We start from the raw sequence: 72,089 nt of genomic DNA on the forward strand, positions 1-72,089 counted from the left end.
CACAAACATAAACAACCTCTTCCTGTGGCAAAATATTACCCGAATTTCAAAAGGGTGCTTGAGATGACCTTCTGGTGTGGAGATTTACAAAACAGATAAGTTCCAGTAAGATCAATTTTGAGAGCAGTGTTCTGCTTCCAGGCCCTCCCCAGACCAACTGTGGGATGACTGCAAGATGGCACATCGATTACAGGATTGAGAGCTGTAATCCAGTTGGCGGCAATGCTGCTATGAGACTTGGAAATCTCCTCTAACCTCTAACCACAGTTTAGTGTGCAAACTATTGTGCTTGCTCTTGGGAAGCTTCACTCTTGCCAATGAGAGCCAGTATTTATACTATTTGGCATATTTATTATTCAATTAACCCATTCCTTATAAGTAAATCCTTTTTTAGCATTTAAAATCCTTCCAAGAACAATGGATGATGGACAGAAATAAGTAGACATGAGGGGGAAAACAAAAGAAAACAAAACTTTAAATCACTCTTCTCCCATAACTATTATAATTTATTCTATTGTCCTTTGTTTCACAGGGTTGTTTGTCATGACGAAGGGAAGCAACAATCAGTCAGTGTCCTAGAAATCTGGTTGTGTTTAAACATTTGTGAAATTCAGGGAAATGAATTGTGCAATCTGACATCCAATAAAGATCAGGTGACCAATAGGCTTCAGTTTCCTTGTGAATGAAGGTGAAAGGGCTCTGCAGCCAACACTTTTTTTACTGGGATGCTCAGTAGAACGTGTAAACAGGGGTTTTTATACCTTTGGTTCCCATGGACAGGGCAACATATGCAGATTAGTTCTATTAAGAATCAAAACATATTTTATAGTTCACAGGAGACTATTCTATCTCTTATTCTGAGAATTTTTGCTGCAATTGTGATGGCTGAAAGCTCTGAAGAGAAAATGGATTTACCTTACTTTCTAAGAGATAACCACTTGCTGACAGCTAGATAGGTGTGTGTATAATACCATGCCTGTGAATTCTGATTCCTGGGTTAAAGATAAGAATCTGATAAGAATCTGATAAGAATCATTATCTGATAAAAATCATTAATGGTGAAGTTTCTCAGGTAATAATATTATCTATCAATAGGGATATCAAAATCTGGGTGCTCCATTGCTTCATGTATGTACTCTATCACACCATGGAATGAAAACAGATTCTCTGTTTTCCCATTAATGAAAAAGCAAGAACCATACTACAGAGTGAACTGATTGTATCAAAACAGACATGTGCACAAACTTTCTAGTGTTGTTTGTGAAAAAGTTTATTCTCAAGGAGGCAACATTATTTCAGCCTGAGCATGCATTTCTCTAGGACTGTCTATATAGTACACCACTCCAGCTGAACATATTTTCTACTTAAAAACAGTCTTATTTTGTGAGGAACTTCTTCAACATCTTAAATTCATTTTTTAAACTGAGAATTCATTTAAATGGTCTAGGCTTCTGCCTAAGAGGAGAAAACTTTTTGGCTCCCATCATACACAGTAATATCCATGAAACTTTGACACTTGACTAAACTCATAATAAGTAAAACATAGACAATTTAAAGTGAAACCAGAAATATCATGGGGAAACAGGTGAGAAAACCCTATATTTCTGAAATATAAATTAGCCAGTAGAAAGAAAACTAATATAAAAATCTTGGTATAGTTGTCGGAAAACTGACACAGGCATAAATTAACTTTTATTAAAAAAACCCTTTGTATTATTATCTGCAATTTTCCAGGAGTCAGATTTCTATGTATTTTCATATTTCTATGTTAATTTTCAATTTTTGATGCCATTTTCAGAATTTGCAATTTTTTAAATTCATGTTTTTATACATGCTCTTTTCCTTACTTATCTATGAAGGTATCTCTGTTCTGGGAATTAGATGTGCTTCCAAGTCTTCCTTCAACTGGCTTATGAATGTGACCTTTATCTTAAAACCTGTTTATTCTATGTATTCCATAGCTTTTGTGACTATTTACAATATGCATTGCACATTAGTAACTTGATCCAACATATTGTGAAATTACAGAAAAGACTTCCTTCCCATTGACCTTGAAAATTGTTGGATTAAGTCTTATGCTCCAAGTAAAAGTAGTTGTAATGAATGACACAAAAATGTAATAAAGAACTCATTTATTGGCTTATTAAGCTTATTAAAATAACCTAGTGTAGATTATCAAGTTTTCATTTACAAATTCAGATTCAAACATATATACCTGAAGCTCCAGAATACTGATTGCTGTTATATTTAAATACATTTTGGTAGAAACTTGTTACTTCTACATGCCCATTCAGGTGTTCATGAGCTGCTGAATATTTTCCATAATCTCCTGAGGACTCACTTGTTCAGTGTCAAGTTGTTCATTAGTGAAGTGTTGCATTTCTTTCCAGTTCTTGGAGCCTTTCTAAATACCTTGCTGAATCAGTATGTGTGTCATTTCCACTTTATTCCTGAGTGCCTGTCTGCTTTTTTGGGGCATTTGGTAAATGGATTGCCTGTCACATGGGCACCTGTATTCTAAGCTCTCCTTGATGAACAGCTACATATGGCTTTATGCTCTCAGCTGTTATTTGTTCAAGCCAGTGAAGAAGCTCTGAGAGGTATTGCAGGAAAGCAGAGTAATTTTCTATAGTTAGATCAATTAACCTTTTGGCTTCACTGATTAGCTTTTCCTGGGACTGACTAAGCTGCCCATAGATCTCCCGGAGTTTTTCTTTGAGTTGCTTGTTATGTTCATCGATTTTCCTCTTAGCAGCTGCAGACCAATATCGGACTTTTTCCTGAGCAGCAGATGAGAGTTCCATGATTTTCTGTTTTCCTTTTCCTTCAATATCAGTTATAAGGTCATAATATTCCTGACTGTAGATTTCCACCAATTCTCTTACTTGGTCTGTCAGGCGTGTAGCAATGCCAGCAAGATCTCCAACACACTGGTTGTGCCAATCTATGAGAAGATCTATGATATTCTTCACCCATCCCAGTACTTTGTCTTCCACCTCATAGTATTTCACTGACAATCCAAGTGTAGTTGGATCAAAATATTCCTCCCGCAATGACTTTACGTAGAGGAGCAGCTGGTGCAGCTTTTTTGAAAGGTCCTGGAATGTCTTTTGGCTAAAGTCTTTGAACTGAGAAATGTATTTTTTAACAACTTTTGTCAAGGATCTCAGCTTCTGGGCAAAGTCTGAAGCCATTGCATCTCTGTACAGCTGCTGTGTTTCGACTTTGATGTCTTCAAAAGTCTTGGATTGCAAGCTTCTAACCATTTCTTCCACCTTCTGAAAAACTTGTTGCACTGCTTGTTTCAGTTGCTTCAGCCTTCCTGCAAAGTCAGCTTTCTGAAGAGTAGCAAATGTCTGCCTGATTTTGTTCTGCAAATCTTTCAGCATTTCTTTAATTTGATCAAGTACATTACGGCCTCTAAGAATTGTTTCAGAAGCAGGAAGTCTGACTTCCAGCTCATTGATAGCTGCAATCAAGGCATCAAAGTACTCCTGAAGTTTTGAAAGGCATACATCAGCAGCTTTTGCTACCTTCTCTGTAGTCAAGAGGTATATTTCTGTACCACTGTACTTTTCAGACAACCCAGGGACCTGAAATTTTGTGGTTTTCAGGAATTCAGTGGCTGAGTCAATTACGTGTTTTATTTTCTGGTGGTACACTTCTATTATGTCAATTAAAACATTCAAAAGTTCGGCTTTTATTCTTTGATAGTCAAACTGTTCAGCCTGATCTGCTGCTCTTCGATAAAGCCGTTTAGCTTTGAACTTCAGCTCCTGATACTTGTCAGAGGCCTCATTGGCCGCTGTGCGAAGCTGAGCATCTATTTCATCTATTTGATTTGTAGCAAAAGTGTATGCTTTTTCAGCATTATTCTGCATTATATTCTTCATCTTTAAGGTGGCAGCACTAATTTCCAGTCCCATATGCTCCTTATGGTACCGATTAACATACCTATAGACTGCATTTGTCATTTTAGGCACTCTTTCTTTCAGACTCAACAACAAGTCTTTGGCAGCATCCCCATTCCAGTTGAATTTCATTAGAATCTGGTCAGGTTCTTTGAGGGATATCTCACCTTTTAGTATGTCAATGTCATTCTGGGGAGCAGACTGAAAATACAAAACAGGGTAAGAAAATTCCAATATTATTTATGAGCATATTTTAACATTCTCATTATTGCATCTTTAATGTTATCATTTATTAAGACAAGCACTCTCCATTTTTTTTTGTCCACTGTCTATTTGCTGTCTGTTTGCTCTCATCTTGAAAGTTATTTTGGAAGAAATTATCTTGTACCAAGCTACTTCAAGCTTCTTCAAAGTGCAAGACTAGAACATTACTTAGTTTGGTCTTTAATATCTGACTGCAAATAAGATTTTTCCTTTCTTTGTATTAAATGCCTATCATATCTCATAAGGCAGGTGAATTACTTAGAAAAATGAGCCTTCTACTCACTCCTGAAATCAATTAAAGTGAATTCAAAAAGCATCTTTTTCATATGAAAATATTAGAGGATTTAATTTTGTAATCATTTAAATAAATGAGGTAATTTAGACAGTTACTCAGAGTACATAATAAATCCTCAAATGAGAATATATTTACATGTATAGTTTTTCCTTTTTTATAATATATAGTCAATTATGATTTGCTTCTGATCCCTAAATTAGTACATAATTTTGGAAGGTAAGATTTTAATTCAGAAATTATTGTAGTATGCCAATAATAAGAGCATGTATTGTAACATATGAATGGATTAAAAAAGACACTTCACAGATGGTCTGAACTCTTCTAGTCGCCTTATTCTTATAATGGTCACTTATGTAGTAATTCTAAGTAGCCTGACAGCTATCTAGTAAACCTGATGGGTAGCTTATCTAAAACTGACTTTGTACATTCTTCCCTTTCAGTGGGTGTGCCTTCTTGACCATAGGAGATGGAAAAAAATAACTGTGTGAAGGAGTTGAAAGTACCTCTTTACACAGATATTATTTTTAGTACTGGAAAGGCAAGTGTAGGAAATAAAACCTTTAATTACTGATAATATAGTTTTTATTTGGTCGTTAATTTATAGCTCAACATAAAAACACACACAAAATTTAAAAGGGAACTTTTCCTCTGACCACATCAAACGTTTTTGCTTTTTACTGCTCATATCAAGCTTACCTGAGTTTGGTAGTAAACTCTGGCAAGGAAAGTTTCATCGTCCCCTTCCATGACATAAGCAAGGGTCCCAGCTGAGGGTGAAGATATTGAGCCGGATGATTTCCTTTCATTCTCTTGGTAACGCACATGAACATCTGTGAAAGTTGGGCTGATGATGTCTAGTGATAAAGTGTCCTCCAGGGCTCTGCAACCACAGTAAATACACAGCTATGAAGTAATGCAGAAAGCACAAGCCCAATGCTGTATGTCTGAACATAGTACCACCTATAATTTCATATATATACATATATATATATAAGTAAACAATGCCTTTATGATGAAAAGAAAATGTCAGGTTTATTATCTACATTTCTTAGAATTTAGCCTGACACATTCAAAACTTCATGTCACTCCAATTTTCCTGTTTTAGATAAAACTATATTGAGCTCTGACATGAATTTTCATTAAATTAGGGCAGGTAAACAAAACCTGTAGCTGTACCATGGTCAGCTTTTTACAGATTTCTACAAACTGACTGTAATTTTTCCACCAACACAAGTATAGGCTATACTGTTTATCTGCATTTATATTTGCCTTCACTGATTCTGTCCCTTGGATATATCAACACAACACTTGTAGATCGAAACAGGCAGTAAGAGAGCCAAGTCTAATCCCTGGTGTGAGCACTTGTGAATAAAAATTACTCTGTACTGGCTTGTGGTGACAGAGGGATCCACTGGGAAGAAACCCAACTATGTTGATGGTTAGATCTAGAACTGCTTTGATTATAAAATACTGTGTTTCTGTCTCAGTGGTTTTCTGACTTGGGGCTGGTGAGAAAAGGTTTTCTAGAAACCCTGAGGGAACAGCTTTCAAGTTACCTTGAGGGGGAAAAGGACACAGCCAATAATGGCAAGGTAGATATACATACAGGTTCTTACTAATTACTGCAAAGCACCCTGGGACATCAGACATCAAAGCAACAACACATCATTTGCAATTATGTATATTATAAATTATATTATTAGAGCAAATCTTTACCGAAATCCTGAAATAGTTAGATTCTCCTGATAGTTTGCACTCATGTCACGATGTGAAAAGCTGCCAGTTGTCTTCACAACAAACACGTCTTCTTTATATTCGTAGTTTGAAACAACTGTGAAAAAAATTTCAAATGTGTGTATTACCAACAAAAAATACAAACTACATATCCAGTTGTATGTTAGATGGCCACTTGTGGAGTATTTCACTAATATGTGAAATTATGCTTCAAGAAACTGAATGCCCATAATGTCCCAAATAAAAAGACATGAAAACATTTGTTTGACTGGAGAATTTTAAAATTCACCTTATATCTCAACATGGATATAACACACATATATATATATACTCATTAGCATTCAGGGTGACTGACTGGGACTCTGATAGTAATTTGTGAAAAAATGCCACTGCTGATAAAAGAAGTGTCATCTTACATCAATGCTAAATAGACAGAAACACCTTCATATGCAAAACCCTGGTGAAAAAAAATCTGGAAAAGCCTAGTCTACAATAATTTTTTCCCTCAAAATCATGGCATATAGAATTTTAATGTCTTACCATTCAGGTCATATTCCAGGAATTGCAATGTTGAGCTGCAGGTAGAGTCAATGGAATGTTCAAAAGAGTCCTTCTTATTTGTCAAGTCTGTTCTCCAGGTGACATTGTACAAAGGGGAAACAACTTTGAAAGATCCAGTCAAGGCACCAAATGATGGGATGTAAATTCCAGCAGGCAAGGATATTTTCAGAGGGGGGATCTCAACTTTCTGTTCAGGAATGGTAATTGTAGGCATTTCAAAATCTGCAATTTTATTAGCTACTTCATCTAGATCTACAGAGAAACTGCCAAATGAAACACTCTTTGGTAAAGTGAATTGAGACATAGTTATTTGGTATTCAGGTATTGTCACCTCAAAAAATGGCATTTTATATTCTTCTAGTGTAATATAATTTGCTCCTACATCCACTTTGGGGAATCTTAGTTTTGGCAGTGTGGGTAAATGGACATCAAATGGCATTGTGCTTAGTGTCTGAGGAATTTTCATGTTGCGCAAGTCAACGGTGTATGCTGGGACTTGGAGAGTGGTGAAAGGAAGGCTGAACTCTGGAGTACTGAGGACAGGGCTTGGAGCCTTTAGGTGTAACCCAGGAAGAGTGACAGTGAAGCCATCAGTCAGCTTATTCACAGGTATGGGGAAAAAGTAACCATCCTCACTCTTGGTGTACACAAGGGATGCCGAGCCATTCATGTACTGTTTCCTGTCAGCACTGGTAGTGACGTCCATCTTCAAAATATCCCATAAGCTCTTCTCAGAAATGGGACACTTGATGACTTTGAGGAAGTCCATGTATCCTTCCAAAGATGCAGAAATAACAAATTTTGCCTCAGAGTTTTCATTTGATAACTGCATATCATGACTGAGAGATAGTGAGTGAATTTGGCCTTCACCCTTCCAGCCAGCTTTCTGGTTTGCAGGACTGATTTTCACTACAACAGCCTCATTAACTGACGCCATGCCCAGGTAGGGATTTGGCTGAATGGCTTGAATCTGAAGCTCTGCTGATATATCCCAAGGAGCCATCTCTAAGGTTGCTTTGCATCTCTGAGTCCCTGTTGTTGTGAAACGAGATGTATATCGTGCATAATTCTTCCCATTGTGCTCCCAGACTGCATAAATACGACGGGCAGATGCTTCAACTGCAAGTAATTCTTTGATTTCAATGATCCAGAGTCCATCTGCTTTAGAGTGGGCCTCGAATCTGAGGGATGATCGAGCTCCATTAGCATTTAAATAGGCATTTGCCTCATGGTCTAAACTCCCAGAAAATGCATTTCCAGTGTAAAATACTCCATCAATATCCCCAGTTGTAGAAGATTCTACTGATATGTAATATGTAAGGGTCTCTAAAGCAAATTTGTGAGCAATTTCTCCCTTAGCACTGGTACCATATTTGGGAGTATTAAAATCATACATTAATTTTATCCCTGAGGAAAGAGTGGGTTTAGATTTTGTATTTCCAGAAAGTTCTTGGCTGAAATTCATTTTTAGAACTGGTATGTCGACTTCTATATTTGTTGCCACGGAAGCTTCCATGATCCTCTTTAAGAGAGTGATAGTGCTATCATGGTTTCCACCTAGATATTTGTTATTACTCAGTGACAATGCTGTGGCCAGCTTCAACCCCCTTTTTCTTGTCAAACTTGTTGAACCATCCAGCTTAAATTGCAGAGCCTCAATGACAGAAGAGGATGAGACACTGAGATGTCCAACAATATCTGATTGATTGAACAGCCCAGCATTTGCAGTTAAAGTGATTACACTGGATTTGAATGAGAAGTCATAAGTAATGTTGCCCATGGCAGGAACTAAGATGTTGTTTGCTGAGCTGTTGATTCTGAATCTAGGAAGCTTTAGAGTGCGTAGATCCTGGGGGATATGAAGGACTGGAAGCTCAAAAGAAGGTACGACTAGTGTGTAAGATGGAACTGAAAAGCCAATTATTGGGACTGTGAATCCTCTTGTGCTTATTTCTTTTGGAAGCGTGAAACCAAAGGCTGGCATCTCAGCAGTGAAAGGAGAAACTTCAATATTCACAACTGGAATGGTGTATCCTGGAATTGTGAGGGTCCGTGGTATTTTGTTCAGTGATGTTTGTATTTTGTATTTGTCCAGTTTTGTTTTGGCTTCATTATATGACTTTGTAAGAAAATCTAAAGCTGCATTTCTCCCTTTCTCAAAATGTTTGTTGAATAAAAGGATGTTCTTATTAAGTACTTCATGCACTTTTGCTAAAGGTAGTGGGATTGCATGCATGTCTTTGTTTTTCTCATACTGAGCATTAAAATTTAAATCAAAGGATTGTCTTGTTGTCTTCAATAATTCCTTCAGGCCTACTTGTTCCCACAGAGAATAATCCTTCAGCTGAGGAGTTCTGATTCCAGTGTAGGGAATCTGAATCTGAGGAATGCTTAGAGGAATGTTTAGGAAGTCCAGGTTGGCGTCTCCATTCATTTCGATATGAGCTTCAATTCTGTCATCATTGCTGCCAGCAGACATATTATGGGAATATCTGTACTGATTGAATCTGCCAGTAGCTTGCCAGTTGACCTGCTGTACAGAAGAACTGACAGCAAACCCATAGTTATTCAGGAAGTCAATTTTGCCAGTTAGTTTCATTGGGAAGCTGATTTTCACATTTCCATCATTGTTTGTTGCAAGACGAATTTCAGAAGGGTTTGCAAAGAAGGAAAGCTCATTATTTACAGTTCCAGTAATCCGTCCATGGAGCCGAGCATTGTGAGAGCCTGTTAATTCTACTTTCATTCCTAGAAGCTCTCCTGTGCCTTGCACATTCAGAAGGCTACGTCCCACACGCTGTGACTCAATTTCAGACTGAATCTGAAGCACTGCAGACATTAAGGAATGACATTCATATTTCATAGCTTGGTTGACTTTCAGGTACTTATCATTTATTCTGTTGTTGGCAGAAAATGTAATACTGGGGCCCTCAATCTTGAAAGTGGCATGTGAATCATGAGTGCCTTCATCGGAGAAATGAGGTGAAGCCCATTTCCAGTTTCCTTTACCAGCAGAGGTAAATGATATGTATCCTGCTTCTACCTCTGTTGTCATGTTATTGATCAGATCAGCCTGGCTGGAGAAATCAGCTTGTGGAATATTCAGTCTGTGAGAATATGCAATTCCACTCTGCATCCAAATTTTTCTTTGCAGCTTGACTATGAAGTTATTCTGTAGTTCTACTGAATTTTTCTTTGTATTTAAGTTTGCTCTAGTTTCAGCTTCACCTTCTACTGAGGTCCCTAAAAATACCACTTCATTGGTGTGATCAACTTTAAGGAACCTATGGTTGACTTTCATGGCATTTTTAAGGTTCAGCTGCTTCATGTCAGGGGCCAGGAGACGTGAATCTGCAATAACACTAAAAACTAGGAAGTCTAATTTGGATGTTGTTTGAGCTGAAATGGAAGTAACAAATTCTGGACTGTTTGCAGATGTTGTGGTATTACGAAGCTCAGCTTGTGTAGACAGTGTGAAGAATGGAGAGGTGACTCTGAAAGCACCAGACAACTTGCCAAATGTAGGGACAGTCACAGTATGTGGGATACGTGGGAGCTGGAACTCTGGTATCTTCATGTTAGGAATCCGGAGCTCATTTAGATTTAGCTTTGGAATCAATAATTCTGGTATTTGAAACTGAGGCATGTGTATTTCTGGGAAAGAAATGTCAGAAAAAGGCATATCTCTCATCTTCAGATCTTTCAAATAGACATCGATAGATGGGAACTGAAATTCCGCAGACATTAATTTGTCTATTGTTCTCACAATCAGAAGCTTAACTTCAATCAAGTCAATTGTGAAGGAAGGAATTTGAAAGGTATTTAGAATTTTAAATTCTGGGGTAGTAAATTTCATTGGGATTTTCATGTCCTTTAGTCTCTTAATATTGATCTCATAGGAGGGGATACGGAGATCAGTCAGTGGGACAATGAATTCTGGTGTTCGGAATGTTGCTTCCCGAAGACTTCGGAGGCTAACCTCAAAGGCAGGTATAGTGACTATAACTGCCCTGATTTCAGGGACTTTAAATCCAGTTTCAACAAACTGTTTTACATTTTCAGCCCAATTTTTTAGATCATACTCTTCAGCCAATGCAGTGATTTTTTTGGAAGCTGTGTTCCATTGGTCAGAGACGTATAGGACAACAGAATTGTAGAATTGGCTTATCTTCTGAAGACACCACTGGAGTTCCTGAGAAATATCCATTTCAGAAATCCTCTCTCGCAGGTCTTCCAGATGTTCATTTACCTTGGCTTTGAGATTAGCAAATGTTGTTGAATCTATGAGCTCCCCGAGCCAGTTAATTACTGCAGCAAACTTCGTGTCCTTTAGTTGTTCCATGTATTTTGAAATCACAGATCTAAAATCTTTTATATACTTTTTCAGTGCTTCTGCTTTCTGTGGAAGTTCTAGATTTCTGAGTTCCTCATTTATTTTTTGAGTCACTTCTCGAATTTTGTTATTTGTGTCATCTACAAATTGGTCATAATCAAAAGCCTTGAGCTTTTTAATAACCATATCAAGGAACTTGTTGACTTGCTTTATCATCTTTTCATAATCAAAGGTTTGCACTTTCTTGACAGCATCATCAACAAAAGTAACAACTTTATCGAACCATGACTTCACATCAGCATTTTGCAGGTAGATGGTCAGTTTCTGGACAGTTTCTTTTATTCTGTAGGTTTTAAGCAGTTCTATCATTCTGTCAATTAAAAAATATATCTGCTTATCAATTTCATATTTTAAAATCAATTTGTGCATATGACCACGGAAAGCGCTGATCTTCTCAGATAATTCATATTCCTCTATCCAATTTAGAATAAAGTCTTTGATTTGTTCAATAATTCCATTAATTTTTTTGATTGGCAAAGATCGCTTAAATTTTTCTAAACATTCTTTAGCATCAAACGCTTTAATTTGTCGTTTCAAATTTTCCGCAATGCTTCTGACATCAATTTTCTGAATCTGAATCTTGAGTAATTCTAGGTTTTCCTGTATTTTAGCTGTAATCCTGTACTCATCATCAATACTTTTAATCCAAGACAAAGTGCTGCTTCCGATTTTGTTAAGATCATATTGTTGGAAAAAAACCCGCAATTTTTCAATGATGTTGATTACAGTTGTTCTTACCTGATATTTGTTATCTAGAGCTGTCATTGTTTCAACTATTTGATCAAGAAGCTGTGCAATAAGTGCTTTAATGTCGTACTGCTCATAACTGTCTTTGATGTATTGCTCAACTTCTATCAGATAGATCTGTAGTTGAGACAGTATTTGTTGAAGATTGTCCAGGGCTTTTTCCAGCATCATTTGGAGATCATCAGATGTTATTCTGTAGTCCTTTGTGAAAGCAACAAAATTATTTTTCATGCTGCTAACTTTGCCTTTGATATCTAATTTGTCCATGTATTCGTTAATGTCCTCTGGCAGTTTGTTCAAAGTTGCCTTGTATTTTTTCATGTGTTTTTCTATGTCTATGTTCTTCAGATAACTTTGTATGGCCTGCAGAGTGGATAGAATGGTGCCTCTGAGTTTTTCAAAGTAAACTGGCAAATTTTCCAAGAAGGGTAGGCTAATAACATGCATATCTTTATTTTTGTCATACTTCACAAAGCCAGAAATGCTGAATTCTTGAGGCTCCGATATGCTGTTCCTGAGACCCAATACATCAATTAAATTAACTTCTTCAGATGTTAGTGGTAGTATGACTGATGTGTCCATTACAGAGAGATCTGCTAAAGCTCTTCCATTAAATTCCACAGCGATCTTTTCTGCATTATTGTAAGCGCTGAAATCTTGTGAATATACATTATTGTTTAGCTGACTTTTCAATTTCCAAGTGCTTAACTGCTCTGATGGAGTAAAAAGCATATGAACTTTGTTGTCAAGTAGGGTAGTGTACCTTCCTCTAGACTTCAAGCTATGGCTGGTAGAGCCTCTGTAATCATGGGAGAAAGTGAAAGCAAGAGGCTCTGCTTTAAACAGCAATTTGCTGTACAAGTCTCCTGTGTGTTCACCCACAGCAACCAGCTTTCCATTAGCATTGGTGTGTACATCAGCTGTGATAACAAATGGGGCCATAGTGGAACGCACAGCATTGCTGAAACGGAGAGGTTTGGAATCACAGTTTGTGTTCATGGTAACTGAGGAAGAAAGTCCTGCCACATCCACATGAACTCTGTGACTCACTGCTGCGCCTTGAACGTTTGCCACGGTGTCTGTTTTCAAGTCTGCAGTTAGACCAGCACATGTAAGGGTGTAGGTGTGCCTTATTTCATCTGCTTCATGGGCTCCTCTGACATTGCCACCCAAGTTCATTTTCAGAGGCTCGAGAAAGAGTTCTGCTTTGTTGGAAACTTCCGTTTTAGTGTATTTAAGATTATTGCTCAGTTTAGCTGTTAGTGAGCTAGGCTCCAGTTGAAGGTCAAAAACATGTTTATGGAACTTGTCAAAGCTGAAGCTGTTGTCTAATTTTGAAACAAACATTAAGGATAAGCCTGGAATATTCAAATCATTTGTGTACTCCAACTTAATCTCTTTGAATGATCCCTGCAAATTATTTGAAAACTTGAGTCCTTCTCTATTAACTCTGAAGTTTAAAACATGTTTGTTGTCCATACCCAGAACTGTACTCTGATATTCACTGCCCAGCGTTATTTCTGTCAGGCTCACTCTTCCACCTACATTGAATTTTGCATTGTTCTTCCCATAGCGCCCAGAAGAGGACAGTGACATGGAGCCTCCAGCGGTGTCGAGCTTGGCATTCATTTCACTCTGCATTGCCAAGGGACTGAACTGCATGTTGGTGGTTGCACTGCTGGCTAGACCATATCGATTGACATTGAATGATGACTTATGTGCAGCTCGATTCTTCTGATCAGTCAGGGAGATATCAGTGTTCAAAACAAGGTCCTGGGAATTGAGTGAACCTGCAAACACGGCAGAATACTGGATTTGCTTGTAAGTGGCTTGGTATTCGGATCGAAGTGCTGCCATCTTCTTTGACAAAATGATTTCAAGCTTATTGACACCTGCAGTATGTTGATACCTCCCATTGGTTTCAGATGACAATTTCAGTTGGCTGTTTTCACATTTCAGTGAAGCTGTGTTCTTTAATAGACCATTTTGTACATCAGAAACTGAAGTAATGGAAAATGAACCATCACTGTATCTGCCAGATATCTGATTGGTAGCCTGAAGGTAAGAAGAATCCAACTTCAGATTTGATTTTCCTTCTAAAACCCGTCTCTTTTCATTGTATGTGGTAGACAAAGTGTAAATGCTTCTTGCAAACACCGAAGCCACTTCCAGCTGCCCTTCTATTTTGACATTATTGGTATTCATGTTATTTATCTTTTCAGAAACAATATCACTGGAAAATGAAAGCTGAGTACCCAGAGTACTTGATGCTGTAAGTGATAAGGTGTAGTTTGTAAGTGGAATAGGTTCGTAACTCCTTCTGCCAGATAGCTTAAAAACTGATGTCAAGACTCTGTGCTTCAGGTGATTTTCATATGCACAGATGAATCCATTTCTGTTATATGATGCTTCTCCCGAACCTTAAATAGGAAAAAAGAGACAAAAGGTAAGTGTGTCCATAACTTTTCATCTTTGAGAACTTGTCTGATGCCACTGAACTTCTATGCCACTGCTTGAATTGTAATTACTGTTATGACATTTTGTTTTAAAGGCCTAAGTGCTTTGGTAAATATTGAATATTTCAGTAAAAATGGCTACTATTTTGATATTTGAAGCTAAAGTTTTGAACTACAAATAAATTAACTTTTTACACTAGACTACTAAATATAATAATGTGAAATGACATAAAATTATGTCATTATTTAAACTTAAATTAAGAAGATGGACTCAAGAATAGCCCATATGTAACATTCCTAGATTTTAGTGGTTTTTTATCATGCCTCAGTTATGGTGAGGAATTTAGAAGAAAATGAAATCAGGTTGTCCTTTTGCTGTTTGAGAACCCAAATTGCAATTTTAGGGGAACTAACTTAAAGATACTGTATTATAGCAATATATGAACATAAAAAAAGATAAGACAATTTTATATGCATATATACACATATTAATAGACTGAGAAATAAATTGTGGGCATACCTACACATACATTTGCACACCTGATTTTGAAAACAGTTGATTTACCAGCTGCACAAGTGTTTGTAGAATCATGCTTTCAGTTTTGAAGGACATTTTCTTCAGTAAGGAACGCCCAGGAAAACATGGACTGTAAAAGTCTTTACTGAATTAAACTGACTTCACCTTCAGTGTCTGACTAAACAGACACACCTAATATCTTTAAAATCAAAGGGAAAGTGATTTGAGATCACATAATACCTGTCTTTAAATAAGTGCAGGCAAACGAATGTACTGTATCTGATATAATAAGGGACACAAAATAATTAAAGCAGGTTTGTAAACATTGCAGTATTAGTAAACATTCTTGCCTTTCACACTGTAGGAAAGCAGCTCAAAAACTGAATCAGCATTTGTGTTATAGGTAGCTTTTACGCTGGTTGCTCTCTCTGTGGTGCTGTTAGTCACGGTGTAGGCGGCTGTCCAGTTGTAATAGTTGCTGAACACATTAGCAGAGACTTCTAACTTGCCCAGCAAAGGCACACGGAAAGGATAGGATTTTGGAACAGTAAATGATGGGATTCTGTATTCTTGAGATGGCACACTTATTCCCATGGACTCCACTACCAGAGGAGGTGTTTTAACAGTCTTCGGCATCCATATCTCATCAGATGATTTTCCCGCAAATGGCAGCGGAATGTCAATTACAAAACTGTTTTTATTTAGGTTGTATCTGACCCGGCCTTCACTGGAAAATAAAGATAACTCTGTTAGAAACTAAGTTCATAATGCATATACAGGAGTTTTCATGATTTCCTCCTCTGCCCAAGATACTGAGCTTACTTAAATGCTTATATCAATGTCCTGACTTTAGTTTTAGAGAGAAATTTAATGATCAAACATTAATGTCAACATTTTCAAGCACTCATTCATCAGAATTTATTGAAAGTATTTTTGGTATCATGGAACTATTTCAATGTTTCTACCTCTTATTTCCTCTTATTATATAAACAAAGGGACTTGTAGGTAAAGTAAAAAAAAAAATCCTCCAAAATCACTGGCACACTTGTGGGATGCTGAGTGCCAGAAAAAGGCAATTAAGTTTTTTCAAAAAGTTTTCTATTCTTATAGAAATGCATGAAATCATATTAGCATCAAGAATTTATCTATCTTTCCCATTATAAGCATTTCAAAAGTTTCATCTAAATATTCAGCTTTTTTTTTATTCTGAATAAAAGGAAATAAAAATCTAAGCATGCGACCAGGACCTAGGACTGGAAAAGAGGTCATTGGCTGAAAAAGTATAATTGGAAAAAGGCAAAACAGAAGGAAACTTGGCCTTAATTTCTGAATGAACAATAAGCTGGCAAAGATACTTTTCTTGTTTCCCTAACTGGTCTTTCATATTGCACAATCTTGAATTTTTACACTTAGAGCTACATCCTAAGATGAAAATTAAGCAAACGCTTTTGAAATTTGTTCCTTTACATCAGAAGATTTAAAAAGCTGTATAAAAGAACAGTAGAAAACCCTGTTATTATTATTAGCACAGATGATAACATCCTAGGAGAAAAAAACCAGTTTCTTCCTTGTTTAAACTTAGCTCTGGAGCACAATGGCAGCAATGGAGACATGCATCATTAACACATCATATCTTATTAGCACAATGAAAGATAATACATGGAAAAACAGATCTAAGAGATACAAAATTGAAGACTCTTCTCCATTTGTTTTTGGAATCCAATCTTACACGAGCCTCTGCTGTCCTTTGCATTCATTTCAGCATTTCATTTCTACAAAATTGAACAGAAGGGTAATGACATTCATACAAGTCCTGTGAAACTCTATTAGGTAGAAGAGATGGGACCAAACTAGTGCCAGCATCCAGTCCATATGTGTACAACTTCCCTCTGAGCATGTCAGGCATGGGAGGACGTCTCGTTGCTCTACCACTATGCGTAGGGGAATGGGAAGAACTGTCCAACAGGACTGCACAGAAAAATGTAGAGCTATGAGGGTTATGGCTGAAGTGTCAGCAGGGATGCAGGATACAAATCTATGAGAAACATGGCTTCAGTAGTTCTGTGGCTTAAAGACTGCTGAATGCTGTATTTTTATTCAGTATGCCTTGTAAGATAATACAACACTTTGGGATCTATTCACATATTACATGAAGTCAAATCTGTATTAAATATGTGCATCAGTTTCTCCATATAATTTAATTTCTCTGACCTTGAAGTTCTTTGTTATGATTCCAATTTTATGCTAATGATTACAGCAATTCCATGCTGTTTTATAAAATCAAAGTAAAATAAAGTAACACTAAAATGTGAACAAATACCTATTTTCAATTTCCTGTTTCACTATCCTAATTTCAATCCCTACCTTTTCAGGAAAAGTTCTTCAGGAATGGTGATAACAGGCAGGTTAAATTTCTGAATGTTCAGTTCCTGCAGTGCACTTAGTTTGTCTTGCAGAGTCTGGGCATAAGGGACATCTTTTGATGTCTTTTGCAGCCAGGTGTTGGTTGCCTGCAATGACGAGAAAAGTTTTTCAAAGTTGATATAAAGTTTTAGCACTTCTCAGTGAATGTATCTGAAAGTTATTTGAACTACCCAAATACTGGGGTCTAGGTATCTGCTAAGGTGACTCATTCTATCAAAGCTGGAAATACACAGCTTATTCAATCTGATGAGTGATTTTACAAGTAGCTCTTATTTTGGCTTTCATGGGGGAGGCAAGAATTCCTCAGGGCTATGTACTGGAGCTGTAATATCTGCTGCAGGTTGAAAACCATACCACAATAAATTGTGACACGATATGTCGCAGTGTCATGTCTGTATGAGCCACTTTCCGATCCAGAAGTTCGTTGGTACGCTTCTCTAGAGTTTTTGGGTAGTCTGAAAAGTCAAGTGGGAAGGCAGAATAGAGTTTTTTCACAGCAGCACTGGCACCTGAATTCCACTCTAGCTCAACTTTCTCAGCATCTAAAAATCATGAATTTAAAAGAAAAGGGTAAAATCAGTAATATTCTTATTTTGAGAGATACTATGAACTAATGTAAAAAGATGCTTAAATTTACAAGTTGTGCATGTGGATCATGTTTTTGCCCCTACCATATCTGAGAAGAATTCTTTTTGAAATCGAGTTTCCATGAATTGTTGCAGCTGAGCTGATCTGAAGATATGCTTTGCTTGGTGAATAATTAACCAATGCTTCACTTCTAAGTTCGGTTTCCAGGCGAGGAAAAGAAATGGTGCCTCTTAACATTGCCTCTTCCACTCCTGCATATCTATGAAAGAAAAAATATATGTGAATAAAAATATTTAATTGTATTTTTCAGGAGCAATCTCAGCATTTAAATCTATAGCAAAGGCATAATAGCTGTTACAAAAAAATTTTATTGAATCAAACTTGTAAACATGCTTTAATTCAATGAATATTTTCAGCTTCTGCTAGTTACTTTGGAAAATCTGTAGTAGACTATTATAATGCTACTGTGCAGATACACACAGTAACGAGTCTGTGTTAATTTCATAGGAGCGAAAAAGACGGAAATATGTACCTGTCTTGGTAAAGTTGTAACTGAACCAAATTCTAAATGCCTCACTCAAGCTGAATTCTCTACTCAGGATACAGACTGTGGCCATGAATCACATAGAAACAAAACACTTGGCAAAATATATTATGCCAGTGGGCTTCATTTGCCTTTATTCACATTTATTTTATATCTCTGTAACTTTGTTGACTCAAGCAAACTTCTAATGTTATGTTAGTGCAAATGAAAGGGAATCGAGGTCTCTGACATCTGTCCAAAGCTCCCACTGATATCAGAGGCAATTCTACATGAACAGCAAAGACAAAGACTCCCTGGGGCACCATCAAGATCATAGAATTCCATGGAAGATTGAGGTTTATTAAAGAATGTGATCAGCCCATTTCACTATGGGCTTGTGAGGCAGATAATTTTAGAAACCCTGGCAGGCTGAACATTTTTGTTAGCTCCCCTGTAGATGTTCCCGGAAATATTCTCACCAAGAAGCGTGGGAATTTTTACAGGAAGCTCTCAGTTATTTTTGGTTTTGTTTCTTACTGAGTGCCATTAGATTTCTTCATGGGGAGATGTAATAACTTTTTTTAGAGCCAAGCATATCCAGTAAAAGATAATACCTCTCTGAACAAACCTTGCCTTGTTTATATCCTTGGATTATCACACCTGCAATAACAGTAGTACAATGCATTCTTGTAGTCATGTCTGTGCAAACATGGAAGAACTACCTCAAGGAACTTGTAATACAAATTATATCTATATATACATATAGTAGGAAAGATCAATCAATGTGTTACGTGTATACATTTGATGCATTCAAGATAAAATACTTTAAAGCTTTTTAAATGGGGTTTCAATGGCATGTTTATCTGTCTCTGCATTTAAGAAATTTCTCAAAAACGAGATAAAATTTTGCCAAATTTTTACATCCAGTGAAACCTTTTCAAAGGTAGCTGTTAAATTCTAAATGTTTTCCTGAGTTACCTTATCTGGCCAGTAAGAGTAACTTCTGTAATCTTCTTGTTGTTGACATCTAAGACAAAGGTGTATGCTTTCTTCCCAGAAATGGATTCATCAGTAATTCTGAAGTTTGTACCAAAGTCAACACCAACATCTGGAATCTGGACATCACTGGTCAGAATCTTTTTGCCTCTGTTGTACCTGAAGGTCAGTGTGGCCTCGTGCTGGTTTACACCTAGAAAATATAATGTACTTTAGTTATTCACAACTATGGAATCTGTTTGGACTTTTCTGAAAAGGTGAACAAAAAAGAATCAGCTGACAATTATATCCCACTAAAGATCTAATACAACTTTTAATGAGTCTGATTAGCAACTGAGTCATCTTTTTTCTTCTCATCTTCTAAACACACCATGGGCTAACCCACCAACCCATCAATATTTTTGTTATTTAAATGACCCCACAGATGTTTTGTATGCTTTCATTCTATATTTCATAAGAAACATAGTTTTCTCTTGCTTATAGACCTCCTAAACATTTTCTCTTCCTTTCTTCCATTCACCAATATCACACTTTTATTAGAATCATGCAAAATCAGCCTCTCATGATGAAAATCTTGCACTGGGATTGCATGAAAGGAAATGTAGTTAAACTGTGGGCCTGTTTGGGTGTGAAAATGGTATTTAGCTTACACTGTTAAGAATACTATTAAGATTTATTAATAAAAATGTCTTTTCTATAAAATGACAGTTCAAAAACAAGAAAAACCACACAGGGTTTGTTTTTTTTTTTGACTCTTACCTTCTGCCTGAACAGCAAACTTTAAGGTGTCTATCTGGTCATTTCCCTCTCTCTGCAATTCGTAGTTTGCACTTGCAGAGTATTCCTTTACCTTGCCTGTGGACACTAATTCAACCTCAAATCTAGAGAAGGAGTAAACAAATGCCTTGTGAGTGACTTTTTTATCCATGACCACAAACAGAAAAATTCATACAGTTCTCAACAGCTCTTCTTCTGAGCTGCTGCTGTCAGTAAGTTTTGAAAGATTTTTAAAGGTAAGCTTGATATGAGAGACTACTGGAGACTAAAAGGGAAGGAGGTTAGCACAAAATAAACATAGTTGAAGTTGACATGACTTACTTAGATTCTCCAGTCAAAGGAAAATATGGAACTGCCTCTGCATCAGCGGAATTAGGGTACAATACTTTGGTGCAGAAATTTAGACCAGGAATGAAAGGTTTACAAGAAGTTGAGGTTTCTTGGTTCTCTATCAGAGTTGGAATCTCTTCAGTTTTGGCTGGAGACACCAAATGCAGTGTATTGCTAGAACAGAAAAGTCAGTAATTTATTCCCAGGACAGGTGCTCAGACATCCTGTTAACACAGCTACTTCTGGATAAAACTCGCTTATTAATGTAAGGGCTAACTGAAATAACATCTGGCTCTAAATGATGTAGGTATTATTATTGATAATTATAATTTAGTATATTGAGCCATTTGCTCTCTCTACAATTAATATTAGTTCATTTAAATTCAATTAAAAATATGTATTGCTATTATAATAATTCTATGTGAAAGAAAACAAAATAATGGAAATTTTAAGAGTCTTGTATAAAATTTCAAAAATAGTGACAAATAATCTGTAAGCCATGACTACAAGTCATCCCTTATCTGGCATATTTGCTTGTCTTACAAAAGAAGGTATCCCAGTTTTACAATGTCTGGGGTTTTTCTGAATTGAAAATTTCTCCATGCCTCTCCTAGCTGTTCAATTCCACCACAATAAAAATGAAGAAGCGAAGGAAGAACATAGCCTTGAAAGTTCTCATTCAGTTCTCATTACCTGATACTGAGGAGTTTTACTGGACTCTTTGGAGCAGGAATGCTGAATTTCAATTGTCCAGCTTTTACACTAACATGTGCTTCTATTCCAGATTCATGGAATATATTAGAATTCATCTCCACACCACTTCCAGCAAATTCAGGTATGTTTATTCCCAGGTGTGTCACAAACTCAATGGCTACTGAAGGTCTAGCAATGAGATCTGCTTGCATCTATTGAATAAAAACAAGATGGGGTATTTATTTGCCCAACACACTTCTTGCTGGTTATATAAAAAAACCCATACCAGTCCTGTTAATACAGAGGTAAATTTTATAGAATTGACTTTGCTATTCAAAAAATCTGATTCCCAAATCACATAATCAAATGGCCCATATAAGTGGTAACTGTAATATAAAAAACCAGCAAGATGATAACATCAAGGATCCCTACCTACTTTAATATAAAAATACTCATGCTTCAGAAAGATTTTATATGTGGAGCTACTTGCATGTATTTTTAAATCTGAAGACAAGAGCCAGTTCTCCATTGTAAGAAAAAAGTTAGCAGATTTCAAAGACAATGAGCAAACTGTTTGACAAAAAAGAAATGGATCCAAGATTTGAATTTCTCTAAACACACACCAGCTTATTGTCAAGCTTTTGCTTTGGCCATTAAGAAAGAAGGGACAGAATGCAAAATTCTGGAAATGATTCCAAGCAAACTAAAGGGCAACAAGTACTACATTTGAGGATTTATTTTTTATTTTTATTTAGATCTTGTATACGGTAGAAAATTAAAAGTTTAGATTAAGTGAAACTACCAAGAAATTCTTATGTATTCTTATGTATTATATAATATTGACTAGGTTAGAGCAAGGTAGTTATTAGAACTGTAAAAAGGAATAGAAAAATTTATTTTCTTTTAATTTTAAGTGGAAAATTAATTTTGTGTCACATGCTTTCTCCTTGCTACAGTTTTAAGATGTTTCCTCTCAGGTGAAAAAATATTTTACTTTTCTCAATTTTTAATATTTCTTCTAATCATTAATAAAATTTTTTCTCTTTGCATTGGCCACAACAAAATGTTTTGCTAATTTTTTGGCTTGAACAGCAAATTCACGTACTGTATCTTTTCTACTGTTGTATTTTGAGTGCAGGGGGAGAGAAAGAAACAGATCCAAAACTTTTATTTTTGAAAGAGTAGTTGAAATACTTTTAATTCATAAATTTTATTATGTCTCATTTGTAATTTATTATATGCATTACTTCTTAACCTAATTTAAATGTCATCTGCAAATTAACCAAAGACTTCTAATGAGTTAAGGCTTTTTAATATAGAGAACATTTTGCAATCTTTAAAATATGTCTAGTGTTACAGTTTTATCTATAAATGAAAATGTAGATTATTAGGAGGAGAAAAAATATAGACAACTACTTGGACTTACACTCTTTTGATGAAGTTTTGCAGCTACTCTTGCCCCAGGTGTTGCTATTCCAGACAAGGCAAACTTCAGTTGCAAACCTGCTCCAGTTGGAAGGTCAAACTCATTGTCCATGAATATGTAGTGGACAAATAGATCCCTGTCAACACCTTTTGAGATGGCTTGTGCAATCTGGAAATCAAACAAGGAAATGAACACTAACAAACCCACACTTTGGAATATGCATATTTTTGTACTTTTCAAACTGATCAGGGAATGATTGCAACTCTATAATACAAAAGTTAATTTCATATGGAGTAAGAATCTAATTTCCACAGATTCACTGCTTCAAAAAATATACTAAAGACTGTCAGCAAAATCTGAACTTTAAATGAATACCAGATTTTTTACCAGCCTTGATACACACAGGTTATCAACCTTACCATACACATATAAATGTGAATTGGTTTAGATGCCATGCAATATTCTGGTTTCCCCAAACTCAATGGCAAAGCATTATTTTACTTCAATGAAAGAAGGATATTACCTAACATTCCTAAAATATACTACATCTTTTCATTTTAACATGACAAGGATGACATTTTTAATATTAACACATATTTACATAATTAAAAATTTAGTCATGTAATTTAATAGCCAGTACCAGAGTTTTGGAAATTGTTCCAGTAGATATCTCAATAATACAAAATGATCTGAACTCTCCCTTTTTCCTTCCCCTCACCAATCCTCCAGGAGGATGCCACTTGTTTATTGAGGAGTCTTCATAGAGTTCTCAGAGTCCTTCAACATAAGCCTGGATATTTTATTTTAAGTAATATTTTCATTCTGGTATCAAATATTTTTACAATCTAAATCTTAAAAAAATCTGTTTGGAAAACAGAAAAGTTGGTAATGCACATTGCTGCATCAGAAACGTACCATTTCGGGAACAGTCTGAAGAGTTTTAACACTCTTTAAAATCAAGCTTCCCAGCAGTTTAAAATCATTGAGTTTCATGTACCCAAGTTCTTCTCCCAGGATCCTTAGATATGCTCTTCCTTCTGGAGCTTCTTTGCTGCCCAATTCTTTTATCAGTTTTTCAAGGTTAAGTATTATTCCTTTCATGATATCCTGAAAATTCCGTCAGAAAGCAAGAAAACAGATTTATAAGAAGTGTGTAAGGTCATATATCTAGAACAGGTACTTCGTGAATGTCAGCTATTCTGCACATGCACTTACAGATTTCTCTCCACACAAAGACCCCTCCAAATACAATTAAGAAAACATGATGCTAAATAACATTAAGGATTTCTGTTTATCTCACCATAGAGGAGAAGGAACACATTGAGTAAAGCACTAAGTGCTGTAATTACTGTGTTAAAATAGGAATGCTGTGCTGAACAAAGAATGTTTATAAATTGTACCTGATCCTGCTTGCCATCCTGTGAATAACCAAAATAGTCAAAAAGTGCCTTGGAAACCTTCTCTGGCACTTTGCCATCAACCCAGTACAAGGCCTTGGTTGCAGTGTCTGGGAAAAATCCATTCTCTCCAAACAACGCTTCCAGTGTTGGTTCAAATCCCTTTCCATCCAAGCCAAGCTGAAAAGAACAGAAAGGACAAAGCATAACTGAGACAGTTGCTTCCTTTTCTTTGGAACTTTACAACGAACAGACTTTCTGGGGAGGAAAAAATGCATTTATAGTATATCCTAGAAGCCCATGACTCTTAATGGAAGATATGGAACACTATATCTTATAATTCATTTTATCTCTGTAAAAAAACCTATGCATAGGTTATATCTCATTTAAAATCTACTATGAGTACTTCAGTGTGCCAGTGATGATTCATTAGCACAAAGTCAATTTGTTACAGATGTTCATTTTACCCTGAGCCTTTTAATAACTTCATCAGGGTCATCCATCCAGTTAGTGGCAAGTGACATCACATAATGAATGGCTTGCTCTAAAGCCCATTGAGACCAAATCAAAGTCCCCTTGTAGAGATCACTAGATTTCTCCCAAGGCTTGTAAAAAAAATATATTATTCACAGAAAGTTGTTATAAGAAAACAGAAATGAGAAAGAAAGCAGCTGAATACTAGCAAATGTTTTTGATAATTGTTGTACCTCAAAGACATCACTTGGGTCAAATCCATAGGCATGCAGGGTGGTTTTCAGCATGGTCTCTTTAGGAATATAACTATTTGGATTAAATATCACGTTTCCTTCTACTTTGGCAGAGATGGGGTCAATTCCAGGTACAGAAACTCTTTTTGAAATCTGATAATTTTGTGAGAATTTTCTGAAATCTTTGGCTGTCGGGAGCTGATTTCCTTTCAGAGCTTCTTCAACTTGGCTTTTTAGACTAGGGAAGAGGATAGCAATTAAAATATGATTAGTATATATTCCAAACACTCATTTAGTCCTAGTTAAGGGATTTTTTATGCCTTTTACAGACATTCATATATCTGTGCTGATTGCTAATGGATAGGTCTCTGCACATATTTAACAGTAAATATAAGACTTAAGGGAAAGACCATAATCTGGCACTGTCCTGACAAAGCCAGTTTACTCAGTTGATGTGCTTGTTCAAATAAATAGAAAAACCAGTCAACAACTCCACTGCTAGGTGGACACCACATAGGTGCTACTGCAACTATGGTCAAAACTTTTTTTTTTTCCAATGAGACCAATATACACCTAAATTTCACTTACTCTTCGATGCCCAGTTCTTCAGAGTCCAGGATGTTGGCAATGTGTGAGGCAACAAAGTTTTTCACCTGCTCACTCTTCTCCTTTGTGAGGACTCTCAAAATCTTTGCAAGATCACCTGGGGAAGGATTTTTCATCACTAGGAGATAGGACGCTAGACGTTTGTCTGTCGGTGCATCCAGTTCCTGGAATGCTTTGAGAAGTGCTGAACGGTCCTATACAAATAGAGAAAGGTTTGCATTGATGAACTGGCTCATGGATGATATTGCTAAACCCTTTCAGGAATATATAGGGTGAAATAATCACAGAATATTCTTAACTGGAAGGGACCCATAAGGATCACTGAATCCAAGTCTTTAGTGACTGCATACCTATTTTTGTACCTTATTTCTACAGTCTATCACAGCAGTTTCTTTGAAGATATTTTGCTAAACTTAAAACATCATAGAAGTTACGTCTTTATTAAAACTGATTCTCATAGAATCAGAGGATCACAGAATCATTTGAATTGGAAGGGACTTTTAAAAACCATCTAGTTCCAGTTCCTCTGCCATGGGTAGGGACACATTTCACTAGACCAGGCTGCTCAAAGCCCCCTCTAACCTGGCCTTGGACACTTCCAGAGATGGGGCACCCACAGCTTCTCTGAGCCACAGCCTCAGTAAAGAATTTGTTTCTAATGTCTAATCTAAAATTACTCTCTTTTAATTTGAACCCATTCCCCCTTGTTCTCTCACTAAATGATCTTGTAAATAGTCTTTCTAATCCTTTATTTTCTTATATTTTTAATTTATTTTCCTCTTTTTTTGTTTGCCTCTTTTTTAAAATCTTTTATTTTTTATCTTGTAGATCCAGGTTACACTTTTACTTAAGAATTCTGATTTTTGATTGTTGGGAATCATATGTGCAGAAAAATTGTCAAAATTTGGAAAAAAGATCATTTAATTTAGGAAAAGAAGATGCTCAAAATCTAGTGCTGCAGGAAATTTAAAAACAGTTTAAAACTAAGTAATAATTAAAAAATTTAAATGTATTAAACTAAATGTGAGGATATGAGTTTCAGGTGTTTCCAGTCTCCTAGACTTTTTAAGCCTTGTCTGGAAGTGAGAGCATATATTTTAGAGAAGAAAATTTTCAGTATTGAAACTATCTCACCATACTGAGCAGAAATGCTCTGTACAATGATACCTATTCTGCAAGGGATGCTGTCATGTCACTGCATTGTAAACACACATCTACCCAGTACTGTTAACAATGACAACAAAATGCCAGTATAAAATAGGGACATTACTTTTTCTTAGTTAAATACATTTAAGTCTGAGGTAATTCATTAGTTAACACCACCTTTAAATAAGCAGAGCTCCATTTAAAACACTAAAAGGAGCAGATCTGAACTTCCCATTTAAACTGAGACTAACTATACAAAGAAACTGCATCTCAGAAGAGCAACACCCACTAAGTCAGGAGGTTTCCCAGCTATGTGTATGGAAACTTACTAAAGGGGTTCTGAAAAGCTGAAGCCAGATAAAAGGGAGCTAGCAGAATTAAAACAATGGGAATAGCTTTGCATATTCAGTAACTCCTGTGAACTGCCAAGGTCAACTGAGAACAGTTTATCCTGGTTCTTGGGACCAATTTACCTCTTCAGTAATTGTCATTTTCCTGAATGCCTGGATGGCTGCTTTCTGAACTGAAAGTGATGCAGCTTCATTTCTGATACACGTCTTCAGAGAAGATTTCACACTGGGTTTAGCTTTCTCCATTACTGCACCCATGTTTCCAATAGCCTGGCAGCGATGAAAACACAGAAAGATGATAAAAACTTCCTCTCCGCCAAGAGAAATAGAGTAATATATGTGATAATATAATATAATATAATATAATACGATATAATATTAGTATTATATTAATAGCCTGCATAAGGAAAGAAGGAAATAAAAATACCCGAAGTGTGAGGTATGTGAGTTCATCTTCCCCAGAACAATCAGTGCCAAGCAGTGATAGCATGAAGTCTGCAACATCTGCTATTTCCTCTGTCACAATCTTCTTCTCATTGTAGAACCTAAAGAAAGCGATAAACACATCAGAAACAGAAGAGGAAATGGGGAAATGTCTATATTTTATTCCTAAAGAGCAAATACATGAAAATAAAAATATCCTCCAAAAGTGAACACTCTTAGGGTTTACTCTAAGCACTGCAATTTTGTAGACTTGCATGCTATCATTACTTACTTAGTAACAGAATGACTCAGTCCATAAAATGAAGCTCTACTTGGCTGATACTGGGCCATGTTAAGAATTTCCCGTATTCTTTGTGGGGTTGGAGAAGGCAACAGTCCCAGGGTGTATGTGACCATGTCTGCCATGAGTGGATTCACATTTCCAGTTCTCAGGATTTGAAGGATTGCACTGTAGCACTCTGGAGTCCCACACTGGGCCAGGGCTTGGACAGTGATTGAACTGAAAGGAGAAGAGATGACTTTTATTAATTAATTCCCTGTTTGCAGTTATAGCTGCATGTTGACTGTTTGAAACAAACATATGGCAGGTTCATTAAGACGTTTTAATATAAATGATGTAAGCTTATGTGTGTCTGGAAGCAAATTATGCAAATTCTTACCAAAAAGAAGTTTCTTGGTTTTAGAAGTTATACTAATAACCCAATTAAATTAGAACGGTATGATCATTACATGGATGTATCTTTTTTTTTCCCTTCACAACAGACTTTGCCACAACTTTAAGTATTATCATCTAATATATTGACTCAGACAGAGGCTCTAGTTCCTTTACAGATGGAGAACATAAAGTATATGTAACCTGGCTTAAGTCCAGCTCGGACAAAAGAATAAGGGTGTGGAGTGGAGGGCAGGGTCAGACCAAACAATAGCACTCTTCCATGTCTGCTGAAGTCTCACACTCAAAACTGTGTTCTTTGCTGTAAGTCACACTTGGGGGTTTGGAATTATAGCCATTGTCCTTGAGCAAAGCTGCATGAAAGATATTTGGCTATAAAAACGCATCCAAAGGATTGTGTCAGGTGCACACAGTTAGCTTGACTCTCCCTTCCTTATTTCCCTCTCTATATAGTTCTCAGAACACTTATCTTTCTGAAAGACACTCATTACATCCAATACACCTCTAATTTAAAACTATTTGCAGCAAATCATCAACTATAGCATGGTTTTGCCATGGCATTGATGTGTGGTGTTCTTGCACTGTGAAGTGCTGAAACATACCTTGAGGTTTCCATCATCTTTGGAACAAGAGGGCCAAGAGTGCTGTTATGTAAACTCCTCAGACCAGAAACAAATCTGTAAAAGAGTCTTGCTCTCTGCTGGTTTTCCTGGGAGGCTGTAAGTTTCTGCATTTCCTGCAGGGTTTTCAGAACAGCATCGCCCTGCCTGGGCAGTTTGGCATCTGTACTTTCCAGTGCAAGTCCCTTCTCTTCCAGTGCATCTAGAAATTGGAAAAAAAATTCATTGTTTATGTCTTTATGAGGGAGCTGCATTAATTTTTATCTTCTGTCATACATTCAGTATAAATACAAAGTCTGTACATTATTTAATATGATAACTGTTGAAGTTTAACAGCTGAACAGTTTACGAAAATAATGGTGTGGAATTTAATATAATTGTCCCAAAAGTTGAATGTTTGTATACATTCTTTTGTATTTTCATGAAGATTATTTCTTGACACCTCTCATATTAACATCATTTGCTTTTTCAACTTTTAATAAATATATGTTATATTATTGGGATTATATGTTATTGGGACTGGGATTAATAGCTGCAGGTCAGAAAAGTATGTTTCAGAACAAAATATATAGTAATAATAGATTATTTACATTTGGCACTGAAGCTAAAAGATGCATAAGAAATTATGGGTAGCTGAAAAGGGTTCATTAAACTAATTTCCAATAAGAATAAAATTACTTTTTAAGCAAATTATATGCTTTTAATTTTTAAAGAATAATTTTAAAATTAAAATGAAAATACAAAGATTATTTAAAATTAGGGGTGTTTTTAAACTTCTCAGGTTTTCCCATTTTATACTCAAACTTTTCCTTACTAAGTTGCTAAAATTTCATTTAAAATGATGAATTTGTTTCATCCCCTCATCTTTAATTAATTCACTATAAAAAGAATTTGCGAAAAAATTGTCCCTGTATTTATATTTTGTCTCTGTATTTATAATATTGAGAACTGCAACTATACCTCCATCAAAATTTTTGTTAGTGATCTTTGGAGTATCTTCAAGCTTCAGAGTCTGGTTAACCTCTGTCATGACACCATAGCGATTTCTAGGAAAGAAAGAAAAAATCAGTGCTTTAGTTAAGTCCAAGTGCCTTTACAAGGTCTTGACAGGCCTCCTGCCTTCTTAGAAACAAAATATCCATTTAAGGATGAAGTCAGGGCAGAATGTGATTCATCACCATTTAGAATGGATATTTATAAATATAGGGTAATGATAAATAGTGAACAACCTACTTGTATGAGGAAGGCAGAAACAGGTGTTTTTCACTGCAGACAGCATCTCTTATGTGCCTTTTCTTTGCATCAATATTGTAATGACAGAACTGAGTGCTCTTCAGAAGGGCAGATAAAGGGGTGTTCTGTAAAATAAATAGTTTGGCGGTCAGCTTACTGAGTAGAACAGGAAACAATCACAGTTTTAAAGGCTGACACAGTTTTACTGTAGGATTTACAGTTACATATTGGAAATGAAGCTGCATAACTGGAATCATTCATACACAAAGACAAAATTGTGCCAGTAACAATCTTTGGACTTAAGTCTGTTCTCAGGCAAAAATCCCACTGAAATGGTCCCTCAGGCCTTATTGAGGTGCTTGGGTTAGTAGTTACTTCATGATTGATCCCCTGCTGCCTACAACAAAGGCTCCCTCATTAAACCAATTTGTAATTTTTGGAATAGTTCAGTCCCCTTGTAACAACTGTGACGTTCTCTTTAATTTCAGTCTCATGACACAAATTTTAAAGATTTCTACAAAAAGCTGTAGAAGTGGCAGAAATTATAAAATGTGTTTTCAGCATTATATGAAACCATTTTTTTTAGTTAAAACACACAAAAGCACAGATGCCATCATATCAGAAAGAAATCTGACAATATTCATGCAAGCAACTTTATCTGATCATTGTGGATTAACAGGCAAACTGAACATTTTGTCAAATCACTTATTTCAGGGCATCTAGAGCCCTATCCTCTTGGACCTCACATATGCTTTAGATTTTTGGAGGTCTACATATTTTAGATAAAATTGGAATTTTGAAAATTTTGACCCACAAAATGAAAAATTTGGCTATGCTCTGATAGGTTATTGAATAATCAATAGCACCAACTCAATATATGAAAAGCTCTCCTTTAAAATAGAGAAGAACATGAAAGGAATTACACTCTTGCTCTGTATCTATTTTTCTCTATTGACAGCCAATAATACTGCAGTCTGATTCTAAGGGAAGGGTGCAGGAAGGTGCTATGTTTTCAAAAAATAAATGTAAAAGTAGTCATGGTAGTGGTTGTTTATAATTTTAAGTGCTGGTGTGAAAAATGTTACATTATATAACTTTTAATGGCATACTTACTAGTCCTTTTACAATGGCAATGGGGCTGACATGATCTCTGATGGGACTGAAGTTGTCACAGCCTTTCAGGTACCTGGTAATTGAAATATCTTCTGCGACATTCCCTTTTCTGGATTTGAATTCAACTTCACTGTCACACTTTCCGTACACAGTATCCTGGAAAGAAGAAAGTAGTCAGTGCCTTTACTGGTGCTGTCAGACATTTTCTGATCTACCTGAAAGGCATCCTTTCTGATCTGAATGTCCAGGCCTTTCGAAAATGATGTTCAGGAATAACTCTGTCTAGGTGAGCTTTTTTCCATTGGTTAACACAATTAAGTTAACTTTCAAAAGACCTACCATTGGAATTGTTTTTATGTTTTCCACTGTTTCTGTTGGCACAAGGAGAGCTGAGATGATACCTCTCTTGAGATTCAGTACATTGAGAGCCTCATCCTTCTCTGGATACAGCTTGACTTTTGTTCCATCCTGAATGATGAATTTTAGCTCATTCCTGCCCCCCAGAAAAATAACATTAGTATGAAATCATATTAAAGCCACACAGTAAAGAACATGTTATCAATAGCCTACTGGGCTAAAGATAAAGCAACATGTTTATCTTGGTCTATCATTATTTACTATTCACTGCTGTTACTAACAGAAAGTACTACTATTAAACCAGAAAAATTCTAACCAAGGACATTTTGGTTTCACCAGATTACATCATCTAAGAGCAAGCAAATACCAAGAGCAATGTCTGAAAGTTGGAATTGCATAAATTTGGAGAGGAGATAAATTTTTAGAATGAGATAATTATTAACTACTGTAAAAAACTATAAAATGATGGGAAGGATTCACTCCTAGTCTGAGTCTTTAAAGAAAACCATAACTGTTTTCTGTTAAACATATTTTAACACTGTCTCTAGTTGGTTTTAGATCTATAGACAAGATGATTTTAGATCTAGTAAGACAAGAGGACTACTGAGGCACTGAAAGAAGCATGAAGGTGCATGACTAAAAATATGCACTGACAAGCAATAGAGACTAGATGGGTGTAGGGAGTAGAAGAAATTAGTTACAAAAGCAAATACGTAGGGAAAAGATTAGCTACACAGGTCATTAGAGATTGAGATTGGAAATCTGGACATCAGTCTCAAATGCCTTTCTATTGTACAGTCTGTTAGCAAAGGAAAATTATCTTAAACCAGCTAAGTGCAGCCATTTAAGAATGTGCTTACAAGAAGGAATAATAATTACATTTGCAATAATCTTTTGAGGGACTACCCAATAACTTCCTGATGTAGATTATAGAAATGAAGAAACCATTCCAGGTGAAAATGTTGCATGTGAAATTCCCTTCCCTACTGGCAATTGAGAACTATGGTAACCCTAAATTTTATCAGGGATAGTTTTGCTGTGGAACCGGCTTACAAATCTGCCATGTTATCAGTAAATATGTCCCATGTCTAAAAAAACATAATCAGGGTTGACTGTTTACACTGTCCCAAGTATTGAAGATAATTGACATTGCTTACTTTGACATGGCACTTGCAAAGTCCTCAGAGTTCTTGGACTTTTTCAGAATAGCCCTTCCCTCAGTGTCAGCACCAAATGTCTCCCTCAGGGAGCAATGCATTGTCCTCAGGATGAAGCGGCATAGCTGGGGTACCTCCAGTTCAACCTGAAAACACAAATATTATATGTTATTCTTTTTAGCATTATCACATTTCCAGGATCACCCTGCTACTGCTTTGAAATTTCCTTGGGTTTTGTAAAGTGTCAGGATCACCTTGCTACCAGCTGTTGGGAAAGACTCCAAAGTGCTCTAAATAGCTTAAGGTAGTTTCATGGAGGAGATAAGAGGGCAAGTATTTGCTTGGCTAATAGCATGGATCATACTAAATGAGCAACTTCGTTTCTGAGAATTTGGAGTATTAGAACTGTATGAAAACTTAAGTCATTACACCGATCAATACATTTAGACTCTACTAGAACAGTATGTGCTAAATAAAACTATTTTTCACAGTTACTCCATTTCAGAAAAAAACCCCTCAGAACAAACATCATGTTGAGAAAGTTTTGGGCAAGATAAGGTGACGTTGGTTAGATAAATGGCCTATGGGACCTTTTACTCCTACAGGCCTGGTATTGTCTTGAGTTACCATCAGCAGGCTCTCATGTAATCTTCATGGCATCAAGTAGTTATTTTAATTCAACTTCTAGAATATTTAATGGACATTGGTAGACTGATCCTGGGAGCTAGGGAAAATGGAAGTACCAGGTCTTGCCCCTTTCTCATGTAAAAGTACAGCCAGACTGGGATTGAAATGCATGGGCACAGAGGTATGAAGGACTTCTGCCATCCTCAGTGCCTCTGTCTAGAACAGGGGAGGTTTAGTCTACATGATTCTCAATATGTGCCTTTCAAAAGGATGATCTTGTCTGGAAAATCACTGAAGGATACTCCACAGCTGCCAGCTCCCATGTTGTTAAGTACACAATCCCCAGCTGGGTGCATTTACTCCTCTTTGCCTACCTTGCAAGTGATCTTTGAACCGCTTCGGGAATCTGCTGTTCCTGTGATCCCACTTGATGTCTCTGCTTCATATGAGTAAACATATTTTCTGAGGGGTTTAAATCTGGTTGCATCCTCTGCAAATGGGAAAATGAGAGTGGTTTTATGACCTGGGTAGGATATACATATGTAATCCTTACAGTGTGTGCTTAATGTTGTATAACTAAAATGAATGCCAGAAAAAGGAAGCCTGAAGACCCATGCTCCCACTATTTCCTTTTACAGAATATCTTTCAGACAGAGAAGTGATGCCTTCATGTCAGTTGGATACTTTCTGAAGCATAAGACAAAATTTCAAGGAGCAGCATAAGTTTTGGGGTCCACTGCTCAGATGGGATCTGACACTGTGACCCCACCTGTCCTTCAAATCACCCCCAAAAAGCAAATGAGAAAGACAGAAGAAAACTTGAACTGTGAAACTGTTTTAAAAACTACCCTATGGCTTCTTAACTGAGCCAATCAAATTGTAATTTTCAAATTGGTAATAAAAAAATTCCTTTCAGCTTAGATTTTTTCATCATAATGCAAATGTAAGGAGCTGCTTTACCAGTCACATGACTGAGACTGAAAGCAAAAAAACATAGAAATAGACAACACACCAAAACTACCATTCCTCAATACAATTTCACCTGAATTTATGGATGATCTTTCTGTCCCAAACTCTCTGAAATATGATTTATTTTAATTCACTTATTAGATCAGAAAATTTTACTAGGGTAGATTATTTTTAATGGACATAATCTTTAGTTATATAAAGAACATCCAGAAGAAGGGAAAAGCACTAAATTATGACTAGGACTATCGCAGGAGGGAGTATTTCCAGACATGTTTCTCTTTCTATCAAAGGAAACCCCACAACCTAATAGACTTCCTCAAAAGAATGAATTCCACCTCTATTTAACCTCTCCCTGTTGCCCTCAGACTCAACCATCTGTAATTTTAAACCCTGTAAGCAGCAATGAACATGGTAATAGAAATATAAAGAAAGAAACAGTCTCTATGTCAAATACAGGAGTATATGATGTTTCTTTGATGTCTGGAACGAGTAACATAAGCCAAACAATATCTTCAATCACAATTCACTCCTACTAAAACTGCAGGTATTGTTTCAAACTAAAGATGATGATCAGGCACTTGAAGTCTCTGGAGCAATCCAGGTCAACCTGAAGCAAAAATTACTGTTCCCTTGGTTTAGACTGAGCAACTCACTGGAACTGATTCTGTTGTGATCCTGAATGAAAGACAATTTCCTAAATTGCCTCTCTGTGGTTATTTGTTACTGCCTGACCATATACAGTCCTGATCTACTTTTATAGAAAAACCAAAGATAGGTAATGCTGGTGTAAACCCAAATACCCATCATCAAATCTGTATGATTTTGCCTGCCTGTGTCTGCATGAATGTGGCTCAATCTTCTTTTATCAAATGTTTGTTGCATCAGAAGCCAATGGAAATGTTAACATTGCCCTTTATGTCACACAATTTCATACACAGGGAGGACAAAAAATTAATTTTCCTATAAATCTCGTTTCCTCACTGCACTATCACTTTTATTAGCTTTACATATTTTAGCTGAGATTATTTTCATGTAATTGCTAAACAGAGTTATTGCAATAATAACTAACTGTCATACAGTAATCAGCATCTTAAAAACATTTGACAACTTAATTAAATGATCTATTTAACCCTAGAATTAGCTGCTATTAAGGGATTCATCACTAATCCTGTCACTTTTGACTATCCTAGTCTCTAACTGTACTCAGAAAAATTTGCAACACTGGTAGCTACATTGCTAGAGTGAAAATTATTGCTTTATATACTGCTTTTAAACAGAAATCAATGAAAAAGGAATAGAGAGATTATAAGCTTAGAAATACACATGACAAATAAGTATCAAAAAATAAACAAGAAACTGGCAATGAAGCCCAGCAGTCATTGAGGTGGTTCAGCCATCTGAAGTAAACCAAATTGCCTGGAGATGGTGCTAAAGCACCCAACAAAGGAAAAAAAAAAAAAAAAAACCAAACCCTGAAGACTAAGAAAAACTCATTCAGTAACTCATTCAGTACTTTGACCCTGTGGTGGAACATTATGTATCTAACCGAGCAGTCAGCACCAGTCAGAGTTCATGACAAAGACAGAGCATAAAGTCAGCATTTCCTGACTCTTGGCTTGTTTAAAGAAATTGCTGTCCTTGCTGACAGAGTTGATGATTTATTCTACAGGTATTTAGTTAGAAATCTAAGTGCAATTATGTGGGCTTAGCAGCAGCTGTGAAGGGCAAATAAAATGTGAGATTCAGTCCACACTGAAGTGTAGTGTACTTAACCTCACTGTTAAAGCTTCACATTTGGTAACCAGGGATTTCTAGATTAAGGAATTTGCATCTGACAATTAAGAAATAAATAAAAAACCCCCAACCAAACACCAAACTCACAAACCCAACAGAAAATAGTTTCTTAATGGGAACTTTAGGAAAGTTCAGAAACTTAACCTCAGCTTGTCCAGTCTTAGAAAAGTCCATATTAGAAAAGTTTTAAAATTATTTGAACCAAGCCTAATGGATAATTGAATACTTAAAATAAATGGCAAGGAGGACTTAAGAATATTACCATCACTTTCATTTAAGTTATTTCAGAAGAAAATATTAGGAAAACTCAGGCTTTGAAAGATGTTTTCAGTTAAAATAGTGACATAAGTAAACAAAAGGAAATGCAAAAAAACACTTACTTGAACATCCTGGATTTGCACTTTCAGGTGATTCTTCTTCTGTAGAAAACCCAAACAAACAACATTAAAAATGGGAAAAGCTGTTTACAAAAATGTTTGTAAAACAAGATGGATGAAATGCACCATATAACACATTTTACTTTAAAATTTTAGTCGATTTGACCACACAAAAATGCTGCAAAATGGATGAATGGCTATACTCTGTTTTTTGTATGTTTAAAATAGGACAACTTTGAAGGTTAATACAAAAATTATCTGCCAATAAATCTTTTCTGAATATTGAGAGTTTCTTCCTTGGAGGAAAAGAACACTGGTTGGAAGCCTATTCAAGTTTCAAATTAAGAAGAATTATTTGCTCCAATCAGTTTTAGATATATTCTTATTCCTTAGATATTACTCTGTTTAAATTAAATTAAATTTAAATAAACATAATCTACTAATTTTTTTGAATTTATTGGATGCTCTGTCATTCTTTGGGATATCACACATGAAGGCCAGCACTTTCCACAATGTTCTCTGCGCACTTTCCAAGTTTTCACTCTGGAAATTCTAAGTAGACCACTCTATAGAAATAGACTGTAACATTAATCACAGTAACAATAGTGTCAGAAATACTACTATTGCTATTAAAATAAAATTAATAATATCATTAATAACAATTAGAAACAAGGTTTATTGTATAGCAATACATTTATTAACATCAGTCAGAAAGAGAATATTAGTTCAATAAAGATGTACATATGATGAATTAGATCTTCGTATAAAACCAGACCTGCATAGTTACCTCTAGACTCACTTTTCTCCTTAAGCTCCTTGAAGCCTTAGATAACACTATAGACCTGTATTCTAAAAAGCCACTTCTTGGGAAGCAAGCATAGCTCACAATCCATAGCATCATATTGATCTCAGCTGTCTTTTCTGATCTTAGGAAAAAATCCCTCTACTGGCCCACTTCTTTTACTAATGACTGTGTCCCTTCAATACAAAATTGCATTTAAATTGCCTGCCAAATACAATTTGCTTTACTGCTCTCTCTCTTCACATTTGATGCAAAATAGGTTAGCAACAGCTGGGCCAAGTCTGCATGGTATCTTCAAGCTATAGTAGCTCCATGAGGATTTAAAAAGACAATGCTACAGAAAAACAGTGAATGACTTACAAGTTGCAAAATACATTAAATCTGTTCAAAACCCATCAGGGAACATTAATGACTTTTCTATGCTGGGATCCTCCTATGACTGCCCATTCCTATGAAGGGAAGAAATTATATCTTTGCCACACGCAACCTTTCTAATTCTATAAGCCATGGTCTTTTTGATTTTTTTTCAATATTGTTGTTTTAATGGGCTCATAATAAAGCAGTAAAGAGCACTGACATAAAAAAGAATACTTACGTGTGAGAACACCACTGCTGAGCAGCAGGGAGAGCAGCAAGAGCTGCACAGGGCCCATGGTGAGCCCCGGTCCCTCTTGCTGCTCTTTTTTTATCTCTTTTGTCTTCCCTCTTCAAGTCTTCCCTGCTGCCTCAGGGAGAGTGAGCCTTCTGACTTGGACATCCATTTATATAGTCTGTAGCAAGCAGCTGAGTCAAACAGTTTAGAAAGCTCAGAGCAAATTGCCAAAGGTCCAAAGGTGAGAGTCCCAGATCCTCACTGCGCTCCACACCATCCCTGCTTTGATTACTGATAGTCACAGAGACATTTAGGTTGGAAAAAACCTCTAAGATCATTGAACTAACCTCCAGTAAACTCGGGATTCTCCAGTTAGTCAGGACTGTTCATAAATGATTGACAGTGGCTCAGTGAGCACTCCTGCTAGCTCCTCATCCTTCCTCCTCTGAGAATAAAAAACTATCATTTTGTGAACCCTGTGATTTCATGATGAATCCAAACACTCCTAAAATACAGGGCTATCTAAGTGCCCCTTCGTCCCTGCCTGCCCCTTTTGAAGAGTTTAAAGCCCTCCACTATGGCTGTCTAGTAATCCAAGTCATCCCACCATGCTCCCATGATGGCCAATACATCATAGAATCCTGCTGCACAACGGCTTCCAGCTCCTCCTGTTTGATACCCATGCCGTGTACGTTGGTGTAGATGCATGCGAGTTGTGCTTCTGGTCCTGCTACCTTTTGAGGGGAGAAGCTCTAATTCCTATGTGATGATTCTCAGGTGCACCCACTCTTTATAACATATCAATAACTCCTGTGTTTTTGCTGCCACAAAAGCGGGTCCCCATGCCCTACCTCCCCTGTGGTGGCAGATTAAGGGACTGTGGTACGACACAGTCCCTCAAACACTGGCATGTTGCCCCCAGGTTTATCTGAAGGCACAAGACTGAGCTGGAGATAAGTCACTTCCAGTTCACTGTTTTTTTCCTTAAGCAGAATTTTAAGAGCCAAATCCCCCAACTAGAGACTCTAACAATGCATTAGAATAAATGTTCCACATCTACGTAAGTGATTACAATGAATAAATTAGAGATGGAAGAAGTTATCATTGCATCGTGCTTTAGTACAGATGTTGAGAAGCTCAAGAATATGAGTACTTGACAAAATGAGAATATTGTGCAACTACTGACAGGAGATTGAAAGGTTTTTTTTTCTTTGAAACAAAATCTGTCATATGCCTTTTAAAATATATTTTACTTTGACTTAAAATATTCAGGTAAAACCAGTCGTGCCTATTTTGAAAGTAAGCTCTGCATAATTCTTTTGTTTCCTTATTTTTACGTTCAATATTTGTTTGGTAATAACAGCAAAAATATGAAAACTAGATGATAAATTTTATCTGAATGAAGAAGATAAACCTATGAAGAACATAAACTTGATTAAATGCAAACAAATCCCTCTTTTTAGCATTATGTGTGCTGGCAAAAAATACAGGGTTTATGTAATGAAAAATTCTATTAGTTTGAATTCTTTCTCTATTCATATTTATCAAAGCTAACTGCAGTAAAAAAATTGACTATGGAAATATTTAAGAACATTTTGTCCAGTAAATTTAATTTGTCATATATCTGATCAAATGGAAATGTTTTGACATTCACATATTTAAATATTTTTCCTTAGCTTGTTGAATCAAAAATCAAATTTTGGCTTAGCTAAGCAGTAATTTCTATAACCCTGCAATGTTACTATTTTACCATACATCATGGTAGTTATCTTTAAAGTCTCATATTTCTACATACCCTTTCTCTCTTGGACTTAATAGCTGGATTACATTTCCCAGGGTGCACTGAGATCATGTAACCCTTAACATTAGCTCAGCCAAATGGTAACCACTGATGTAGGATGGCCTGTATTTTCCAATAAGGGAGGCATCTTTCTTGTAATCAGGATTTTGTCTGATGACATTAACAAAAGCATGTCATTTCATAGACATTTCCTGCAAAAATTCCTTTCATGGATTCATTGGTGACACCAGAAATAAAGCATTTCTTTGATTTTACTGGTTTCTGTCCTTGGCTTATATCAATCACAGATACAATAAATACAGATTTTAATTTTTTTACTTCCAAAAAGCAACATTTTTTGTTTACTTTTGTGTCCACAGCTTCCCCAATATATGCTGTGATGTGTAAAAAAGACTTTTTCTTATAGTATGATTGTACCAAAAAGAGTGCACAAAGATAGCATTTTGCTCATAGCATTTGATTCATTTCTGCATGCCAACATGACAGCTTTGACTATTTCCTAAAATCTATTTACTTGCTCACTGTAGCATTGCAGATAAACAGAGCTCTGGAGTGCCCAGCATTCAGAGTTAGCTATTTCCTTATTTTGCCTGTGTCTCCTCACTGCCTTCACGTGGTTATTCAGGCTGAAGTTGAGCCTGACTGTATTAATATGTTGAATGGCTATAAAAAGGTAACAAAAGTTATGACTCAGCCCATAAGCATGCAGGTAATGAGTGCACCAATCTGCTGTGACAGTTTTATACTGCTGTATTACCTAGTGTCCTGGTTTTGGCTGGGATAGAGTTAATTTTCTTCTTTAGTAGCTGGTGCAGTGCCATGGTTTGGATTTAGCATGAGAATAATGTTAAAAACTCACTGATGTTTTGCTTGCTGCTAAGTAGTGCTTACCCAAAGTCAAAATCTTTTCAGTTTTCATGCTCTGCCAGTGAGGAGGTTCACAAGAACCTGTGAGGGAGCGTGGCCAGGACAGCTGTCCCAAAGTGGCCAAAGGGATATTCCATACCAAGGAACGTCATGCCTGGTGCATAAGCTGGGGAGAGTTGGCTGGGAGCTGCCAATTGTTGCTCAGGGATGGGCTGGGCATTGGTCAGTGTGTGGGGAGAAATTGTACTGGGCATTACTTGTTTCCCTTGGGTTTTATTTCTTTCCTATTCCTTGCAATACTTCTGGGCCACAAAGCCCATTGTTTGTGTATTCCTCAGAGATACTGTCCATACATTGAATCAATGGTCTTAGGAAATGTAGGAAGAAGGACAATACTTCTGATATGCTGAATTAATTTTATACAGAGAGATAATTTGTGGGTGCATATTATGGATGTGCAAAATCTCGTACATACTGTAGAAGCCTTAGCAATTGTGGAATTGTTAAATGTATAGAACTGAACAAAAAACCCATTTAACATTCAAACTTTAACCAAGCTTATTAAACTGATTTGGGTTTAAATTTTGTTTCTAAACCATGTTGTTCATTAACACTTTACTTTTTGAAAGCTCTTAGTTGTAGTTCTCCTGACATTCAGAATCTAGATTTGTTTTTAAAAGAACAATTTATCTTATGAAACTCTGTCTTCAGACTTCACCTTTTTCCACAACTGCACAGAGAAATCTGCATCAAATCACTCATCTGAATTCACTCCTTCCTACACATGTATCTTCTAGAGAGGAGCTACTTTTTTGTGCCTGTTTTGGCAATGGCAATAATAGTTTTGTTAATACTGATATAATTAGAGAAATTCCATTAACCTTAAATTATATATTCTATAGTGTATATATAAAAATATTTTGTATCTATTATGTGTGTGCATATATTATATATGGCATAATATATTACAGAATGTAGTATTTTTTTCTGCTTGGTGATACTGAGAGTTTCTTTGTCTCTCGGGAGACTGCTCAGATGCTTTGACAGTACATTTAGGAGAGGTTTTTGCATAGTCTTAGGATAAGACTTTTTTAAAATTAACTCACTGAAACACTTTATTAAGTTTTTTATCTCATTTTCATTCAATGACTTTTGCAAGAAAACACAACAGACAGTTTATAGAAGCACTTATGGTTAGTACTAAGTTACTTATATTCCTTATATTCCTTCCTACTTATATTCCAAAGAATCATTTTGTCTTTCCTTCTGTCCCTCTCTCTTCTCTTTTTCTTTTTTCTCTCCTTCCTTCTTGACTGTCGTTTTTCTTCCTTCTTTCTTCTTTTCTCTTCTAAGAAATATACCCACTATTTGGCATCCACATTTATTTTTATCTCATTCAGGTCAAAGCCCAGCACTTCTGTAATTTGGGAAAGATTTGTCTTAGCCTGCTACTGTGTTTCTCAGTTCACAGTGTCATCTGTTCAGGTCTTAGCATGTCCCTCATCAGAGAAAAATGCTTGTATTTTCTGGTGAAACACCTATGGTGCTAACTATAACCCAGTGGCAATTGGAGGAAACTGTGTCTCCCAAAGGAGGTGTTGGAGGTGCGCAAACATACCCTCTGTTTGTCTAAGAAACGCTGCCAGAAGCCTGCTGAGGCATCAAGAGTTGAAAAATATTTGGCATAAGCCATCTCCTCCAGAATTTCTCTCCTTGTAGGTAGTGGAAAATGTTTCCTTTTTACATATTTATTTAGTTCTTTTGAGTATATTCTCGGGCAAAGGGGTCTGACTCCTTTTAGCACTAACAAGAAAATGTACTGAATCCTTTGAACCTTTTATTCATATTCTCCCTTCAAAGTATTAAACCTCCTCAGTTCCTTCATTTTGTTTTGTCATTAGACAAAGAAATTTGCTTTTCAAAACTGTGGTAGGCTGGTTCTTTAAAAGCCATTTTGAATTTTCCCAAGACATTCCTACAAAGATGTTGCAAACCTCTGATTTATTCTCTCTCATCAACAAGATGACATCATGAAATGCTTGATGTATTTCCAAACCAGCATTTTTTCCCCTGTTCCTTTCTTATTTGACATTATATTCAAATGCTTGCTTTTTTAGCTCACCACTGGAAAACTGATCATATATTGTCTCTTTTAATATTAATAATACTGTTTCTGGAGCAGATGTTCAATGCATCTGCAAAAAAGGTAAGGCTAAGAAAGAACCCATTTACTCTCAGAATGACAATCTGGGGATTTCCTGTAAAAATTACATGCTGCTGTTCCAGCAACTTCCATTGAACCAGTGGCATTTTGTCATCCTTTCTGTCCAGGTTGTAATGTTACAGTATTGCCTGCCCTGCCAAAACATTACATTCATGACAGAAGTGGTTCAGTCAGCCATGGTTTTTGAGAGCTCCAGCTTGAAACTCTGTGCACCTTTTTGCTTCATCTCTCTCATGGTTTCAGCTCTCCATCATTTTCATACTGCTGGAGCTCATGCTGTCTCCACAGTCTTTCATGTACACAGAATGCCATCCCTGCCTGCAAAATTCCAACTGCTTTCCCAAAAATAAATTCACACCACCACTGTACTTTCTATGATGATTTTCCTAATCTCTGCATCTGGCTACTTGTCAGAGCCTCAATTTTCTTTTTCCTGGCTTACAAGCTGAATCCATCAAAACAGAAACAGGTTTTTTTAGGTTTTGGTTTTTTTAAAAAAAATATTATTGTTATTTCTTTTCAAATATTTATCTGTCACCTGTCAATTTTCTTCAGAATACCATGTTCCTCAAAGAATCACACTGTTAAAATAGCCTTCTGCACTTCAAATAAATGGAAGCTTTGAATGTAAGAATTATTCTTCATGGTAATTGTGCCTTGCTGTTTTTCTTTTTGCTGGCTTCTACTGCTCACAAATACACTGAGGAGTAATGTTTAAATATTTTCCAGTTGTTTTGAGAGCTCATTTTTTCCATCACTCTGAGCACTTAATTTTTCTTTCTGCTTTTGAGGGCTGTTCAGTAATCATTCATAGCCAAAGATTCTGACAAGTCGCTTTCCATCTCTCTGAGCTGATCCATCAATTTGATCCATCAGTTTCAACTGATTGATATTGTGCAACACAGCTTTCTACACAATATTATATGGAATTTTACTACATCATTCCCTATTCTTTTTAGGATACTGTTCTTCTTGGAGAGGGCAAAAAAATTCCATCGTCACATTAGCAATAGGGAATGAAATCACAAGCAGACTAACTTGCCTTACAGAGCACAGGAAGCTTTCTGCTAACGTTAGATAATTAATACTGCAGAAGATGCCCCCTGTGACACACCAGGTGCTCAAAGGCCACAAGGAAGTCTCTGTGGACTGAACTCACACATGACAGCTAAGGAAATAGATTTACCCAGTGTCTCATCAGAGGAGGAGAAAGAGGTATCTATACATAATTTTTCCCTTTACTAAGTACAGATGAGACACAAGAAAGAAAAAAAAAAGGAGTCAGTGCTTTTGCATGATGTTACCAGAAACGAAAACAAAACACGTGAAGCCACAAGAGTGACGACAGCAGATACGGCTGTCAGGTGGGGACTGAACTTTAATCTCTATATTGACCAGGTTAAAATTCTCATTCCTGGATGATGAACTGCACCTGTTGGGCTTGAGGCTCTGAAAAGTTAGAAAGAAGGAGGACATGTTCTGCAGCTGATTTGTACTGACATCAAAGGTTTTTCACTTTCTGGTCACCTTTGAAAATGTAACCTTAATAAGCAGGGGGTTCAGTTCCCTTCCCTGGGTAAAAATGTTTTCAAAATTAGAAACATTATTATAGTGGTTGTGATTTTAAATTCTAGGACAGGCCAAGAGTCACAGAGATTTGAGAAAAACCCCTGCCTTTTATCTTTAAACATAGATTGTATAATTTAAGTATCTTCATTTACCCATACACCTGAGTATTTTGCTGATTAAACAGCACAGATCTACTGATGATATCCAACATTCTTAATTTTTAGAAGGCATCTGAGAGGAAAAGACCTTTTACCCTCTGTCTGAGTTCTTTTCTAAACTCAATATACCAGCCTAGATTAACATACAACTAACAGGAAAGAAAACAATATTTTTAATATCTTTTAACATATTTTAAAACTAAGGTAATACACATTATTGCATGAAATAATTGTATCCTTACATGTATGGGACAATATATGGGACAATACTGTGGTGCATAAAAATACTACATATTTTCCTATCACAGGAACAAGACATCTAAAATATGCTGTCAAAACTAAAACTTTTGCAATGTATTTTAATATATTTTTGTAAGAAAAGCATTTGCTGTACTTCATGAATTTTATTTTATTTTATTTTATTTTACTTCTTTGATTTTGTGTTTCTATGATTCTGTTATTATCAGTTTGGATTTCAAAAAAAAATTATCAGTCTTTTAACTAGGATGAGACTTTTTTTGTTATTGTATTTCTGAAGAAGGAAATGTGTCTCCTAAAAGCCATATTAGTAAGAGTTATATGTTTGCAAAGGAAGTTCAGTTTTGATGAATTATAACATTGGTGGAATATAAATCATCATGAGAGAGGTGTATTTATTCAATATAATAACTTGTCTCTATTATTTCACACAGCAAATGGGAATCCTACTGTAAACATCTTACATGTGAATGGTGATTTCCTATACAGACACTCACTTCCATACATTGATTAATACAGACTTCTGACTAAATCAAGGGGGTTCCAAATCTAAAGGTTTGGCTAAAAATTATTTCCAATATTACTACATTTTTTCAGTAAAATCAGTTATTTTTTAATTCCACCACACAGTCAGAAAGAATGGTGCTGGAAATATGCATGCTACCCCTTGTTGGCCCTGCCTACACATTTGATGATGTCCCAGGGGCTAGACTGACATCTTAACAGGATTCTGTATAGAGCTTCTGTTTTGGGGTCTGCAGGTTTGAAAGTCAGTCCATGACATCTGTGGACAACATGCCTCTCAGAATAATAGTGAGTTGCAGACAGTTGCCACTTAAGCTAAAACTCCTTAATTCAAAGATTTCAGTGCAGATGGAGCATTTTCTCTTATGTTTGTGCATGACTGTCCAATTGTCTCTGCTATCAACAATGTAGTGATCCATTATGCTGATCACTCAAATGAAACCAAACCTCATTTAACACTAAGATAAGGTATACGCTTTGAAGATAGGTTAAGGTTTATCTTTCAATAGCAGTTGGAGCTCAGAAAAAATAAAAAGGGAATATCCTGTTGTTCCAATAGTATTCAGTTCAGATGTTATTTAGTAACAGAAAGAAAACTTTCAGAAGTTAATTTTTTTTAAGTTCTTTGCAAACATGCTTAGTCAAGGTAAGTAAATTATCTAACTATTTATTTTGTTGGCAAGGGTGAAGATTCTTAGATTTTTTTGGCATATACTTCCAACATATCAGCATGCCAATTATGGCACATTTTAATGAAAAAGGAAGAGACACATAACACTAAGAGTCACTTTATCTGCAAGAATAAATTGGTCATTGAATGAACTACATTGAATTGGTCAAGAATGAACTCCATCATGACCATAATGGAGTTATGTTCGTCTATCTGTTATGAGGATTGGGCTCTCTTCTGAAGCTGCCTCTTTGTTGTCGTCTGATGTTCTCAGCAGCTATTTCTCTGTTGACTGCTCCACATTTTGCTTTCTATTCCTTGACCTTTCAACATTTTTTGCCTTGTATCCAGTACCTCTGTTTAATTTTTCTTTGCCACAATTTCGTCTAAAGAATTTTATTTTCTAATGTTGCTCTTTCATTTCTTCTTCCTATTTTCTGTTTCAGCACATTACCCATATCACACACTATCTCATTGTTATCTTCCAGAATTTTTCTAAGTCTTGCATTAGTGCTATACTGCTGAAATCTCATTTCCCTGTTCACTAAGCCCTTGTAATCCATTATCGTCTCTGGAATTTCTCTGCTAGGACAACCTAGCAGATTCTTATCATACACCACTTCAGCTCCTTAAAGTGCTCACTTTTGTGGTACTAAACCGTGCATAACCTCAGAGTGCTTTACTGGGGGGCTTCCTGAAACATCCCTCTGCCCATTTCCTAAACTCATGATGCAACATTTGTGCCCTGTTTCCTAGTGTAGAGTAGACTTCAGGCCTACAATATTCAAATGTTAAATTCAGGTAAGATGAATTCCACTGTAACAATAAGGGTTTGGTGGGCAGAGAACATGCATATAGTTGTGAGCACTTCAGGATTGTGGTCAATGTGTAGAGGTGGGCAAAAGAAAAGTAACATAATGAAGGAAAAGAATGGAGAACAGTGTTAAAATATTATATCAGTACTGTAGTAATGCAAGCAATGATATGTTCTCAACAGCAATAATAAAAATAAGAGAAAGCAAACAGAGCTATTATTCAGATCCAGTAGTTCCAGTTCAGTGAACATGTGGTGGAAGCTAAGAAGGATCAGAGAAATACAAGTCAGAGCCACACCATCTCTTATCTGAGAGAGACTGAAGAGGGTCTAATTGTGTGCTTTCAAGAGGAGATAAGAACTAAGATAAAGGCACACAAACCAATTAGAAATACAGAGAAAGATGAAAATGAGGGTCTACTCTTCTTGCAGTACTAGAAGATATTTGGAGGGTGCCTGTGTGTGAAATCCATTCCTAACACAGTGCCAGCCAAATGTATTTTTACCTCCGTGGCTATCAAGGGCACTTGTATGGTAGCTGGAAATAATATATGGATTTTACAGGAGATTTGCAGCCATCTCAGCTAGCAACTGAAGCTCAAACAAGACAATTCACCGTGGATGATAGTATGCTAGATGCAAAGGCCTTTAATCTTGCATTTAATGAACTTGAAAGTTGGCAATATATCTGAATGTAAACCTAATCTAACTAAACAAAACCAAAGAATAAGTATGACCCACAGGCAGCTTTTGAGATCTCTGGTTTAGATATATTTATCAATGTATCTCCCGGTTTTGTTACCTCCTGGAAGTCCTATTCTGGTTGGACTGGAAGTAGTGTTTTTCAAAGACATAAAAGAAGACTTCTCTTGACTGAGCTGGTGATCTGAATACAACCTAAAGATACTGAAGCAGGCAGATACAACAATGCAAGAATACAGGAAGGATGTAATTTATGTATTTGCAAACTTCAACTCCTTAAATAATTTCATATCCTAGAGGATCTTCTCTGGTTTCCAGCTGCCACATCAAAAGTTTAAGAACCAGTTGTTGATAAAAGAGATGCCATTATTGAGGAACACAAGGAAACTCAGATAGCATTAGGTACTTATCTGATTAAACATTTAGATCTCCACGGGCTATAATGCAAATGTAAATATTTTTATTACCTGCAGTCATCTACATCACAGATAACAGTTTTGAAATAGTCCAAATTGTCATGCTTAAGCATGTGAACTAAGAATTTCCCTTCAGAGGAAGGTAATTCTATAGCTTCTTCTGAAAGTTTCCATTCAGTTTCTCTGAATCACCTTACATTGCTGGGGAAAGAGTGTAGCTGTTTCTGTAAGTCTACTTTATATTCTATAAAAATCCATCTTTCAGTCTAAATAGTAATTCATAAGTCCTGATTCTAGTGGGGCTGGGAAATAAATTTTAAAAATTCACCTATATCCTCACATAGAATTTTTCTCTTAACAGGCTTACATAGGTAGACATTTGTTTTTCTGTACCTTAAGTGGAATAATTCCTGATGCACTCAAAAGTGGAGAATGTAGATTGAATGAGAACGTGGAGCGAAGTTACTTGTTGATGGATTGCAGAGTTTAAAGGAGGTAAATATGAGAATGTAAAGCTTCTCCAACTCTTTGAAATAGAAGTTGTGCTTAAAATTTCAAATTAGCATTTTTATTATTCAGTTTCATGGGATTATATCAAGCCTAATGTTGAATTTCAGTTAACTGAGATTTATGTTGGGAAAGTGCTTTAAATTCTCCCACAATTTTACACTTTGGTAAAAATATTATTCTGGGGTGAATTTACATATGGGCTTACCAGCTCTTAGGACAGCCTCGTGCTGGAAATTCTCAGCCTTTAATTACTGCTGATGGACATCCAATTCAGCCAAAGCATGAAGTAGGATTAGATTGAAACACCAAATGGACAGCAGTCAAACAGTCTACAAACAGGATATTTTTATGGGATTTTCCCCCTGTTTCTTTAAAGTTTGGGTCCATAGAGAGAAGGTGATGATGGTTAGGAAAGAGTAGGTCCAGAAAGCTAGAAGGTGTATTATCTTTGGATGACTACTTGGATGAAGCTACACATTTGGAAAAGTATAATATAGGAGGAAAAATGTCTGAGGAGTGGAAAGATGATGTTCAAGTAGGGATGGAACACAGAATTTAGGAGAGTGAATGTGATGCTCAAATATTCACACACCTAAAGATGCCCAGAAATGCAGATAGTAACTTGCATGAAGAGAAATTCAGACACCCCGTGCTACAGAAAGACTGCTTTGACAAACAGATTTGCTGTAGTGGAGAATATGAACGACACAAACAGAAAATGTCTGGCAAAAACCAGAAATTAAACTAGTTACAGGGGAAAAGGGTAATGAGGACAGTTGGGTTTGTTTGTACTTAAAAAATGAGCTCACACATAAAATGGGCCAAGGATAATTTTCTGGGTCAGAGTTGAAGGCACAGTCCATGTCCATCAAGTGGACTCTCATAGCACAGTCCATGTCCATCGAGTTAAATCCTCTCATTGACATGAGATGCTCACATGCAAAATGTGTACTGCAAGTAATTCCTGACAGGAGAAAAGTCTGAAATAGTGCCTGGGCACTAAACCCTGCTATTGACTCTGCCATTTAGCTGTGAGAAAAAGTAAGGCTCAATTGATATTGTTTTGTTTAGTTTCCTAGTGTAGGTGTAGCCTGGGAGATTAGAGTCCAAGGAGACATGAAGATAATATACAGAGAACTGCAATGGAATGCCATGACCTAAGGACCAAAGAAAAGCAGGGAGAAGAAATGCTAGGATTCCTCTCAAATCTAAGAAAGGTTGGAACTAAAAATCCGGGAAGCAGCTTACCTAGAATTAGTCAATATGTCATCAAATCATCACATTTTGTCATCAAAGTGTAGGCAGTGAACAAAAGTATGCAATGCTAGACAAAAGTAAGGATACAAGATATGAATCTGAGGAAACCTGGAAAACTTTCCATTAATGTTTAGGTAATGAAGTGGAAAGCAATGATTTTGCTGGTTTCATATTGAGCTGGTCTACTTAGCTTAGTTTAGGGAAAAGAGTCAAGAAAACGTTATTTCCAGTGATTCTTCTAGTGCAATTGCAGAGACTTTTAATTTCAAAGGAGGAGAATGAAGACTTGAAAAGGGAAGGAAAATCGGTAGATTATTAATTTCTAGGAATCAGAGAAATGTTCCGCCAACAATGAGCATTTATGAAAAGAGAATATTGTTAGGGGAAAAATATCAGATTAAGAGACTGATCTGCAGCACATGGAAGTAGAATGTAATTTCTTTAGAGCAATACTACTCCAGAATTTCCATATTAAAAAAGAGGACAAAACTTGAAATTAAGAACTCCCAGCCTAACTGAATAAATCATATCAGAAATGTCAGAAAATACTGTTAAAATAAACAGAACGTTAACAATAACTAAGAAAAGGAGAAGCAAAAATTTCTGTCCTGGAAGATTGATGGAGTTGTGTCAAAACTCCACAGGGAATGTATGAATGTTGCAAGGAAAAAACAGAAAGCAAAGGAAGAGTAGGAAGAAAGTAGTTGACAGAAAGCTACTGTTAAGCTTGATCTGAAAATTAAATTGCATTAAACTCAATTCTCTATCAAAGCTTGGGGCACACACAGTGGCAGAACTGCTGTGATGCTTTCTATTGATAAAGAGAAGTACTTCACAATGACATTGCCATCAGAGATGGGGAGCAACCCAGCACAAAGAACAAACATAAAACTGAGACTGAATCCTATCACATCTCTCTGTGGATCTAGGCTACAGTCAACATGGAAGAGATCAGAAAGTGGCCTGGGAAGGAACTCAGTTACTTAGGAATTCGAATATTAGGAATCAGTTTCTGTAGTAAAAAGGGAAAGGTCATTCATTCAGGAGCAGATAGAAGGACATGAAAGTATTGTACTGGTGGTATATTATGCACTAGAATATAACAGTAATTGCTGTTTATTTTCCTTGGTACTTCTGGGACTTCATGTAAAACACTCTAAGCACTTCTTGTTCTTTGTATTCAGCGAACATGAATTCAAACTAGATGAGAATGGAAGGAATATGCAAATCAATATGGAAGCAAAAAGTCTTTTTTCAAGAAGAGAGAAAGCAGCCTGACACTTCTACCCTGGAAATGTCTAAGAGGACAATTACTGATCCCTGTAAATCCACAGAAAAAGAGAAAAGCCATATAAGCTTAAGGATGGTGTTGCTACAGGCACAAAATAAAGCAGACAATGGTACATCAAGGCTGAAGACTGGAAATTATGCATTAGTCCATAAGCCTCTGCAGAAACACAGTGGCGTTTAAGGAACCAAACCTAAATATTTTTAGAGCCTAGTTTAATACATTTATGACCAGCATAAGAAAACACAGTTGCTTGTGACAGGAAGTAGTACTTTGATCCTAAGGATTTTGATAGTCCTTTCCAATTTTTTTTTTTTCTTCAGAAATGCTGCAGAACTTAGCTAAGCAGAAATAATTAAGCTATTGATGAAAATACACATTCTCTGCTTCTTAGACTAAAACTACAGAGTTCTTACAGAAAAGCTTTTCTGTTTGCGCACATTTACACCTACGGTTAAACATTACCCTGAAAGGTGAAGCCACTCATTGCAACATCAGATGGTATTTTTCCTTGAACACTGATGGGTTTTTAGAAAAACAAAAAGACAAAAGAATCCTACTAACAACCTACACCAAAGATTTCAAGAATGCTTCTAAAATAAAAACTGTGGATGTCTATGGTTGACAAATATGTAGAAAAACACACATTATTAGAGTCTTATGACATTGAAATACTCAAGTCAGTATTGGAATTTTTATGTTTCATTATTAGATGCATGATTATATCAGGGAATGCACAACCACAGGGGAAGACAAAAAAAATTTTTTCAAAGCCACCAAGAACTCCTTATTAATGGAAATCAGGTGCCTAAGGGTTATTATACCTTTACATACAAATTCCATAACTTCTGTAATTAGTGATGTACATAGGGCTACCAGTTATATACAAAAAATGCACACAATCATAGCAATAAATCTAGGACTTCTGTCAGACCAACTGCTCTACAATTGGATATGTCTTTTCCTTTCCCTTAAATTCTTTAGCCAAATTTTGCCTTGATGAAAGAAACTGTTTTCATCGCACCTCCAACAAAAAGAAATGCTTTTATAATGCAAAACATTATTAAAACAGACCTGTTCTCCTACAATGACCGAAACTGGTAGAAAACAGCAGTTTTCAATAAGGTATCTAGTTTAATGTGACAATGTTATTCTTCTAAACTATCTAATAAACCAAGTCAGTCTGCCTGCTCCCAAGAACACTGCCTGCATGAAACACTGTGCTTATTAAACATTTCATATTATTAATTAATGCAGAGGAATAATGTTTAAAATAATTTCCTTTGAAATATTTAATAAGGTCTGGAGCAAGGATTTCAAGAGAATCATTCCCATGGATTATCCCAGCTCCCTTCAGCAGGAAGGTTTAGCCACCTCTGCTGACAGTCACCCCTTGCCAGGTCCCATTTTGCCCTTTGCTGTCTTTTCTTCCAAAATGCTCATAATTTTTTTTCCCTTCAGTGGCGATTTTTATAAAGAAATTTTATTAAGAAAAACAACTTTCTGGATCACTGCTTATTAGAATACACTTGACAATCCATACCACTTTGTGGCAAGAAAATAATTATAAGGAATAGAAAGCATTTCAATGAACTGTTCAATGACAGCAGAATTCACAAAACTCTCACAAAACTTTAATTTATCTTTCTGGTTATAATTTGGGAAACATGATGGCAATGCAAAGAGCTTAATAAAGTACTAAATGTTGTAAATGAATGTTGACACAACTGTAGAAAGTAGTGACTATTCTCACATTTGTAGGGTTGTGTGTGTGTTACTCTATTATGCTGCCATTACTTATGATAATTCTTATTATTATTTTAAGGATTTATTTTCTATTGGCATACAGCTGGCTACTTATGTCAATCAAGAAATGATAATCAGATGACGTGGGGGGAAAACATACATTGTGCTTCATTAGCGTAGGCATAAATTCAACTGTGAAAAAATCATTATGTCATGAACGCAGTTAAAAGACAGACATTCTTAATTAAAAAGTTAATTGAATGAAAATTAGTTTCCAATACTAATTACAGACTTAGAAGCTTAACTTTTAAAAAAGAAATAAATTTTTTTTAAAATCAACCTTTTTAAAAATGTCTGGCCTTCTTTGGCCAAAAGCTTAATAACTTATGGATGTTCAGTGATACATTTCATTTTTTTTTTTGGGTGCATTTTAAAAGGCACTAGTGAGATGCTTTTTGTTCACTAATGTATTTGAAAAACTGTGGAATAAATTAGTTTTCAGAGTTCTTAGCCACAATGGTGAAATTTTCTCAAGTATATGAAATTGCTTAGATACAAACTCCTGACATACAATTTCACTCTACATGTGAAATGTGTGTCCTGTGTTGACTGGGAATTCATGTGAAACCCTGAAAAGAGAGGCACAGGCTTAGAACAATTGTTTCTTGGCCAGAGCAGCAGCTGCTTCCATGGAATATCTCTGAGAAAGCAAGCAGTGTCATCCAAAACACTTTGAATCTGCATTCAATTCAGCTCAACATATTTCTGCAGTTACAGACATTAAAGAAATACACAACATCAATTATTGCAGCATCAGTAAATATGCTAAGATTTTAATTTCCTAGTGTCTTGCTACCGTCCAAGTATCAATTGTGGCTTTTAACAGTAAAATAGAAGGAAGGACAATATTAGATTTTGGTCAGTCATGACAGCAAAGCAGCAAAGCCCACCTTAGAAGCTGTGTGATTGACTGGCAGCAAAGGTGCTCTGAGCTCTGCCCTGGGCTGGCTCTGCCTGAGAACAGAACCACGATTACTGAGTTCAAGATCACCTCCATGCTCTGCAGCCCTTGCCACACACATATATGCCAAGCTGAGCTCAGTCTGAGGAAGGGCTCAAGGAGCAAAGTACATGGGATAAAATGAAGAAAGATCAAAGTAAAGACAGCATAAACTTGTTAACCTAACAGAAAATGAAGGCATTAAAAAAGAAGAAACTAAATATAAAAGTCACTGTAAAAAACTACGGAGTTCATGTGTGACACTCCCCATGCAACATAAATTACAACTGAGAGGAAGTCAGCATTTGCTTGTGTTTGAGATCTGCAGTATAAAAATGAACACTGCTTGAAGGCCTGTGTCACAAGAACATGTAAGAATTTCAAGTGCAGTCCTAGTATGATACATTTCATATGACTATACAAACTGGTAAAAATAGTTTTCCCAAACTAAAAATCATGTAGCAATGAGTGCAAAGAAAATTTTTTTACTGAGTAGCTGCCTGCCTTGCTAATGCTTTCATTACAGGATGGCGGTGGAAATGATTAGACAAAGGGTGATTACTTCACAGGCTTATCAGACCACTGTTAAAGGTTGTTGCTGCAGCCCCCGGTTAGGGTCACCAGTCTCCAAAGATAGGATTGAAAAAAACAGAAAAAACAGCTTATGTAAAAGACTTCTCCCTCTTGCTCCCCCCGCCCTCTCTCTAAGGCATGAAATATCTTTTCTGTGGCCCTTACAGGCAGGAAGAACGATTTCAAGACTCCTCTTTGATAAGAGACTTTGAAAATTAACATGCAAATTCAACTATTGTATAAGACAATTTTCTTATTTGCATCAAGTTAATTAGCAGATGTGCTCCTTTGAAGCAGAGAGAAAATGAACAGACCACTGCCCTCAGCCTCAGTTAACTCCATAAAGGAAAGATGTCCCCGTATGATTGGGTTTTTTTTGTATAAAGCAGTTAACAGTGGGATACTCATCTCTAACTCAAACATAGACATAAATGTCAGCTATTTTGTAGAGATAGCTATACAATGGAAAACATATTAATTAAAATCCTCATATTCTCTTATATTTTTCAACTGCAATTTTAAAACTTTCTGACATTTTTATATGCACTCTGTTAACTCCAGTTGTTATTTTTCACTTTCTCTTGGAAAATGGTAGAGTAAGGACTGTAGAAAAAGAATCCGGTTCTCATTTACTTAAACATTAGAAAAAAGCTCATAATCACTATAAAGTCCTGTGCCATTAGATATATAGCACCACTCTGCCACTTTTTCTTTATTAATTATTTCCTTTTGAATAGCAATCAGTGAATCCAGATGTTTGAACGTGAGAGATCTTAGCTGTGGCATCTGGATCCTTCACAGATTCCAAAAGTAAGTCTGTTATTGGCATTTATACTGAATCACACTCCGTGTAAGTATTTATACTGCCTTTGGCTTGCTGTGTTATTGTGCATTTATTAATAAGCCAGTGTGCTTACATTTTGTCTTGGGAATTCTCCATACACTTTGGAAGAAATCCTATCCCTATTGAAGTCAATGGGAGTTTTGCCATCAACTACAAGAGAGCCAGGATTTCATCCTTTGAGTTTTTGTTCACAGAGAGCAATAGAGCTCGTCTTAGGGAGGGCCTTCAAGAACCTTTCAGGCCTGTAAGATTTCATTACTTATCCATTAAAAAAAAGGGAAGAGATAAGGCCAAAAAATCCCAGTTTCTCCGTTTTTGTATTACCAGCACACTCATAGATCTCGGACTTGGACAAGGGTTTGCACAGAACATGCTCAGATTGAGACTCTCAGACCAAAGAGGTGACAGCAGGTAAAGGCTACTGAAATAGAGTTTTTGGCCTAAAGTTACACTCAGGGTCTATTGGGATTACAGCTCTCCTAGAATCCTCTGGCTAAAAGCAGTTATGTGCCATGTTGTCATGGTCCCTTCCCAGTGTTGGGTTTACATTTCTGCTCCCTTACAACACTATGCAGAAGCCACAAAAAATGAAACCAAAATAAAAAAACCCACCCAAAAACCCAAAGCAAAACACTGAACTCATATCTTTTAAACTGAAATTCACCATGTTTTTGACGAGTTTTTAAATACTTTCTAAAGACAGAAAACTTTTCCTAGAAAACACTCTACAGATATAAGAAGAATTTCTCATGAAAACATACTAACAGAAAGCAATGTGTTTTGAGACTGGAGCTCCTTTTCTTGAATTTTAAACTATTGTTTTCCATGAAAAGGGAATGAAATGTGCTGGGAAAACTTCTGTGTGTTTTTCAGTGTCCTGGTTATTTTGCCAAAGAAATCTAGGGCAAATTTATTTTAGTTAAACATTTATTTGGTGACCACTGTTTCTACAAAGCTTATTTTGCTATCCTCACCATTAACCATTTGTTTCTATGAGTGCCAGTGAGTACCACTCTACAAAGAGGTGTAAAGGAAGTATCGTCTACTGAGGATAAATTGCAGAACTAGTTTTCATTACTCAAAATCTTGGGGTTTGCAGCTTAATATAGTTTAGGTCATGAACCATTCCTACTGCTCTATAGTGAACCATAAAGCATATAAATCCCTATTACCTTAAAGAAAAGAAATAATATGCAAGGTACGTGACTGTATGTTTTTTTCTTATATGACTGAATGCTTATCCACTAGGAATAGAATGAAGGTTTAGTTGAAAAGCCAAGTTACCAGAGTAATTCTCCATGTGCTCAATCCCAGCTTGCAGCAAACACAACTCAATATCAGGTTAAATTCACATCTCCATAGGGTTAAGCATATGTCTGTCAACAGTAATAACTTCTAAAGCCAGAATATATTGAGTCTTTATTGGAGCTAAAAGCTGAACACTAATATTTAGTATTTTTATTTAAATAAATACAGTACTTTGGTCAGGGATTTCTTAAGTGGACCACAATTTGATTACAATCCTTATGCTCTATTTGCACTTTACATCTAGTACTCCTAAAAGCTGCATAACTGGTAAAAAATTGTCAACACATTCCTACCAGGAAAGGAAATTATGTGAGGGCACAACAAATGCTAAGGATACAAAGAACTTCACATTAATCTTGCAAAATGTTATTTTTTTGGAACTGAACCTTGGCTTTGCCACACATTGACAATAAGGAGGCACAGGCTTATGTGGTGCCTAACACAAAAGTAGAAAAAACTCCTGAGATTAACTGATCCAATTCAGCCTTCTGTTCTTGGACACTGATCTGGCAAATCTTTTGAGATTCAATTATAAACACTAGAAAGATTTACTTTCTTCCTGGGCATTTCTCATTCTACTTCTTCACCTTCAAGTGCTGCATACCCAAAGGAGTGACCATGCAGACCAGAACTGCCCATGCTGAGGATTCAGTAGCCATAGCAGGCATGTTTTGCAGACTTTAGACCAGTTTTGATTAGGTCCCACAGACAATGCAAGGACTGGAGTTCTTAAGGTGCACTCCTGCTTTAATCTCATTTCAAAGGAATCCAGTTTGTGCAATCCGAGATAGCTCCGAAGTGAATCAAAGCAGAGTAAGGGGGAGGTCTTCTTTAGGAGCACATGCTGCTCCAGATTAAGAAGTGAATGTAGTTGCATCTTCAGATCATCTGAAGTTATTTATTCCCTTTTAGAGTACCTACCTGCACCACAACCCACTTCACATTCTCCTGTCTCTTCCTCATAATAGAGACAGCCAGAATAATAGTCAAAATAAGTGTCTTGTCCTTTTACCCCTGAAACACTGGCAGCTGTCACTGGGGAAGTTTAGCTATTCATGGTTTGGCTATTTTGTTTCCTCTTATTTTCTTTTGTGGTTTTTTTTGTTTGTTTGTTTGTTTCCTTTTGTTTAGTTTTGGTTGGTTGGTTGTTTTTTTCTTTCCTTTTTATTTTGGTTGCTTCTTTTTAGTTTCTTTCCTTTTGTTTTGTTCACTTAGGAAAGTAAAAGGGCTACAGTGTCTTCTCCACTAAAGAACAAGTAAGATTAAGTATGAAGTGGTATTTTAAGCTAAGGTTAATTCAAAGAATCAGTATGCTATCACTGTTATTACCACTTCCTTAGAAATGGAAAAGATGGTGTTAGCCTTCTTTTGTCAATGCTACCTACCTTTGTAAGAAACAAAGCTTAGCCTGGTATTCTTTTCTTGCCCAACTGCTTATCTAGGTAAGAATTTTGACACAGAATGCAATGCTGGGCTATGCTACACAGGCCTAATATCTGAATAAAAATAAAAAATAAAATTGTCTTCAGATTCATTTTCTAAATTATTGAGTAAGAGGAGTGGTGACTGGTTTGCATTACATGTTTTCCTAACAGCTAAGGGGCTGAGCAGTCACCTGAAAGCTGAGAAAAGTCAGATAGAACATGTATGGACTGAGGAGAGTCTGGAAATCCTAGCTCCCTTTTCCTGGACAGTTGATTTAACTCTCTAGACTGTTATACACAAGTCTGATGCTTCCTCCAGCTGTACTCTTGGATGAAACTGTCTGTGACTGCTGTACTTTGTGTTGAAATGAATGCTGTCCATGTGTGTTAGAGGTGCCGGGAGACCGCTGGTTGAACTGACCTCCCAGAGAAGCTGAGGTTGAAATGCCTTGTTTGCAAATCATAAACAGCCTGAATGGAGAAGCCAGGACAGTGATGCTTCAGGGAACATAAAGCATTTTGGCACCAAATTAAGTTTTCACTAAAATAATAAGCACTCACAAAACTATAGGTGCCCAGATAAGATTTATATAAACAACTCTAATGAGCTCAGTTGCTTAAAATCCTAACTGCATTCAATATCATGCACCCAAAGGTGTTTTTTTCCTTGCCCTTTGAGAGCAAATGGATGAAATTCAGGCTTTGGGCTAATCCAATGCACTTCCATAAAAGGTATTCTACACAATCTCCCTGTAAAACATGAATGTTAAAAATAACCAGAGAAGTTTGAACACTGGGAATTAACAATGTGAATATTTCTGAAATTTACACCTGTTTTTTTCTTTTCTTTTGTTTTGTTTTAAAGAATAATGTTTTGCTAATAGCTTGCACTGTTTTTCTAATCTAAAATAATGAAACCCACAGAAAAGAGAACAATGGCTACAGCCAGTTTACAAAAGCATTTAAGAATCTTGTGATATATAAAGGCACCTAATGGAAACACTAGTTTATGTTTTCCATTTATGCCACTACTTCAAGCAATCCCACTTATGTCACTTATACTATGCTGCCTGGATGCCTTAAGGAATTGTCTTCCCAGGACAGCTCTCTTTAAAATTCCAACTCTTAAAACTATAAAATTAGGTCTGTTTACTTGACTGAAAAATGCCAAGATGACATTTATTGAAATATCATATAAATTCTCTTCGCTCTTCCTGAGGGGGAAGGGGGAGAAATCAGGTGAAAACAAATAAAATACAATTTGAATTACTTATCTGGTTTTAGTTTTCCAAAAAGCGTATCAGTCCAGCATTAGAGTTGGCACATATTAAGTGTTTTTTCTAGGCAAAAGGTTATTTTTTTTGTTTATTTCCATCTGACTTTCGTGTCTGAGTAAAATTCAAACTTTGCTATAAAGCTGCTATTAATTAACAGTACTGAAAGACACAGACTTTTTTCCGCTATTAATTTCTTTATTCAACAAATTAGACCATACATTTTCTGTAGAGCAGGGCTTCCTTCTGCATTTAAGTGTAATTTTACATTACTAAATTCAAGTAATTTCTTTGTTTTTCTGTTACTAACTCCATGAGCTCAGTGCCACGCAGCAGACATATTTATTGTGCCGTGCAAAGGTTGCAGCCAACAGAGATTTGTTATGTGCAAAGTTCAGGTATCTGGCATCTTAGCAATTAAAGCTAAGCGGTATTTCTTGCTGCTTCTTTATAATCCGAATGAGTTCAGGTAGAACAGCTTCTTTATAACCTCTCTGATAAGGGCTGGGGTAAACAGGAGGTACAGGCAGTCTCTGGTTTCAGGCTCGAGCTCGTACACTCACAGACACCAGTTTTAACCTACATGCGCAATACTGATAAACAGCCCTGGAGTCAGAGTCAGCACTGCTGATAAGGCTCCTGCTCCCTGTACAAATACTTCACAGGCTTTGCAGCTGAGAAAAACCACTAGGCTATTCGTCAAAGTTATTTTCAGCTAAAAGCCTACTACGCTGCACTTGCATCTACAGTGTCAACTCTGCCTGGGCACCTCCACATCCACATAACTGAGAGGAAATACCAGGAGATAGTGCTGGGAATGTTTTCACTAAAACTGAATCTGGACCATTGTATCTAGGGTAATTCAATTGTCTACTATGAACTAGACATCACAAGTACTCATCTCACCTCATTCTCCACTGGATGATAAAACTAAGAAGAGTAAAAAAACAACCACAGAGGGAATTATAAACTCCAGCCAGAAAAGAGAAATAAACATGTGAGCAAGTATACACTCATCAACAGGAGTTTAAATGCACTCCTGACTAAGTACAGAAATCACTTACATTCCACTCCCAGATATTGGTCATAATGTTACCAGGAACCAGTACCAATTTATCCAAATCTCATTATTATCATGCCCATTTTTCAGTTGTCAGAGCTGCCACTGTAAATGTTGCTAATTAACTGCAAGATCATCATACTCTATAAATAACTGAAATCTTTCTACTTCTGAAGAATAGTTTCCCTTTAATTTCTTGTGATGGCTGGTGACACAGTGGTGGCTCTGCCCAGTACAGTTTCATGGCTCAGATATGTGCTGATGTATAAAACCATGACAGACTTAACTGGATTTCAGTTTTGTTTCTTCCCCACTGCCAGTTTCTTAGCATTACACATGGGCAGGTTCAGTGCATGTTCATTCCCTTCATCTCAGGTGGGAAGGAAATAAACAGAAAAAAGAGAGTAACAACACCTTGGCTCCCCCCTTCCAAAAGGACAGGCAACTGGAAAGGGCCAAAAGCAAATTATCTCCTCTTCCAGAATCCCTTCCTATGGCAGGCAGTTATTTATCATGACTACATAGAGCTGTCAGTTAAGAACATTTAATCCCTGAAGGATTTAGGATTTTAATAGGTACACTAAAAATACACTACACTGGATATTTTGGTTAAAAAGCACTGTCATGAATGATAATGCTGTTAGGAATATTGGAGTTATTGCTGTTTAAGGTTAGAAGGTATTTCCATGTCATACCCCTGTGTTCTGAAATGTTTTAAAAATTGTTTCAGAATACAGAGGTATTTCTGTGACATTACAGGGATTGAAAAGCATCCAATTGAGACAGCCAAATAATGTTTTCAAAAGCTGCATCTTTTGAATCTGGACCAGCCAAAATACATTTCTTTCTCATATTTGATATCAACTTAGATGAAATATTATGTAAATTTGTAGAATAAACTTTACTTTTCCTTTATATTTTTGAGGGATTCTGTGCTATTTATGTAGTTGAATTTTAGTTTTCCTATTTTCTTACACAGAAAGTAAATTAGTTTAGCAATTACGGATATATTATGTATATTTTGTCATGATTTGTGGTAGGAACAATTCTATAATCCAAAATTTTTACAGGAAAGGTCAGAAATTATGGGGGGGTAAGCATTGAAAGTTTTAATGGTTTGATCATAGAATTGCACATGAAATTAGGCTGGCAGAGAAATCAGGTTACTATCTGGTGCAACCATTTCTCAAAACACAGCTGAATTCAAAGTCTGATCAGGCTCCTTAGGGCCACATCCAGATGACTTTTGAATAATCTCTAAGGCTGGAGATTTCACAGTCTCTCTGGGAAACTTGGGCTACCATTTGATCATACTGAACTTTCTTTTCTGCATGTAACTGGAATTTCCCTTGTTGCACTTCATCTCCCTCAGTCTTTCACTGTTCACCCCTGGGAAGTGTGCAGCTCCATTTCCTCAAAGATGCATCCATAAGGTGGTCAGAGGCAGCAACAAGAGCACTATGTAATTCTCTTTTCCTAAGGCTGGACAAAACCTGTGTCCCACACCACACATCACATGCTCCACAGTCCCAACCCTGCTATCAGTTTTCCTCCAGACTCTTTTCAGTTTTTCAGTTCCTCTCTTCTACTTCTGAGCCTCAGGACAATGTATCTCAGGTGTACTTTTAAGAATACTACATGAAAAGGAATAATAACTCCCCTAGACCTGGTATCATGATTAAATGCAGCTCTTTTCATTTGTCTGACTCCTGGAATAAATATAGTATTTGTAGAATAAACTGCATGAACAAAGAGTGCCCACATAGATAATGTCAGGGTCACGATATCAATGTGTACATTTTTTTAGGGCAACATATATGTTTTTAGCTCCATAATATTTAATTGTGACAAACCAGAATTATTGTACTGCAATTAACAGAAATTCTTTAGTAGATATGGAACAATGCTCTGTGTAAGCAAAGAGAATAAAATATCATCAAATCAAAGTAAGATAAAAGATGATACCTCTATGTCTGACCCATAAATAAAGAAAAATGTAAGTTATTGGTTAAAAAGGCCCAGGAAGGTAATGAATGCAATTAACAGCATTGCGTGGTAATAATTTACAATCATTAGCAATATAGCAATCTTCAACACAAATACAGGATTTTAAATTTCTAAATTTCTAGATATGCATTTTAAATTTCTATTTCTATATTTTTAAATTTTAAATTTCTAGATATGTAAAATCTGTTGTGCAGATTGAGCTATCTTCATTTGTTGCTTTATGATTGGATCAATTATATTGTCTATCTTCAGTGATTTACTTCCTGAAAATACGATAACTGTGACTTATTTTATTGATTCCAAGGAAAGGTTTTGTGAGAAGTCACATGTATTAGCATAATTTCTCTTTAGTGTATTTTCTGTAGTCCTGTTGGTGAAGTTTGTCTGCAAAGGTTTGGGGTTTTTTCCCTTGAAAATTACCAATATATCTTTACCATTCATTTGTTTGCAAGGACCCTTTTCTCAAGTCACTGTTTTATTAGTTTTTAGAAGAGAACTTCTTCTAAAAGAATTCCCTTAAGAGAACTTCTCTTAAGAGAATCATCACAGTGCTGCCCTACCCCTTATTTAGCAAGTCAGATTTCCAATTCAACTCCAAGTACAATTTGAGTTTTTGGCTATGTATTAGAACTGTAAATGAAAATAATTTTTTCAGTACTAGGCTGTCTCCAGCTCTGATTTCAATGGCATAGATGTGAATGTTCTTATTTTAAGGCAAATAACGTGATAAATGTTAAGTTCGACGTGCCACTGTTAAAGAAATCAAACATTAGTCTGCTTAATAAAAAATGAAAAAAGATATCATAAAGACAAGTGGGCATTTAAGGTGCAAAATAGGCAGGATTAATTTGCTTAAGGGAGAAATATGGAAAGTCTGTGCAACCTCAAAACCCATTATGTTGCAAAATTTTATGTAATTTCAAAACATGTGTCAGTGTATTACGTACATTAACGTCATTTAGGACCAAAAATTTCTGTGTCTCACTCTAAACATCAAAGCCAAGGAGAAAGGCAGAGCAGGACAGAGTTCTGAAAGAGTGTCAGAACTCCAGAGCTATTAATTATTATTCACTGAAAATTTAAAGGTGGAAAAAAAATCCTAATAATGATAATTTTATTTTATTTAGGAGAAAATACCCCCGGTCTGTTGAGGATCATAGAAAGTTCTAGATTTTAAAGAAAAATTATGTTTATACTTGTTCCTGATTTTCAGCTTTAATAAATGAATTAATTTAATAAATTAATTGCTCCAATTAATGTTTTGTTTTGGTTTTTTTTTTTTTTTTGACGGGGGGGGAGGAGGGGGAAGCCCCCAAAATGTCAAGACTGTTAAGAAAAACATAAATCTTCAAAACAATATTTCTCACTGAAACAATCTGGTTCCAATTTTTTACTTCCTTTTTTTTTTTTTTGTCTTCACACATTTTTTGACTAAAAGGACCTGGTACATAGCTTGACTTTCAGTCTTGCTATTTTTGAGAATTCACAGCATCTTTTCTCTGTGTCTGTTGACACTGCAACTGAATGTGCCACTACATGAGAGAATGGTCCAAGGAAGCATGAAATACACTATTTGAAGATGATGTCAGAGTAAGAGAGGAACCAAAGCATGTGCCTCAGGTCCCCCATGCAGTTGCAAAATCCATGGTGAAGTCTGTGCAATCACCTCTTTCCTGTTTACCCATGGTAGCCAGTTCAAAGCTACTGTGCTTATAAACTTGCTTATATTCAATACATATTTATATTCTGATTTCTATTTTGCTGGATATGTGCTCCCAGAGGCATATCCTTATTTGATAGTGCTATATTTTGTCAATTACTAATTTTTCTGCCTTTTGGGATTTGACTATTCTCACTACAAAAGATACCTGATAAGACCGTTTGGAGGTATTGCACATTGTGCAATTCTTTAAGTGGAGGAGGGTGGAGATGGACAGACATGGAGAATGATAAGAATTAGGCAAAGCAAACACTTCAGGACTCAGATCAACAGATAATGCTCAATTTCAGACCACACTGACCTGTTCATCTGAAAGATCACCCTGACACAGAGCACATGAAAGAAAATGATTCACTTCCATGAACTAGCTATGACCATTTGAATAAATGTGACCCTCAAGCTCCTCCTACTTTTTCCAGTTCTATCATCCCACCGAACAAAGAAAATTGCAAGGAGAAGGAGTAATTTCCATTTTCAATAACCCTCCTTTTACATTGGAGAAGTGACAATGTAGTTTGTCCAATGAAAAACCACTCTGTGCCATTTCTAGACAAAATGAAGGCAGATTCTTAGAGTTTCACAATAACATAATTTGAGAAATAAAATATTCGGGATTACTGTTCTGATTAAGATATATGTATGAATAAGATTCTTGTTAAATATAAAGTATTTGTAATCTGTGGTCTTAAAGTATCCATAACAGCTTTGCCGTATTCCATTCATTCTCAAAACCAGAAACGTTTTGACACACAGGCATCAACAATAATTTGATGTAGTGAGATCTGAAAACCTCCACTTGTTATAAATACAGATCTGCTTTTCCTACACAGATTAAGTATCATTAATTTGTGCTAATTTACTAATGCATTGACTAAGAGAACAATAGCTTCTATTAACTGTAAGCTCTTAATAAAGCAGAAAATATATTGCAATCAAACATAGGAAAGGAAAACTTTTCACAAATCTCACCTAAAATCCAGACAGAAAAGGTATACTAAAATTATAAATATTATTATATTTTGTCTCTGATGGAGGTAGGTTTTGTAATGGTGCTATAAAAGTGTGAATTTCCTTTAATTGATAAGTAATTGAAATTAATTTGACTTAATTTGCTGTGTTTTAAACAAAATTAAATTTAATTGTTCCATTAATGCAAATATCAAGTAGGGTAAAAATATTTTATCTCACACCAAAAAAAACATTTGTATCTGAACATTTCAAGAAAACCAGCAGAAGGAAAAAAAACCCTTCAAACCAAATAAATTTCATATGATGCCTGTCAAGAAAGAACTGAGTCATGTGTAAGACAGCTAGTGAAAGCAACGGACTGGATTTGATACATCAGGAGGTCCCTTTCCATGCCAAGCCCTTATTCTCAGAAGCATTCATTATCAGTACTATATTTTCTTCATTCCTGAAGACTGAAAAAACCTCAATAGAGTATAAATGCAGTTTGTAGATGAGTTTTTTTTGTTGTTGTTTTTTTTTTTGGTTTTTTTTTTGTTTTTTTTTGGTTTTTTGTTGAGCTCATATTTACCTCCATATGCCATGGATACAGCAATAGCAATCTTAGCAGATCATCACCATTTACGACTTAAGACCACACTGGCTATCTTAAATGCTGGTCTCAGCACATGAAGGATTTCAAACTGATATATTCAGCAGTATGTGGGAATTAGAGAGTGGTTTAATTTTGTGCACACAGGGGTTGTACATGAGCTGTGGATAACTGCACCTTGGAATTGCACTCATTTTGAAGATGAGCGGCTGCCTCAGTACTTGGAATCTGTTTCTTAACCTACAAGTGAAACGCTTTGTTAACAACACCCAGTAATTCCTTAGGACTTCTTAGTTTAGAACATTCCCTGTTACTATAAAAAGAAATTTGTACAGAAAAAAAAGTATTGTTATAAGAATTAACACGGAAATCCATGGGGCTATATTTGGAACCAGGTTTGTTCAGCCTATTTTAGGTAACCCTCACAGCACATCTATGTAGAGCATAAGGGGACTCGGTTTTGCACTGAGGCAGTTGAGCTGGTACCAGAAACTTACTGTGTACAAGGTCTGAATGTGTTCTACATGGCTTAGACTGCAAGGAAAAGTAACGTATTTGAAGCAGAAATCTCCACCTGCCCAGAAATACCACTTGACATGACAGAGAAGGGAAAACTTAAGAGTAGACTGAATGCCGGGAAAAGAGCTTAGCACAAAACCTGGACTGGGAGGTGCAACTTACATAATCTTCTGGATGTGGCCAAGCCCTGGGTCAAACAGAAGTGAGTTTCCAAAGAAAAATTATGCTACTGAATACATTCTGTCTTTCAGCTCTGGCACTATCATCTTTGGGATGTTGATCCTACAAACAAATTCACAGCTGAAAATTTCAATGAGATGCTGACAGGCACATGCATGCGTTTGTGTAAGTCTGCCTGTGCAAGCAGACACCCAAAGTGAAAACTTTCTTGCTCTGCAGACTTGAGAATCAAAATCAATCTGCAGCACAAACAATGAAGAGACAAACAGACACTGGAAATCTGTCTGCTTTTACTATCCATGCAGTATTAGTAACACATGTAATACTTTTCTCGTTGTTTAAATACATGGAGCGAAATCCTTGCCCCAGTGAATTTAGTGGGAGTTTTGCCATGGACTTCAATAAGGACAAAAATTTCTCCCAGGGCTGGTGTGATTTTCAGCCAGTCTTTTTCCCTTTAATACATGTGATGACAAAATCCTGTACTTCCATTCCAAGGATGGATCAGCACCCTGCAGTAATTAAAGTAGCTGTAGTATATCATACTTACCCAGTATATTGTCTGAAAGACCATAATGAAGATATATTTTTTACTTTATGTGCTATAAATAACTAAAATTTACCAGAAAAAATACCCAAACCCAAACAGTTTTAAGATATTTTAACTTAAAATCTACTTCTAAAGGAATCTCTAAATGGATGAAAATATGTATGCAGGTATTTCAGTATGCAGCATGCTTCCTCTGTCTATCTGAAAGTAGGATTTGATCATTAAAAAGAGAACTAGTGCTCAAGTCCAGACATACACAAATATGAACATCTTGCATGCTAATATGAAAGAAGAGGTTGTGCTGGAAGCATGAAAAGCAAGTGTATGTTGTCATGAACATTGCTGAGATTTGCTGGGAAAGGGGAACCTCAATCCATTCCATTCTTATCAGTCAATTACAGTGCCAACAAGAGATGCCAAGAGGCTGGAGAGCAATCACAGGTCAGCAGAAGAGCTGAAGATCAGCACAAAGGAATTCCTGCAACTCCAGCCAGTAAATCTGCTTCACCAGGGTCTCATTTTTAAAGGCCTCTATGAAAATGCACATAAGGATAGGAGGAGTAAGTAAAGAGAAGGTGTTAGAGATGTACATACAACTGCAGGCTGTGACCTCACTGGCATCATGGAGACATGGTGGGATGGGTCCTGGGACTGGAGTGGTGGAATGGAAGGATACAGGCTCTTCAGGAAGGACAGGCAGGGGACATGAGGAGGGACTGTCACCCTCTAGGCCAATGACCAGCTGGAGAGCACAGAGCTCAGCCGTGAGCCTCAGATGAGAAGCCACCCAATACTTCAGGGGTCAGGATTAAAGGGAAGGAAGGGACAGGTAACATTATAGTGGGGTTTTGCTACAGGCCACCTGGCCAGGACGAGTGAGTGGATAAGGTACTCTACAGACAGGAGCAGCTTCACATTCACAAACCTTGGTCCTCGTGGAGGACTTCAACCACCCCATTATCTGTTGGAAGGACAGCCAGCGGGGCTTAAGCAATCCAGGGGGTTCCTGAAATTCATTGATGACAACTTCCTTCTCCATGTGACAGAGGAGCTAACAAGGAGAGGTGCTGTTCGGGACTTCATTCTCACCAGCAAGGAGAGACTGGTGAGAAATGTGAAGCTCAAGGACAACTGGACTGCAGTGACGAAGAAATGGTGGAATTTGAGCCTCTTAGGGCAGTGAAGAGAGCGCTCAGCAAACTCAGTACCCTGGATTTCAGGAAAGCAGACTTTTTCAGGGAAGCAATCAACTCTCATGAAACCCAACCTGGAGTCCTGCATTCAGTGTTGAGGCCCTCAGCATAAGAAGGACATGGAATTGTTGAGTGAGTATAGAGATGATCACAGGGGTGGAGCACCTCTGCTATGGAGACAGGCTGGGAGAGCTGAGGTTATTCAGTTTGGAGAAGAAAGCATTGGGGAAACCTTATTGTGGCCTTCCTTATTGTATACTTGAACAGGGCCTATGAGAATGAGGACAAACTTCTCAGCAGGGCTTGTTGTGACAGAACAAGGGTTAACAGCTTTGAACTGAAAGACAGAAGGTTTAGATTAGATATAAGGAAGGAACTCATTACTGTGAGGGTGGTGAGGCACTGGAACAGGTTGCCCAGATAAGCTGTGGATGCCCTACCCCTGTAAACAATCAAGGTCATAATGGACAGGGCTCTGAGCAACCTGATCTAGCTGAAGATGTCCTTGTTCATTACAGGGTTGGACTAGTTGACCTCTAAAGGTCCCTTCCAACCCAACCTATCCTATGATTTTGTGATCTTTAAGGTCCATTCTAACACAAACCATTACATGATTTATTGTTTTCACTATGATTTCAGATTTCATACAAATGGCCCATGATAAATATCAGAAAGAGTTTTAGAGAACTCATTCTGTTTGTAAACAGAGACAAGATGTAAAATATTTAACAAGCTGGATATAATGATTAACGTTGCAGTCTAACATTGCAAGGCTTTTGAGAAAAAACTAATACTGGACTAGCTTAAGCCATGGTTCTAAATCGAAAAGATTTTGACCCCTGCTACAGTAGGAAATGGAGACATTCAACATTCCTGAACAGAAAGGCCTTTTACAGATTATAGACCTGCATTCTCAGATGGAAAAACTTAAAAATACCAGAGTCGTCTTCTTTTCTGACCTATGCTTTTACATTTAAATGAAAACTGTGCATAGAGATTCCAGGTAAGACTACATTCCTTAAACATTATGTGTCCAGTGCACAGATGCATGGACAGTGTCCTGAGCAAAAAAAATATTCTTTTCTTGAGAGGGTGGTAAGTTTGATTTTCCTTGATTGTCTAAAATTCATAAATAGATTTAGTAAGATTTTAAGGGAGTATGAATTAGGACCACTCACGTGCTGTCAGATCTGCATAATCCAAAATATGTACCTGCACAGACACCCAGTGTTCATTAAAGTCTGCAAGAGGCTGTGGCTTTTTCTTCACATAATAGCCTGCAGGTTTGGGGCCAGAAGTTAATTAACTGATAGGAAACATAGAAATGAATAACGTTAAAAACCTGTAAGATTGTTGAGTTTATCTCTTCAGAGACAACTAGATGATTTAGCAGATTTTGTTTCCATCTCTCAGCTCCTACTAAACAACCAAACTTTTTGATCTATATATCTTCACAAATAAAGTATTTGCAATACAAAATGGAACTATATGAACCTGAATAACTGAAATTACTATAGTTCTGTTCTGAAGATGGCTACTACTTTTTCCTGTATGATCATTCTATTGTTCTATTAGCCCTACTCCTGCACTGCCATGCTGAAGAAAGGGGAATTTACCCATGGAGTGCCTAAGTCTAAGCTTCCCTCTGAGGTGCTTTTACATTAGTGTTACTTTAGAACAGGAGGTGAATCTCCCTACCATTCCCACTTAGTCTGCTTTGGTTAGCACTGCAGCACAGAAATTCTTTGCAATGAAACTATCTCAAATGCTAGCAGACATGCAGGGCAGACTAGAGCTAGTCTTAAATAATCCTCCCTCCCTTAAAACCTGTTGACTTGGATATTGGGTCACCAGCACCACCCATTTAACTTTGCAGATGTGCTCTGTACAGATTGTGCCAGGAACTGTTGATGTGGAGGAGTCTCTTGTTCTGCACAGCAGACACAGGTACCAGGGAAAAATTGTAGTGCAGGGTTTTCTTAAGCACCACTCTGCACTATGGGCCTAAATGATGTTTTGGATGATAGAGTGATGTGAACTTACCCCACAGCCCCATCTGTACAAACTGCACAGCAGAGGAACTCAATCTCACCACTAATGTGGGTCTGTATCTGCACAGCAGCACTGGTGTGGTATAATCTGTATGGCAAAACTCATCTACTTTGGAAGGCCCCTACTAACAGGATTTCTACCTTTTACTTTGTCCCACTACTTAACAACTCTCACTTTGTTCTTTCATCTGTAAAATGGACACATCTTCTGATGTAAAGGGCAAACCTCTCTGCACTGACACTTACTGTCACTGAAATGTGCAATGTCTATTTTAAGAAGCAACAGTAAGTACCTGAAGGTGTCCCTGCCCATGACCAGAGGGTGAAACTTGATGATCCCTCTGGTGGCTTTCTTCCAACCCAAACTATTCTATGTTCAATCATCTGCTACTGAAAGTATTTTGTAAAAGTTGTTTCTACCCTCTTCTTTCTGATATGTAAGCTGCTGAATTACTGGCCAATTTCATATAAGTGATGATATTAACATAGTTTAAAAGATGTGAAGGTGGTAAAACTGACTTGTGATTTAGTAAACCATCTGAAATTAAATTTTGACTCTGTATTGAGTAAATAGGTGCTGTAAATAGATTGAAAAAATTTCAAGAGTTACTTTAGGTTACCTGAAAACACTGAAAGTGGCTTCAGACCGTGTGATAAATGTGATGACCCCTCTAGTGAAACTCTCCATCACATGCAACCTCATATCTCATGGTGGGTCACCCTGAATTGATCATTCCTGTGCTTCTTCCTTCTACCCAAGGAACCCAAGTGTATTTCCAAGCATCCTGCTGAACTTGTGGCTGCTCCTGCCACCTCGTGGCAACTGCTCTGCTTAACAGAAACACAAACTAAGAACATATCAAGGACACACTTTCAAAGACAAATTAGGAAAATGGGCGCAAACTTTTGTTTTGAGATGACTGTTTTGAGTCCCCTGTTTTTTTTTCAAGTTTGTTGAACTTTTCAAATTTGTTGACTACTACAAAGAAACAGCAAAACTTTCAGACTGACTTCAGGAAAAATAAAAGTGTTATATAGGTCTTGTTATATGTTTCAGAAGAGACACTGATTTTCCCAGGAAAACATAATAGAACAATATGATTCTTTTTATATCCCTAATTTCTAACTGTAAATGATACTGTTTAAACAATTAAACAATCACAGGGGTGATCTGGATAAACAACCCATTTATTGTGAGATTTATCTTAGGCAGAGGTGCCTTCACTCTTCATTTTCAGAACACTGAAATATCATTAATTTCTGCTGTCACCACTCACTCAGAACTCTGTTACCTACATCTTCCCTTTCAAAGCAATTTATTTAAAAGACAAACATAAATGCTATGACAAGGAATGCTGCAGTGCCTTTTAGAAAAGCAAATGGTTATATACAATAAAAAATATTTCTGGCAATAAGGAATCATTGATGTATTTGTAGGTTTGCACAAGAATTAGGCTGCGAGGGATGGAACTGAGGCATGGAGTGTTTCCTCTTCTCATACACTTTAGTATGTCATGAACTAACCCAATCCCACAGGAGACAATTTCAAAGTACTTTATAATGACAGACAGTCCTTCCTAAAAATGAGGAAGTGTAAGTAATGTATTTTAGAAACTATTTTGATATCAATATTCAGAAACAACCTTAGTAAAACTAAGGACATATCCCAGAATAGTTGTTGGTTTTTAAAAGTGGGATATTGGTGCCACTGAATTCTTCTCTCCCTGTGGGGAATGAAAGCAGTTATGATCACTACATAATTATTTGTGAAGGTCAGGTGCTGTAAATGGGATTCATTTCAGTCAGCACACAGAACCACTTCCAGCTCAGCTATTTAGTCACCCCAGAAGGAATCATTAAGGAGAAGATTAAGACCTAAACCCTTTCCTATCTCTACACTGGGGAGATATTCTCATCCTCTTGTAGTTTGTGCCTCCTGCCTTCCTTGGAAACAGATGGTTACCTGATTTTGGTTTCCCCCCCCCCCCCCCCCCCAGAATTCAGTAAGACTCACTTTTAAAACAAAACTCCAACAGAAGAGAAGATGCTGATAATTCCTCTCCTCCTTTTTATATAGTATCCTACAGATTGCAACTTTTATCTGCCATTTTTCTACTGCTCAAATCAAAGCAAACTCATATTTACCACCTACCAAGAACAATTTAAGAAGTCTGCAGACTACTTTTGGTGTTTAGACTGGGTGATGAATGTCCACGTTATCCAAAACCCACCCTTTGGGTACTATTTTTCAGTATGCCCCTAAGTCTTCACAATAAATAATAACTTTGCTGTATGTTCCCTGCCCTCAAAACCAGTTTTCCTAGATGTTGGAAGTTAGCTAGAATGGTGATCAGGTATTATCTGAGTTCAACAACGTGCTCACACAGTACTATGTTCTAGGTCCTGGCAGGCAGCTGGCAGTAG

At 36.5% G+C, this 72,089-nt stretch overlaps 1 protein-coding gene across 1 annotated transcript; it reads right to left on the minus strand.

Annotated features, from left to right (window-relative positions):
* Positions 1–2,115: 2,115 nt before the first annotated feature.
* On the minus strand, positions 2,116–37,697 carry APOB (apolipoprotein B). Its single transcript, XM_053973761.1, is given in 30 exon segments — positions 2,116–2,500; positions 2,502–4,112; positions 5,167–5,350; positions 6,187–6,301; positions 6,745–14,325; positions 15,229–15,605; positions 17,243–17,388; positions 17,657–17,844; positions 17,974–18,149; positions 19,392–19,602; positions 20,169–20,290; positions 20,508–20,690; positions 21,210–21,421; positions 22,636–22,803; positions 23,551–23,742; positions 24,036–24,212; positions 24,740–24,977; positions 25,328–25,539; positions 26,965–27,111; positions 27,269–27,386; positions 27,557–27,784; positions 28,561–28,780; positions 29,539–29,624; positions 29,812–29,936; positions 30,925–31,080; positions 31,264–31,417; positions 32,439–32,584; positions 33,440–33,555; positions 36,209–36,247; positions 37,603–37,697. Coding segments are annotated over 30 exon segments (13,896 nt in total). The 5' UTR covers positions 37,661–37,697; the 3' UTR covers positions 2,116–2,290.
* Between the last annotated feature and the right edge of the window lie 34,392 nt (positions 37,698–72,089).

This window comes from Vidua macroura, chromosome 3, assembly GCF_024509145.1.
Source record: "Vidua macroura isolate BioBank_ID:100142 chromosome 3, ASM2450914v1, whole genome shotgun sequence".
In the NCBI taxonomy this organism is placed as follows: Eukaryota; Metazoa; Chordata; class Aves; order Passeriformes; family Viduidae; genus Vidua; species Vidua macroura.